This window comes from Schistocerca americana, chromosome 1 (assembly GCF_021461395.2).
Source record: "Schistocerca americana isolate TAMUIC-IGC-003095 chromosome 1, iqSchAmer2.1, whole genome shotgun sequence".
NCBI classification, from domain to species: Eukaryota; Metazoa; Arthropoda; class Insecta; order Orthoptera; family Acrididae; genus Schistocerca; species Schistocerca americana.
The window spans coordinates 1,187,569,024-1,187,641,112 of record NC_060119.1 but is presented as its reverse complement, the minus strand read 5'-3'; positions in this window follow the sequence as shown (position 1 = coordinate 1,187,641,112).

The window sequence follows — 72,089 nt, the reverse complement described above, 5'->3', positions numbered from 1 at the left end:
TAGCTCTTAAGGCCCTTGTTGACTGCACTTTTTCGCTTCGAATGATCGTTCCTATCATATCCGTCCTGGAACACCCTGTACATTGTATGTTTTGCTCTATGGAGGTGACTAGAAATGCAGTAATTTGATCCCCAAGCTGATAGCATTACAAACAGAACAGAATAGTAAAGAAAACAGTTGTAACGAAAATTGTTCATATTTGTAAAGATACCTCAGGGTAACAATCACCGAAATAAAAACCCATAGCAGAAGAAATATCAGAGTTCTTAGCGGACACAACATATGTGAACAATTAACTGTTATGCTTCGTTTGTGGACATGCGGTATTCTTTCACCCTCCTGAGAAATATCAAAAGTGCAGAAAAAAAGGGAAGAAACAGCTTAGTACTTCGGTGAGCAAGAAGATGAAATATTTCATTTTCGGTCTCTGCCTCGGCGGAAAGCACGTCACTCTCATTTTTCCGCCGTCCACAAAAAGCGAAGACGGGTCTCCGGACCGGGAGAGAAACCAGCGGTGCGTTTAACAGACGGCGGTCGCCGTGGAGACGCCGGAGCGCGGAATTTCATTTTATAATTGGACAGATATCTGGTATCGTGGAGGGCTGGAAATTAAAATTTAATTAGGAACTTCTTTAACTGCCCATCTCAAATAAGGATACTTTCCTGGTTGTGTATATAGCGCGGCGTTCGCGGCTCTACGGCTTGCAAAATATTGCAAGCACCACCTAATTAAATGTCGCCGTCTTATCGTCGGACGCTCGCTGACGAAATGCGTTATTGCTCAGTATTTAATAAATAAGGATATTTGTTTGCGTTTATTTCAATTTTCGTGGACGTGACAGTCCACAGTTCTTGATATGTCCGGAATAGTCTCATTATGATGTCTTAGAGAGAACGACGAAATACTGTTCCTGCGAATTTTCCCTGTCCATTAATTTATGGGTGAAGATATGCTTATATAAGGCAGTGAGCGGAGCTGTAAAGTGTGTGGAAACGGTGTGCGTCAGACCTGAGATTTGACAACGGGCTGGACTGAGAAATTTTGCTGATTTATTTTTGACATAGGAACAGGACTTACTCAGCCATCATAAATATGAGGTTTAACATCTAACCGTGAACATAAAATTATAGTACAATCACAATTCAGGTTGACCTGCTCTTCAACAAATTGGTATATAGAAGGCGATAAGCCGGCCGCTGAGGCCGAGCGGTTCTAGGTGCTTCAGTCCAGAACCGCGCTGCTGCTGCAGTCGCAGGTTCGAATCCTGCCTCGGGCATGGATGTGTGTGTGTCCTTAGGTTAGTTAGGTTTAAGTAGATCTAAGTCTAGGGGAGTGATGATCTCAGATGTTAAGTCGCTTAGTGCTTAGAGCCATTTGAACCAACCAGAAGGGGACATATTCTAAAGTTTTCCAACCAGAGGAGTACCGTGACATGTCAGCAAACATTACCACCGATGGTGACTAGACGTGGTAGGTGGTTTGTAGTATTTTATCCGTTCGTGCAGCCAAAAAAGTTGATTAGCTTTCTCTTCTTCACCACAGTCGCAGCATGGGGATACTACCAGACAATTATAATGTAGATGTTCCCTGTAACAACCGTGTTTCAACGTGAGACGCCTTATGGTTTTCGTGAATCTTCTGGAACACCAATTTTTCTCGAGCCGGAAGTTAGGTATCAACACCAGATTCACCGAGGCATAATCTTTGCCTTTGTGTTTGGAGATCTCTTGCCATTGTATGTGTCTTTTAATAACGTTTAAAAGATGTGTAGTTAGTAATTTCATGCGTTGCCTCGCTCCGTTATAGACGACTGCTTTGACTATCTTGTCTACTATTCATTGCCAAGTATGCCATAGTGTGCTTTTACACAGTACATTGTAACTTCCTGATTCTTATTTGTGATCTTCATGATATCGTATGCTATTGTATGGCTGGATCTTCCGCTGTGCAGATGTCTTAACAGTTCCAGTGCTGATATGGAATGAGAAAGGATAACGAACACAGGATCCAAGTGCTTCTCGGCGCTTTGAAGGGCTCGAAGAGTGGCCAACAACTTGGCTGTCCTAATCGTGAATCTCTTAGAGAACTTGAATTTTATTTCACAATGACAGCTTCCATCGCATTAGCACAACCACGTCCATCTTCATTCTTTGATGAGTCGGTGTAGATGAATCTTGGGCTGTTATGTTTCAAGAGGTGTAAGTATTTGTATAACGAGCAATGAACGAGTGAGTGCGTTAAATAACTGCGCCAAGCAGACCCGTACCTGCCACCAAATGAACCGGCAGCTGATGGCTGGTGACAGTTTCGATGGTAAAGATGGTAGATCGAATGATAATTGTAAAAGTACTGAACTCAAATGTGGAGAAAAGAAATGCATAGAACAATTCGTTTAGAAGAACGGACCAGTTAATAGGGCACATCTTGAGGCATCAAAAATTAGACGGTTTGGTAATGGAGGGAAACGTGAGAGGAGGGATGGGGGTGGGAGGATTCTAGATTGATGGTTGACTGCAGAAAGCAGTTTGATGTGGACGTAGATTACAGTACTTACGCACATACGAAGGAGCAGATTCCGTCGAAAGATCGATTGTAAGTAAACTCCCATACTTTCAACAACTAACAAAATAGTTAATTGAGCCATCTCATACATATTACATTTGTTCGCTGTGTGTAGGTTACTGTTCTTGCTGCTGATGTTAGTGCCTTCTGGATGCATTGTCCCAACGTGGCATTAGAATTTGAATAATTCGCAATACACAGCAACATTGCGATACTAATGCCGATTTTTTGACGCCATAGAGTGGAAAAAGTACTTGCAGAGCCTTTCAGAACGTGCAGAGCAATATCCAACATGACAGATAGTGTGAAAGTGCGTTTGAACGTTGATCAGTGAAATGGAAGAACGCCACCTACGTGACATTCACGCCATCTCTCTTCAGCGCAGAGTAACCAGACGCCATACTGGTTGTCAGTTTTAGTCCTATGTATATATTCCGTTTCTAAGCATCAGAAAATTTAGGCTCTCTCGAAAACCCTTTGTTAATTGTATGAGTTGTATAACAATTGTATGAGTTGAGTAATTTCTTGAGTTGTGTGTATGAGGGGAAACGTCATTTTCGTGCTTAAAGAATTATTGTAACTTGCCTATTACGAAGTATGCCGTTTAAAGACGAAGGCGCACTTAGGATCTGTAAGAAATGCAGCGTTCTTGGTAGAATTTGTTATAATTAAACGTCAGTTAACATAACTGCGATTAAAGCTTTTAGTTAATATATATACGATCAAAGCATTCGGGAGACGATAAGATGCAGCGTATGGTCATGTAGCAATCGTCGTCGTTACAGTGCAATGAGCAGAGTCGTAGACTAACAAGAAATTGTGATCAGCTGGGGATCGACACACGACACTAACCAGGACACTAATCGCTTTATCTGACTTCATAAACGCGAATCCGGGGTATGGCACAAAAACTACGCCACCATCACGCATCGGTACTCAACTATTCCAAAAAGAAAAATATAGTTCGAAAGAACTGGGTGCTGAGAACATATACCGGAGCCCTACGCCGTAGCAGCGAATACTTTATCCTTCTGCCGGTCAGGGTGGCACACCACGATGCGTTTAGCGACTGAAGTCATGGAAGGCAGTAATCTGTTATTAATGGTGCGTTCGGCTAATTCGGAATGCAGGTACCTCCCTATGAGCCTCTGAAACCTCAGTGGAGTCCAGTGTGCAGGTGGACCCATTTGCTGGTCTGCCAAACCAATTAGACTCCATCCCACGACTACGCATGACAGAATATGTCAGATGTTTAGACGGCCGACTCGAGACAAATAAGTACACCCACACATCACTAGCGTGCATGGTCTAGAAGCAGTACCTCTGACGGTTCAGAAGGTGATTCGCACAGGCTCTAAGTGGCACTGTAGCAAAGGACACAAGTCTCACTGTTTAGGTAGAGACCTGCGGTTCTTTACTAGCGAAGCACCTGTACAAGAGTGACCTTTTCTCTCTCTCTCCACTAACCTCGCCAACTCGGTAGCAAAGCCCATTTACATCTTAGACTATTCCCACTTTAGCACAAGCCAATCACGAGCAGGAGCGCTGCATTCGAAGGTGGGAGACTGCTCCTTGCTCTGCATTCACCGATTTGACAAAAAAAATGGCTCTGTGCACTATGGGACTTAACAGCTGTGGTCATCAGTCCCCTAGAACTTAGAACTACTTAAACCTAATTAACCTAAGGACATCACACACATCCATGCCCGAGGCAGGATTCGAACCTGCGACCGTAGCGTTCACGCAGTTCCAGACTGTATCGCCTAGAACCACTCGGCCACCCCGGCCGGCCATGATTGTCTTCATTACAATATAACTCTCTGAGCAAGTTTCATTCCTTGGTAATATATATTATTGCGCTTCCAGACTTGATCTTAAGCCAGGGTAGACGAACATCAGCTCATTTAGCATTAAACTTTTAGGCTAGCTATTAAAGTAATAAAAGACTAAAATATATTTTTCAAAGCAGTAATATTTAAACAACCACTACCGAAATTATCAGAATCCAATAAGCCTGGTACTTCAACGAGAAAAATAACTAGGCCACAGAATATAATCTTTGGTCTTACTCCAAGCTGGCATCTACGAATGAGCTCACGATTAAAAGGAACCACAGAGCATAAAATTTTAAGACAAAGTTTCTCATAAAAACATTACTCTAATTAAATATAGAAACCGCGCGCCTAGAACCGCGAGACCACCGCGGCCGGCCACCGATTTGGCAAATCAATGACTTTAAAGTTCATTGGGAAAAAATTAAAAAAAGATTCAGCTCGTTGGCCTCTTTCCCATGCCTTTACGTTGTGTCTTTTGATAACAGTATAACCAGGATGGAACCACAGCCCAGATTGTTATCTCCCATGTTGCGTCTATTTCAGAGTTTCCAAAGAACGGCCATAAACTCGCTAAGAGTCTCATGCCTTCACAAATACGTTTTTGTAACAGAGCCTGGACGCATGGGTGCCAGTGACCGGTCCCACAGAAATTCGCAGAATGCTTGCATCCGTCTCAACGCCTTCCTGCCTAACAAGGGCCCATCCACTGCTTTATTGCCAGTCTGCAATGCTTTGGCCATTGCAGCGGCGCCACCTCGGTGCTAGTCAGCCTACCTGAACGCGACTGGCGACTGATCGGCACCATCCAAACGTGTCTGTACAATGAGACCGCAGAACTCGGCAGTCCAGAATTGTTTCCACCCAGGTTCCGCAGAAAAAACGCGCTTCCCTCGGTCCTCAGTCGGCATACGCTTTTCCTGCAGTCGTTTAAATCAGCACCCTCTTCCTTTGAACGCAGTTTAAGCTTACCACTATTCCTTCACTAGAGCACACAAGCAAGAGTGTTAACTCCTGCTCACCATTGCATCATGATGTATGAATAAAGATCATCTTCCCTAAGAACATTAAATGGCATGAAACAGAATCAGAAGTGAGAGTGCCCTGCAGTCTCTCAGACTATACAGCTGGAAAAAAAAATTGTTGGCAGTCAGTTTCTTGATCTTCATAAGTTGAAGAAGAATCATGAAGTTCCGACTCTGCCTCAGATTCTCCTGAATCTGATTCCTCACTGACCACTGCTTTCCTTTCCATTTTGTCTTTGCTTTGACTATTCAGCATGGGTTTTACCTCGAAACCAACAGGCTTATGTCGTGTTCCTGTTCCATTCCTCAATTTCCAGTTGTACGAGAAGTTGGTTAGAGTTTTTTCCTGTGGATCAATCCAAAAGTGCTGAAGGAATACTCTGCAGCAGATGTACCTGGTGTGCCCAGAATTTTTTATGGGAAGTTCCTCTTAAACCTCGTCACCACAATTAAGGTTTTACACAATGATTTTTGTTGTCCTGAGGGTGAGGTCTCATTCCATCTCACACACATTTCCTGGATTAAATTATTTGTTAGTCCGTATCATCAGCCAAGTTGTGTCTGACCTGAATAACATTTAGTCCAGAGTTCTTTGCTGTGCTACAAACAAATCTTATTGCATCAAGCATCTCGATAGGGTACAGTTTGCTACCTTATACTGCTGGATCAAGAAGATAAACTGCAGGGTGGGCATCAATCTTTGCTATTAAATCCATGTTAGTGACAGAGAGAAATAGAGCAAAGAGTAGAGCCAGTAACATTATCAATGAATGCCCTCCTTGGTACATCAAGTTGGAAGTCTAGTAAAAAAAAAAGCTTTAAGTGAAAACATTTATTAACTTCTAATATCGGGAGAACCATCCCATGCCTTATTTTACCTGGTAAATTATACAATCCAGCAGTAAAAACTTTAAAAAGTACATTTATTATAACTGCCCAGATTTTGGGTATTTAAAACTGCTTACAGCAAATTTCCAGGCAATTGCCCAATTATAAATGCCCTACCCACTGGGCATTTGCTGAGACCACATCACTAGGTTCACATCAACCAAGCAGAAAGCTCTTCATGTCAAGTTGCAGCATTGATAACATGTAATTCACTATGATATAAAATTCGCCAAAAAACTATAGTTTCTATTGATAAAATCATATCTTGGTGGAAAAAACTAAACCTGCTAATTTCATTTCATTCATAGCCAACTCTGTTCAACATGGCAGGTGAAACAGGCTAAGGAATTCTTTGTAGACAGCTGTCATTTACTGCCCTTTCAACGCTACCGTATTTCGAATGCAGTAAATCAACAATATTACTTCATTGGAGCTTAAAGTCTTGCAGGAGAAGATTACAGACCCAGACATTATGAACGGTGTGTTCGTGGCGCCCCACGTCTGCAGACCTTAATTTCCTGGACTATATAACCCCGTGGCCAGTATTAACTCGCCATATAATTCAGGCGGAATAGTGATGTTGAGTTTCTCCAAGGTTTAATCTGCTTGTTATTTGCGCCAGTGGACGACATTATCAAGTGGAGGCAGCCTAAAACATATTTAGCTTCAGACAGCAAAATGATAATGCTGTGCGCAAAGGCTGTATTGATGCTTTGTTCACTTCCGAGCCACTTGAACATCTCAATCTGATGACAAATAAATGGCACATAATGTGGCTAATAGTCTTCAACTCCTGCTCTCTCAATATAAACAACAAGAATAGCTGTGCGATCTGTAACTTTTGTGTGTAATGCACACAATTTCTGACAAGAATACCTTAGCAGATTTCATCTAAGCATCATATTACAAGCATTAAATAACAAAGTAACACCGGTAGGTATTTTCCGCGTCCAATCCAAGGCATTTGATTGGGTGAATCGTAATATACTCCTAGATAAAATGAAGTTTTATGGGATTGATGGTATAGCCAACCAATGGATCATGTCATATCTAACCAAAAGAATGCAAAACGTTTTACTTAGTAGTAATTCAACCAACAGAATCCAGGGACATAATTCAGACTAGGGATAAATCATGTATGGGGTTTCCCAAGGCTCAACCTTAGGTCCGCTACTGTTTCTCATATATGTAAATGATTTACCGTCTAATGTACAAAAAGCAGAATTTTTCTTTTTGCAGATGACACCAGTATTGCAATCACAAACAGTATACATACAAAAATGTTGAACAAAATTCTCAAAAGTATAATTGACTGGTTTTCTGCGAATGGTCTGACTCTCAATTTCACAAAGGCACATCATATTCAGATCTGCACCTCTAAGAGTACTGCACCAGTGACAAGTGTAACACATGGTGATGAAATAAGGTGGAAACTTCAAAATTCTTAGGTGTCCATATTGATGAGAATTAATATTGCAAAATTCACATTTTGGAACTCCTAAAGCAACTTAGTTCAGCCACATTTGCACTTAGAATCATAACAAATTTTGAGGAGAGAGAAATCAGTAAGTTGACATATTTTGCTTATGTTCATTCAGTAATGTCAAATGGAATAATGTTCTGGGGTAATTGACCTTTAAGAAAGTAGTTCATCATTGCCCAAAAACGTGCTGTAAGAATAATATATGGTTTTCACCCGCAATCATCTTGTAGAGTTCTTTTTAAGAAGTTGGGCATTCTGACTGCAGCTCCACAGTCCATTTATTCCCTCATGAAGTCTGTTGTAAGTAATTCACTACAGTTCAAAAGGAACAATGAGGTACATAATTACAATACTAGAAGAAAAAGTGACATTCATTACTCAATATTAAGGTTGTATTTAGCACAGAAAGGGGTGCACAAGAATGCAACAAAAATTTTTGAGCACTTACGCAGTGATATAAAATGTCTGACCGACAGCAAGGTGAAATTTGCAAATAAATTGAAAAAAGTTTCTCCTTGCCAACTCCTACTGTGTAGAAGAATTTATGTGTTAGTAATGTGTAAAAGGTTGTGGGTAGGAATTGCTAACTCAATCTGTATATCTCGTTTTCATTTTGGGGAAAAAAATTATATGGTGATGTTTAGAGAACAAATAGATGTACAAATTAATTTGCAGTATGAATGAAAAATGACTCATCCCACATCATGGTGATTTATCGTGCAAAATGATCCACAGAACATGAAAGTAACTGACTAACTATCACGAAGAGAGCAAGAATTCAATATGTATCTGCTTGCTTTAGCATGTGCCTAATTTTGATTTTTTTTTTTTGCAGTATTCTTATTACAGGAATGTTTTTGATGAATGAGAGGTAGACAAAAGAAGAAAAAGCTCGGTTCTCGATCCGACATGTAATGGACGTCGTATTCCATCAATTTACCGATCTTCAGTGGTTAGTTACAATCTACTATTGTGTTAGTAACATATTGAATCATCTGAAGAATTGTGTAAATTATATGTAGTGAGCTGCGTTGTCCAGTTTGTGTTTTTAACATTTCGTAGAATGAGATGCAACACTGTACATATACACTTGTACCACAAGGGATGCTGTAATTGAAAACATCATAGCCTGACGTTGATTAGTGACAACTAAAGCTGTTAACAGTAATACAGATTATCAAAGCAGCAGACGGTATGCAACATTTCTGTGATTTTTATATTTATCTACATGCCGGGACACCCAGTTCAATACATATTGGCGATGACTTCACTTAAAAAAATCTAGTTGTACCCAAAACTGCTGTACTTAATAATGGCTTAAAACTTAAATCGTGATAGTAATATAAGATAAAGAACATCGTACAGTCAAATGCCAAAAATATCATTCAAACATGATGTTTGACGTTCTGTTTTTGTACTCTCTCACACCTGAAAGAAAACGCCGTTCATATGCATACTAGTCTGTTCATGATAAGTATTAAAGAGCAAATTGAATGTACACAATTGTCTAAATAAAAATTAATTTTTGATATACCACATTTTAATTCGGACTAGAAGGTATAAAATAATTTCTCCTAGTGCCATACAGATTCCTTATCGCTTGCAGGTAGTCCTCAAAATTTGTGACTATGAATTTTTAACTGCGGTCAAAAACTTGTATGTTAAAACGAGAAACAAGGGACGCTTGCAATATACAGTAATTAGGAGGTGAACTATTCATGCATGAAATGTTTATTAGATGTGCCACACGTTTTTCATTTTAAATCTTACAGATATCTTCAGAGCTATTAAAAATTCACAATCACAACTTTTCAGGGCTATCTGTATGAGAGTAGGAGAAATTATTTTATACATTCTAGTCCAGTCTAAAGAGGCGATATATTAAAAATTCGTTTTTACTTAAATAATTATTTTCTGCTTTACAATCATGTGTGTGTGTGTGTGTGTGTGTGTGTGTGTGTGTGTGTGTGTGTGTGTGTGTGTACATCTGTGCATGAAGTTCTTAATCAAGCTCAAACAGTTTGGCAGGATTACAAGAGAGACATGTGGTAAAATTCAGAGTTATTTCAATTTATCTTCCTGTGACTCAATTAATAAACTGTTTTATCCTATGTATATCCTATGAAAAGACTGTGAAGGTAAAAATTAGAGAGGTTCATTGGTCACACAGAGACTTACTAATAATCTTGCTTCCCATGAACCATTCGCAACTGGAACAGGGAAAGAGGGGAGACGACATTGGTATGCAAAGTTCCCTCCGCCATACATCAGACAAGCAAACGAGTTAAATTTGTACCAGACAGCCAGCAAGACAAGAAGAAGATATCCAACGCCTCCCTCCCCCTCTCTCTGCTCAGCTGTGCCTCACCGCTCACATACAGCCTGGAATGCAAGCTAATGCTATCTGCCAACAGGGCATGCAGGGCAGCCTAGATGTCAGGCATTACCATTCTTTTTCACCTTAACCCACACACCTGTGACACAGAGACTGACATGAAAATGAGCTAAATTTACATTGTCATACAGTTCCGAGCTATGTTTAAAATTTCAGTTCTCTGGCTCATTGGAAGTTAGTTTTTTACTAAACAGACAGATAGACAATAAAGCGACCAAATAAAAATGTGTAAAAATAAATACCATACACTGGAGGTCGACTTTTAGTCATGATAAGTGAAGCTGATTATTCAGCAAAGATGGAAAACTTTAAGTAAAGAGTGGAATCTAGCACCTAGTTTGCTTGGATCGCATTGTAAGTCGTATCGTTTTGATACAGGCAGCGTCTTGGCAACTGAGAACAAGTAACACACGTTTGCGGCGATCGGAGATGCATAAGAAATGATTACCAGAAAGTACAGACATTGAATAATCCTCACTGCGTTGCTTAAAACTAAAATTTCTCTTTCTTTATGAATTTAAAATCATCTGTTTTTCAGTTTAAGAGAAAGGTTACTTTAAAACCATTTATTCCATTTACTCTGTTTGTAAATACACACTTCCTAGCAATGGTTTGATCGAAACATGCTCACATCAGCAGTTTCACACTTCTGCACTGATGATTAACATTGCTGAATTGCTTTTCCAAATTAAACTCATACACTATAACTGTTCAGAGCAGCTTTAATTACTCAAATAATGACATAGATGGCCAGCTAATTTGTCCAATGATTACGTTTGTAATTACGCTCACCCTCCACAAATAAACAGATTAATCATTCTCTGTTGCCCTACGATTCGACCGACAATTTCAAAACTCATATTTTAGCAATGTCGACAAATTGTTTATTTTTTTGTGCTGCTCGACTGCATACATCCATTCTTCACGAAACCTAACAACTGTCGTTTGAATGACATTGATGAAAGGAGTCCAATACATTATAGAAGTAGTATTTATGAACTGATTGCCTCGCATAAAGACATGTGAACGGTTGCGCTTGGTCGTTCTTGAACGAAGCAGTAAATCATTACCGCCTGCAAGAAAAGGTGCATTCAGCTCTAAATCTTACAGTGAACCAGCAATGCGTAAGGTGTACAACTGACTACGTCATATTACTATCGATAGTAGTATTAGGGATGGGAATAACCGACCAACCGATACCGGTATTTTAGTTGTGAGTAACCGGTATTTTTGTTTGGTCTCGGTTATAACAGGTATTTATACTTTTTGTTGGTAACCGGTTATAAAACCCATATATCAATTTCTTGTAATAGTGAAGTTAAAATTTTTGGTTATTAAAAAATTTCTTTTTTAAAAAGATTGATCTGGTGGGAAGTTCTGCTACATTCGCCTTTGAATGATACTGATGAAACGAGTCAACAAATTATAGAAATACTATTTATGAACTGATAGGACCATAAATAGTGGGCAACGGATTAATTTTTACTGAAGTGTTAACTATAGTTACGTAATTGTTCCTGGGAAATGCTATATTTTGTCTAGTGTGTAAACTGTTCAACCGAATTTTTGGAAAGAGTCTTCTGGTACTGTCAATAAAAAGTCAATTGTATTCAAATTCCCATTAAAACGTAAAGCTAAATATTTGATGATAAAAGACTCTTTCATTAGGAATAATTCAAATGTTCAAATGTGTGTGAAATCTTATGGGACTTAACTGCTAAGGGCATCAGTCCCTAAGCTGACACACTACTTAACCTAAATTATCCTAAGGACAAACACACACACCAATTCCCGAGGGAGGACTCGAACCTCCGCCGGGACCAGCCGCACAGTCTATGAATGCAGCGCCTGAGACCACTCGGCTAATACCACGCGGCTAGGAATAATTAAAGAAAAAGAGTGCTATACATTTTACACAAAAGCTTACTGTTCATCTGTCATCTCTACGAAATAATGAAAGATGTAGAAAATTACAACAGTAATAAATTAAAGCCTTAACTCACGGTTAACAATAAAAAATAGACAGTAGCTGATCTGCTGCCTGTGTCTAAGTGACCGTTGGAAGCGAGAAACATGAGAAATAGAATCCTCCAGCCCCAGTTTCCAACCTTTATCACTGACTGTCGTAATAAATACTGGTAAAATCATGGTAAATAGTGGTATGATCCTCGATTACAGCATTATTGTCTGGCAAGGATTAAAAAAAAAAAAAAGCTGCGTCATTAGCAGGACGCTGGAAAATTTTTTGTAGTATTCAACTCCTTACTGCCTTCTTTTGTTTACCCGTTTATTTAGTATTTTCATTCCGTGAATCTTGGAATGTATAATGTAAAAGCCTTAGAACTTTTCAATCTTTGTTTGATACCTACGTATATTTTTGGAACTAATATCAATCATCATCATCATCATCATCAGCCAATTCAATTATTTAATGATGTGGCCTCTTCGAGTCGTGGATTCAGGTAGGCTTTCAGCAGTCTTCTCCAGGTGGGACGGTCTTGGGCAGTTCTCTGCCAGGTGTTACCAGCGACCTTCTTGATGTCTTTGTCCCATCTGTCTGGTGGTCTTCCTCTAGGCCTCCGGTGCTTTCTCGGACTCCACTCCAGTACTGACTTCGGCAATCTGTTGTCTTTTCTTCTTGCGACGTGGCCAGCCCACTGCCATTTCAAGGAACCTACTGTCTCTAAGATGTCGTTAACCCTCGTCACAGAGCGGATGTCATCTGCCATTTTCCTGTCCTTTCTTGTATAGCTCAGCATTGATCTCTCCATGGCTCTCTGTGCTGTCTTAAGTTTCCCTTTTGTAAATGAGTTCAGCATCCATGCGTCGCAGCCATACGTCATCACAGGAAGAATGCATTGATCAAATACTGCTTTCTTCAGATTTACTGGCATTTTTTAACTGAATACTGTTGAATTCTTCCCAAATGCTTGCCAGACAAGCTTGACGCGTCGATAGATTTCTGTCCTTATGTCTCCCTTCATATTTATAATCTGGCCAACGTAGACATATTCACTGACCTCTTCTAATAGACTGTCCTTGACTTTCACATCTCCATCTGGGACCCATTTGTTGGACATTACTTTTGTTTTGGAAAGGTTCATGTTCAAGCCAACCATCTGACATTCCGATGCAAGATATGTAACTAAGTTTTGGAGCTCTGCGAAGTCTTTGGCCAGTAAGGCAATTGTTGTTGTTGTGGTCTTCAGTCCTGAGACTGGTTTGATGCAGCTCTCCATGCTACTCTATCCTATGCAAGCTTCTTCATCTCCCAGTACCTACTGCAATCTACATCCTTCTGAATCTGCTTAGTGTATTCATCTCTTGGTCTCCCTCTACGATTTTTACCCTCCACGCTGCCCTCCAATACTAAATTGGCGATTCCTTGATGCCTCAGAACTTGCCACAAATTTCTCTTCTCCCCAATCCTATTCAATACTTCCTCATTTGTTATGTGATCTACCCATCTAATCTTCAGCATTCTTCTGTAGCACCACATTTCGAAAGCTTCTATTCTCTTCTTGTCCAAACTATTTATCGTCCATGTTTCACTTCCATACATGGCTACACTCCATACAAATACTTTCGGAAATGACTTCCTGACACTTAAATCTATACTCGATGTTAACAAATTTCTCTTCTTCTCTGAAGTAAATCAATATCATCAGCAAATCTCAAGTTAGTAAGCGTCCTTCCCTTAATTCTAATTCCCTTTCCTTCCCAGCTCAGCTTTAGTTTAATATAGTTTATGAAAGGAATAAACTAATATCAATAAAAAAACTGAAAATCGGTTATTCCATAAACCGGTTATTTTGAACGGTTTTAACAGTCAGATGAAAATGGAGGTGAAAAAACCGGTATAACAGAAAACTGGTTGTTTCAGCGGTAAACGCCATCTCGAAGCAGTATCTTTACACATAAATTGTCGAAATATGACAAAGTCAACCTGGGGAGGACATTATATTTCGGCGTGTTATGGAATACATCTCGAGAGACTCAGTAAGTCTCGCCTATAAGACGAGAGTCGCCGTAACTTGGTCTCGGACGTGATGTACAAACTTGCGCGGAAGCCCCTGGACCACGGCATGTTGCTCCGACGCTTGGAGGCCGCACTTGTTCCGACACTAAGAGAGACCGACTAATAGCCGCAGCAGCTTAGGGCCGCACCTTTCGGCCCGAGGAGGCGGCTGCTGCTGGCCGAGTAACTACAGTGAAGTTCGCTGTGGGGACAGAAATAGCGACGAGGAGACCAGAGAGAGAGATGGAGAGAGAGAGAAGACGCTTTCGGAAGTCGTAACCGCGGCCGGCGATCCAGGCGGAGCAGCAGCAGAGTAATCAGCTTACGGACTAGTCGGCCACAGCTCGCGGAACACCAGTCCGCAGGACAAATCCTCGACCACCCCAACCCCGCCTCCAGGCCGGAGAGCGCAGTGAGGCACCTCGCCGGCAAAAACTATGTGGCAAGTAGTCTACGTCTACATTTTCGTTAATTATCTCACTGAGCTTCGTTTAAGTTATGCTCTGCCGTTTTCTCGTGTTTAAACTGGTGTTTTATCCAAGCATGTTTTGACACTTACGTATCATCTTCAGAGGATCTCGTTTTATTTCTGCGTGGTATCGCAAAAACTTATGTTTCTGTCACCTTTTTAGACCTAGAAGCTACAACGTATGTGGTTTTTTGTGATTGCCCTCATGAAACCTTTGTTTAAATCATACCTAACTGGAAGAGTGCATAAAGTTGAAATAAACAGTTCACATAATATGTAAAAAACTGGTGAATTCTGAAACTGGGGAACAATCAAGAATGAGGTACCGCAAGGTTCGGTCTTGGGTCCTCTGCTGTTCTTAATATATATTAATGAATTGCCATTCTATATTCACGAAGATGCAAAGCTGGTACTTTTTGCCGATGATACAGGTACAGCTATCACACCCGACAGACAAGAATTAACTGGTGAAATTGTAAACGATGTTTTTCAGAAAATCATTAAGTGGTTCTCTGCAAATGGGCTCTCATTAAACTTTGACAAAACACAGTATATACAGCTCCACACAGTAAATGGAATGACACAATTAATAAATATAGACTTCGATCAGAAATCTGTAGCTAAGGCAGAATATTCCAAATTTCTAGGTGTATGCATTGAAGAGGGGTTGAACTGGAAAAAAAACACTAAAATGGTGAATGGCTCTGAGCACTATGGGACTTAACATCTGTGGTCATCAGTCCCCTAGAACTTAGAACTACTTAAACCTAACTAACCTAAGGACATCACACACATCTATGCCTGTGGCAGGATTCGAACCTGCGACCGTAGCAGTCGCGCGGTTCCGGACTGAGCGCCTAGAACCGCGATACCACCGCGGCAGGAAAAAAAAAAAACACTGAGGATCTGCTGAAACGTTTGAGTTCAGCTACTTATGCTATTGGGGTCATTGCAAATTTTGGCGATATACATCAGAGTAAATTAGCTTACCACGCTTATTTTCATTCTCTACTTTCATATGGCATCATATTCTGGGATAGCTCATCATTGAGTAAAAGAGTGTTCATTGGACAAAAGCGTGTAATCAGAATAATTGCTGGAGTTCATCCAAGATCATCCTGCAGACACACTTATTTAAAGAGCTAGAAATCTTCACCGTAGCCTCACTATATATATATCCACTTATGAAATTTGTTATTAACAATCCGAACGAATTCAAAAGTAATAGCAGTGTACATGGCTACAACACTAGGAGAAAGGATGGTCTTCACTACTCAAGGTTAAATCTAACTTTGGCTCAGAAGGGGGTAAATTATGCTGCCACAAAAGTCTTTGGTCACTTACCTCATAGCATCAAAAGTCTGACAGACAGACATATTGCATTCAAAAGGAAATTAAAAGAATTTCTTAATGGCAACTCCTCCCACTCATTAGATGAGTTTTTGGATATAGTAAGTGGGTAATTTCCCAACCCCCAGAAAAAAAAAATTATTGAGTGTCATGTAATATTTTGTCTAATGTAATATCTTGTGTGGGCACCTTTTATTAACCTGACACGTTCCACATCATTACGAAGTGTCGTATTCATGATCTATGGAACAAGTAATAATCTAATCTAATCGAAACGGGATTCATTTTAAGTATGGGATTGTTCGGGTGGCCGTCTTTTGTTTTTTTATAGTTGACAGCATGCCATCTGTGAAGTAGTCGTAAAAATCTTCCATTGGTCGAGAAGTACTTTTCCCGAGAGTAACGGAAATGGATAGTCTGTACCTTTGTTTCTCTACATGTTCTGTGTTTTGTAGGTTGTAATTACGCACAATGAATAAAGACTGGCGAGGTACGGGTAGGATTCGTGAACAGAGCATTCGTACAAATATAATTACGCATATAGATTCATCCATTCAGAGTCCGCCCTCGGTAGCTGTGTGGTCAGCGCGACAGAATGTCAATCCTAAGCGCCCGGGTTCTATTCCCGGCTGGGTTGGAGGTTTCCTCCGCTCAGGGACTGGGTCTTGTGTTGTCCTAATCATCGTCATTTCATCCCCATCGACGCTCAAGTCACCGAAGTGGCATAAAATCGAAAGACTTGCTCGCAGTGAACGGTCTCCCCGACGAGAGACCCTAGTCACATGACATTTCCATTTTTATCCGTTCCGAGCATCGAGGATCACGACGATTTTTTCCTGTTATGGACATTGATGCTGGAAGGATATCGGTCGCAGGGAGTCCAATAATTTCAAGAATTGTTTGAAGGACATCATCTTTACTCCAGTGCCTATTATAAGTTTTTATTACGCTATTGCAATTTCGGCCTTGGACCACTATCAAGTGCTGGTTTATGGCTTTAAGCCATGTCAACGTAATGTCAGCTGACAAATTTGTGTGTCGCGGTCAATCCTGTTAAATACACTCGTGTCGTTACGCAGTGCGAGCACACGTATACAAACATCGTAAAATAACATAATCTATATGTTCATTAACCCATCACTTGTCACACATGCATTTTTTTTTAGTCTCATTTTGTTCGTCTTCGTTCTTTGCATCTGCTGGGAGGCGGACGTTGATCCATTTTTTTTTTTTTTATTGTTTATTACAGAGGGCAGCTAACCCTCAGACCGAACACGCTGAGTTACCGTGCCGGCGTTTAGACCACAGCTGCAGACTGCTGTTCGCAGGCTACTAATCTGATAATGGCCTAAGGCTAAAATTGCAATAGCGTAATGAAAACTTATAACAGTCACTGGCGTAAAGATGATGTCCTTCAAAAAAATTTTTATAACTGAATCTCAGCTACAACAAGTGTATTCAATTTCAAGAATGTTTTAATTTCAAGTTCGGCCTCTGATAAGAAATTAGGAAAGAAATATTTTTCTTGTGATGTAATTACAACTTATAAATTCTCTGAATTTTTTCCTTTACTTGTACTGAGAACATTGCTTGTAGCCAAATTTCATGATTCTACGTCAAAAAGAAGTACCCTATTGTTTTTAATGATTAAGTTTGCGTGTATCAAAATATGTGACATATATGACCGTATCTTGTGATGGCACTGACTTATAAGATGATGTTTATTATACCACCAAGGGACTATAGATTTAGTATGTGACTTAAATTTCAACTTGACGCGTCTGTCCGTTCCCGAGAAAATTAACAGATGTATGGACGGTCAGACAGTCAGATAACGAAAGAAAAAAGAACCAGTGTGACATAATTATAGATTTATAATTTGCGGATATTTTTCCTTCGCTTTTACAATGACTCCTTACTTTTTGCCAAATTCCATGATTCTAGACCGACGGCAAGTACCGTATGTATTTTGATGATACGTTTTGAGTAAATGGCCCCATCTTTTTGCTGCGTTGACTTCGGAGCTTACATTTACTATAGCGCCAAGGACCTATAGACTTTAGAATGGGCAGCGCGGGATTAGCCGAGCGGTCTTGGGCGCTGCAGTCATGGACAGTGCGGCTGGTCGCGGCGGAGATTCGAGTCCTCCCTCGGGCATGGGTGTGTGTGTTTGTCCTTAGAATAATTTAGGTTAAGTAGTGTGTAAGCTTAGGGACTGATGACCTTAGCAGTTAAGTCCCATAAGATTTCACACACATTTGAACCTTAGCATGTGACATTTTTACTCCATTCAGATTTTTAAATTTTTGGTTTGTTCGTAAAGCAAGAACAAACGTTGTAAATAAATTACATAGTATACTTTACCTCGGCAGGTACTGCAGCCGAATATTGTTTTTGAAATGAGAGCATTTTGTCATTGCTTCTTTTGCACTACTGACCAGTTTTTGCTATTATGCCATTTTCAAGTGGTACTTGACGCGGATGAGGACAAGCCAGAGAAGTGTCCAGCCGCCAGTCTTTGGGGCACAAACATAAAGCTTAAGACAAGTACTCGTGGGTATACTACTTTCTTATATATCACTTGCTGTTTTATGCTGGCCCGACGTACGATGATAGCTGGGCAGCAATGTGGCCTGTCGCATCAACCTCTACTTGAAACTGGCCTGGTAGCCTAAGTTAGCCAGCAGTGGAAAATGAACAATTCCAACAGATCGCAGAATGTCGTTATTTCAGAAATTTCATATTGACTGGAGTGTATGTTCATTTTCCTTTTTAGCTACCCCGCTGACAGAAATCCAGATTTACAGTTCCCTGCACTGCGCACCCGGAGTGAAACAAGAGGGTTTCCACAGTGCAGCTCTGTGCTCGCCAGCTGACCGCACAGTAGCTGGGGTAGATGGGATCTGCAGTCACGTGACGGGCTGCCGGCTTGTCGCCTCGATAAAGGCCCCTAATTGGCGGTCGTTTCACCGCCCCGAGACACGTGAACGCGTTATGATTACTAGGCCCGCGCCGGGTGGCCACACCAACCGTAATGATGCACCAAGTCGGTTCACGCTTTCACGCCCATACTCTGCTCATTGAATGAAGTGCACACTGCCCTACTGGTGTTTACGTACAGACAAGCCAGTTAAGTGTACTGAGCATAGGTGTGTGAACTGTTTTCTAACGTTCGGGTTTAACAGATTAAATCTGCTGAGTTCCTTGTGTTTGACTGTATCACGGACCTTAGTTCCAGATAAAGTGCGTATTTTAAAATCGAAACGTGCATAAATTGGTAAATAACAGAACTTAATGTTAAATGGCTATATGTAAAGCTTTATATAGTTCTGCTCGCCGAATTAACACTGTCTAATGTACTTACTGAAATAAGTAAAAAAAAAAAAAAAAAAAAAAAAAAAAAAAAAAAAAAAAAAAAAAAAAAGTTGAAAATAAACTTGTAAGACGTGTATATTTCTATTGTCTATTGTCAAACCACAATTTATTATATTTTATTAATAGCATTAAGCAGGAATAATTAATATTTGTCATGTTAGAAATAATTGTGGTAGCAGGGAATGTCTGCACCAAAGTATTGTTGGCAAGAGAGATCGCACATTGATATCATTTTAAAAAGGGCGGGAGAGACAGCGTATGGATACATTTTAAGAAAAGAGCGGGAAAGACCGCGCATTGATACATTTTGTAATGGTAGCAGGGATTGTCTGCACCAGAAAGCACTGTTGGCAGGAGAGACCGCACTTTAGCGTTTGTAGGAAGTCAGTAGTAAGCGAGATGTGAAGCGAGTCGGTAGCAGGTCTGAGCGAGAGGTTGAGAGGAGCAGTGTGCCTGCCAGCCACCAGCTATCATTTACAAGAGATTATAAACGGATGTACAGAGACATCAGCTAACTATTATCATAAGACGAACTAATATTATTGAATTATTTTCTTTGTGAAACTCAAGATTACTGAAGGTATGTTTGCGCAATGCTAGTTGTAATATTATTGTAAAAGGTAAGTCCCATTTGAGCGTTTGTAAAATTATTTCATTCAGAATATAATTAATTTTTGCCAGCAATATTGCATTACTGATTATAATCCATCCCAAAAACCATCAACGTAAAACTTTGCAAAAACATCAGTCAAATTAATTAAAGAATAACGTCAGCTTTGCTATTAAAGAATAACGTCAGCTTTGCTATTAAAGAATAACGTCAGCTTTGGTAATAAATACAGCCACTTATTGTGACAGCCCACCAGCAGCTAATAAAGTATAGTTGTTGTGTACATAGTTCCGCGTAGTCAGCGCGTACACAACTTTCCCACTAGAGCGCGCCCCGCTAAGCACAACAACGCAGGCGCAGCCCTCGTCCGTCTCCACACTACGAGATGGCGCTGCCATAGAGACGGATCAAATTCTGCTTCCGCTGATCCGCGTATTAATATGTAACGCAGCCAATGACATTGCTGCTAACGTATAACCTTTTCTCCTCGCGGATCACACTCGCACAGTGATACACGAACGCGCGAGGTATTATAACCAATACCAAAGGAACTTCAGATTGTCAATTGTAAATAACATCCAGAACCAAGTTAAGTAATTTTTATGCCTGTTATTATTTTAATAAATGTGTGTGAAAATTATTTAAGTTCTGTTTAAAGTTGGTCACCGTCAATCCGCTACTCTAAGCGTGCAAGTGGCATTTCTATCGTCTGACTTAACGGCAGAAGATAAACACGCCACGGTAAGACCACGAGACACATTGCTGACACTCGCCTACTTCATTAGAACGACAGGTCAAATAATCTGATGGCGTGTGTACTGAAGGTCTTACAGTACGCACACCACAATAGTAAAACAGAGTCAGTATATTGATGTCGCAGTTCGATGTAGCAGTCAGATGGTGATCCAGTAACAGTAAAAAAAAAGTAAGGAACAGTTTTGGGTTATTGCAGATAAAGACTGAGGGCCACGACGACGACGCATTCTATGTTTCGTCGAAATAATCAGAAAATCACTTTTAATAAGCAGCAATTAAATTTGTGTGCGAAGATTGAGAAAGAGAATAAATTTTGTGGTGCCACCGCCAGACACCACACTTGCTAGGTGGTAGCCTTTAAATCGGCCGCGGTCCGTTAGTATACGTCGGACCCGCGTGTCGCCACTGTCAGTGATTGCAGACCGAGCGCCGCCACACGGCAGGTCCAGAGAGACTTCCTAGCACTCGTCCCAGTTGTACAGCCGACTTTGCTAGGAAAGGTTCACTGACAAATACGCTCTCATTTGCCGAGACGATAGTTAGCATAGCCTTCAGCTACGTCATTTGCTACGACCTAGCAAGGCGCCATTATCATTTGCTATTTATCTTGTGATGCATGTACCGTCAGACCGATGTTCACCAATTATGGATTAAAGTTAAGTATTCCAGAAGCTACGTACCTTTCTTGCTAGTCTCTATTCCTTTAACTGTTCCAGACCTCACGCCAGCCTGCGTGAGCTTAAACGCGTGCCTTTCGGCTTCCTCTCATAGTGGCTTGGCTGTCTTGCCAAGTCACAACAAATTTCAAATGGAAGATTTCATTTGTTATTATTAAGCAAGAGATAGAAATCCTAAGGGAAGAATTCATAGGATATTGTAGAAGGGAAGGTTGCGTAACAAATATAGAGGAGACGGGAAGGTTTCAAACTTAAATACGTACACTGCAGTACTAGCCTCTCAGGAATCCCCACTGTGTTGGAAATACATCTTACAAAGTTTTCTACGTGTACAGCCTTCTTCATGTAGCCATCTTACTCATACACCTTCTCGGAACGGCGCAGTGGTGGGAGTGGCCGGAGCGCTGAATAAAACGCTGCTGCTCTCGCAGGAGCGCAAATTTTGGCCGGGTCTCCAACCTACGTGCATAAGACTCCGTTGATCCATTTTGGGTACAGGACAGCGGCCGGTCAAGTATTTCCCAAAGAAAAATCCCCAAACAGCCATGTGTTTTCAGAATGTGTTTTATTTACGTGACCAGTTTCGGCGTATCATTAATGGCATCCTCAGGTCCCTATGCACTCCATGTATAGGCAATTAGATATATCGATACTTGCATAAATGGAGACATAGATCTAGATTCTGTGAATTTGTTTTTGGAGTGTTTCCTTGTAAGGACCTGCAATTGACTCGGGTAGCAACTATTAAAAACTAGCAGCCACTGGAACTGAGAATCTTCAGTTCCAGTAGCTTCGTGTGCTGGTCATGTGACAGAGTCGGCACTTAACAGTGCTGTTGTCGCCTGGTCTGACAAACTCAGTCGTTAGTTGCACTCTTATTAACAGACGTGGTTTTCGACGTATTTGGTTGTTCATTGGTTTTATATTATTTATGTTTCTTTGTTATTGTGATGGAGTACCAGAAAGGAAATGTGCAAGTGGTCAGATAGCGATGTATTGAAATTTTTGGATGTTTATCGGAAAAAGGGGTGGTGGGACACAAAGAACAATAATTACTCGACGAAGAACACGCAGCAGAGTAGGTGTAAGAGATTACTTGTAGAACTGAATGAAACTCAACATCTACATCGATACTCCGAAAATCACATTTAAGTGCCTGGCAGAGGGTTCATTGCACCATCTTCACAATTCTCTATTATTCCAATCTCGTATAGCGCCTGGAAAGAATGAACACCTATATCTTTCCGTACGATCTCTGATTTCCCTTATTTTATCATGGTGATCGTTCCTCCCTATGTAGGTCGGTGACAACAAAATATTTTCGCATTCGGAGGAGAAAGTTGGTGATTGGAATTTCCTGAGAAGATTTCGTCGCAACGAAAAACGCCTTTCCTTTAATGACTTCCAGCCCATATCCTGTATCATTTCTGTGGCAATGTCTCCCATATTTCGCCATAATACAAAACGCGCTGCCTTTCTTTGAACTTTTTCGATGTACTCCGGCAGTCCTATCTGGTAAAGATCCCACACCGCGCAGAAGTATTCTAAAAGAGGACGGACAAGCGTAGTGTATGCAGTCTCCTTAGTAGGTCTGTTACATTTTCTAAGTGTCCTGCCAATAAAACGCAGTCTTTGGTTAGCCTTCCCCACAACATTTTCCATGTGTTCCTTCCCATTTAAATTGTCCGTAATTGTAATACCTAGGTATTTAGTTGAATTTACGACTTTTAGACTGATTTATCGTGTATCCGAAGTTTAACGAGTTGATGACATTTCGCACCATTCCGATATTTCTTCTAAATCGTTTTGCAGTTTGTTTTGATCTTCTGATGATTTTATTTGTCGATAAACGACAGAATCATCTGGAAACAACCTAAGACGGCTGCTCACATTGTCTCCCAAATCGTTTATATAGATAAGGAACAGCAAAGGGCCTAAAACACTACCTTGGGGAACGCCAGAAATCACTTATCTTTTACGCGATGACTTCCCGTCAATTACTACGAACTGTGAACTCTCTGACAGAGAATCACAAATCCAATCACATAACTGAGACGATATTCCTTAAGCACGCAATTTCACTACGAGCCGCTTGTGTGGTACAGTGTCGAAAGCCTTCTGGAAATCCAGAAATAGGGAATCGATCTGAAAAGCCCTTGTCAATAGCACTAAACACTTCATGTGAAAAAAGAGCTAGTTGTGTTTCACAGGAACGATGTTTTCTCAACCCATGTTGACTGTGTGTCAATTCCTCTGAGGAATATCTGACAAAAAAAAAAAAAAAAAACATTGGAGATGGATACAGAAATGAATTAAACAAAAAGAAGAAATCCGTGAAACGTGGCAAGGGAACTGAAAACGTGTATAATCCCAAGTAAATTTAGTTCAACGAGCAGAATCAGCACAAACCAAACGAATCAGTCCATTTAAGAATCGTATGAGGTGCCTTGATCAGCATTATGAACGAGGAATGAGGTTTGACCAACATTCCGGTAGCTACCATCTGCTTGTACAAACTAACAGCTCAGTGTGCCCAGCTAGTAATGGCTACATGAAGTGGCGACCCCTCAGCGCAGGTAGTTGCAGCAATGACAGATGCCCCAGTGACACAACCTTAAGAGGTTAGTAGTACTGCTGCTAGTTAGAGCCAATGGCTCAGTGTGCCCAGCTAGTAGTGGCTACATGAAGTGGCGACCTCCCAGCGCAAGTAGTGACAGCGATGAAAGACGCCCCAGTGACACAGTCTTAAGAGGGTATTAGTACAGCTGCTAGTTGCATCTCAACAGCTCAGTGTGACCAGCTAGTAGTGGCTACATGAAGTGGCGACCCCTCAGCGCAAGCAGGTGCAGCGACGAAAGTCGCCCCAGTGACACAACATTAAAAGGGTAGTAGTACTGTTGCTAGTTGCATCTCAACAATTCAGTATGACCAGCTAGCTATGGCTACATGAAGTGGCGACCCCTCAGCGCAAGTAGTGGCAGCGATGAAAAGCGCCCCAGTGAGACAGTCTTACGAGGGTAATAGTACTGCTGCTAGTTGCATCTCAACAGCTCAGTATGACCAGCTAGTAGTGGCTACATGAAGTGGCGACCCCTTAGCGCAAGAGGTTGCAGCGGCAAAAGTCGCCCCAGTGACACAACATTAAAAGGGTAGTAGTACTGTTGCTAGTTGCATCTCAACAATTCAGTATGACCAGCTAGCTATGGCTACATGAAGTGGCGACCCCTCAGCGCAAGTAGTGGCAGCGATGAAAAGCTCCCCAGTGAGACAGTGTTACGAGGGTAATAGTACTGCTGCTAGTTGCATCTCAACAGCTCAGTATGACCAGCTAGTAGTGGCTACATGAAGTGGCGACCCCTTAGCGCAAGAGGTTGCAGCGGCAAAAGTCGCCCCAGTGACACAACATTAAAAGGGTAGTAGTACTGTTGCTAGTTGCATCTCAACAATTCAGTATGACCAGCTAGCTATGGCTACATGAAGTGGCGACCCCTCAGCGCAAGTAGTGGCAGCGATGAAAAGCGCCCCAGTGAGACAGTCTTACGAGGGTAATAGTACTGCTGCTAGTTGCATGTCAACAGCTCAGTATGACCAGCTAGTAGTGGCTACATGAAGTGGCGACCCCTTAGCGCAAGAGGTTGCAGCGGCAAAAGTCGCCCCAGTGACACAACTTTAAGAGGCTAGTAGTACTGCTGCTAGTTGCATCTCAACAGCACAGTATGACCAGTTAGCAATGGCTACATGAAGTGGCGACCCCTCAGCACAAGTAGTTACAATGACGAAAGTCGCCCCAGTGACACAACCTTAAGAGGGTAGTCGTACTGCTGCTAGTTGCATCAGAAGGAGGTCTCCTCTAGTTGGGAAAGGCTGCAGTGGAGACTAGACGTCAGGTTTTTTTGGCGGGCAGGACGCGCGCCATTAGCAGCCGTGTCGAGCCGAGGCGGACAGAGCAGCCAGTGGCGGGCAGACGGGCTGCGCGGATTCGCCTCTCGCGGCGCTGCGCGGCGTGACGGATTGCCGCGGCCCGCAGCGGACGTTAATGTATCGCCGGCGCTTTTTGTTCCCTCTCGGGAAATAAATCGACCGAACGGAACGGCGCCGCGTTTCGATCTCGGGAATGCCGATACGACGCCGTCCGGTGCCGTCCGAGAGCTGTCAGGCGGGGCGCTGACGAAGTGCCGCCGTTTTCGTAACGGCGACGTCGGGGGGTGGTGGGGGGAGTAGCTAGCTGGAAGCGCGCTGCGAACGTGGTAATACATTACGTCATTATCGCATGGCTCTGCAGCATTTCGTATGCAACGCACGCCTCTTCCAGATACACATCCGAACCGTGGAAAACATCAGTGCTGTTCAAATGGTTCAAATGGCTCTGAGCACTATGGGACTCAACTGCTGAGGTCATAAGTCCCCTAGAACTTAGAACTACTTAAACCTAACTAACCTAAGGACAACACACACATCCATGCACGAGGCAGGATTCGAACCTGCAACCGTAGCGGTCGCGCGGTTCCAGACTGTAGCGCCTAGAACCGCTCGGCCACCTGCGGCCGGCATCAGTGCTGTTCAGAATCAAAAGAAAACTGTTTGGTAAAAACTGTAGCCCGTCATTTCTGAGACGTGCATTGGGAGACTGCAGCTGGCTTCAGGCGTGTGATGTATCAACACCTCAATGTGCTTATTGCAGCTGTAATGTGACATTGATGAATGAACGGGTGTTGAATGGCGTATCTTTTAGTTGTAGTTCACACTGAGGCGAAATGGTATTTGATATGACACAGAGATCCTATTTCCGATATGATACAGAAGCAACCCGCATAGGCGGAACACATAGAAACGTATTTGAAAGGACTTAACAGTTTCAGGATGACAGCGACGTGACGCCGACTTTTATCTCTGTCGTATCGTGCAGCCTAATGTGCCGCTTTGAGCAACGGCCTTTAGAGCAGGACTGACCTCTAGATAGTGCTTGAATGATGATAACAAAACCAGGGGCTGTATTTGAATGTACCGTTTATTCTTTCTAACGCTTGTTACCAGTTTCGTCACCAATGGTGTTATCTTCAGGCCCTAAGCGTAACCTGCCATCAACAACCGTTATCGTGAGCAATGAACAGAATCGTGTGGTCGTCTCACCAAGCTGGGCTTGTTATTGCCACGGAAGGTACGGAATCCAGTTAATTTTGGCCCACCGTAAATGATTCTGTTCATTGCACATAAAAACGGTTGTGGATGACAGGTTACGCTTGCGACCTGAAGATGACACCACTTGGTGTTGAAACTGGTAGAATGTGTTAAAAAGAATAGGCGACCTAGATTCACATATAGCCGCTCGTTTTGTTATCATTACTAAAGTATTTCGTGCCCGACTACAGTCCCAATTTCCTCGATGGATAACCAGAGACTCGCCCCCAGATGTCCTTTGCATGCAATTTCCTTAGCATTATTCGCTCGGAAATTGGTTGAGATTGTCCTGCACTCACTGACAGCATCACAATAAATGACGAGTTTAAAACCGATTGTCATTAACAAGCCGCGACAGTCGTCTCCAGTCCCTGCCGGTCAGCAAGTTTCTGCGACCACTGTTCTTACCCCGTGTTACATGGCTGCGAGGGGTACACTGTTCCTTGTAGGCATGCTGGGCAGTCCGCGTTGATACTCCAACGAATCGAACAGCCGTTCACGGTACTGTCACGGGTAGCTCCTTCCCGCCATTTCATCACGAACCAGTAGACTCATTGCACAGCGTTGATTCTACAGGGTGAGTCACCTAACGTTACCGCTGGATATATTTCGTAAACCACATCAAATACTGACGAATAGATTCCACAGATCGAACGTGAGGAGAGGGGCTAGTATAATTGGTTAATACAAACCATAAAAAAATGCACGGAAGTATGTTTTTTAACACAAACCTACGTTTTTTTAAATGGAACCCCGTTAGTTTTGTTAGCACATCTGAACATATAAACAAATACGTAATCAGTGCCGTTTGTTGCATTGTAAAATGTTAATTACATCCGGAGATATTGTAACCTAAAGTTGACGCTTGAGTGGCACTCCTCCGCTGTTGGATCGTGTGTATCGGAGAGCACCGAATTACGTAGGGATCCAAAGGGAACGGTGATGGCCCTTAGGTACAGAAGAGACTGGAACAGCACATTAAGCACATTACGTCCACATGCTAACACCTTTTTATTGGTCTTTTTCACTGACACACATGTACATTACCATGAGGTGTGAGGTACACGTACGCACGTGGTTTCCGTTTTCAATTACGGAGTGGAATAGAGTGTGTGTCCCGACATGTCAGGCCAATAGATGTTCAATGTGTTGGCCATCATTTGCTGCACACAATTGCAATCTGTGGCGTAATGAATGTCGTACACGCCGCAGTACATCTGGTGTAATGTCGCCGCAGGCTCTCACAATACGTTGTTTCATATCCTCTGGGGTTGTAGGCACATCACGGTACACATTCTCCTTTAACGTACCCCACAGAAAGAAGTCCAGAGGTGCAAGATCAGGGGAACAGGCTGGCCAATTTATGCGTCCTCCACGTCCTATGAAACACCCGTCGAAAGTGTACCTCACCCCTCATGGTAAAGTACATGTACAGGTGTTAGCATGTGGACGTAATGTGCTGTTCAAGTCTCTTCTGTACCTAAGGGCCATCACCGTTCCCTTTGGATCCCTACGTAATTCGGTGCTCTGCCACACACACGATCGGAGGAGTGGTACTCAAGCGTCAACTTTAGGTTAGAATATCTCCGGATGTAATTAACATTTTACAATGCAACAAACGGCACTGATTACGCATTTGTTTATATGTTCAGATGTGCTAACAAAACTAACGGGGTTCCATTTAAAAAAAACGTAGGTTTGTGTTAAAAAACATACTTCCGTGCATTTTTTATGGTTTGTATTAACCAATTACACTAGCCCCTCTCCTCACGTTCGGTCTGTGGAATCGATTCGTCAGTATTTGATGTGGTTTACGAAACATATCCAGAGGTAATGTTAGGTGTCTCACCCTGTATATAGCATACCAGCAATGAGCAGCTTTTTTTATAGAACATTTTGAGGAACGTGCTTTAAATTTGGCTCCCCTTCGTCCATCTTCATTTTATCGTTACGATGGCGACACTTTTTTATGGTCTGACCGTATGGCGTAGAAGCTCTTTAGCACTTCCACGAACATATGGACAATATAAACCTAAACATCCTTTTGACTGTCGAGATTGAGAAAGAGGGAAGGTTGCCATTATAAGATGCTTTGGTGCAACAGAAATCGGATGGGTGAGACGTCCATCAGTGTACCGCAAGCCGACGCACGCTCATTTATGCTTTAGCGCCCTGAGTTTTCTCCATCTAATCCACAAGAGAGAAGTTTTAAATACACTGGTACACAAAGCAAAAACTGTCTCTCACGAAGACCACTTGAATTCCGAAGCTAAACGATCGAAGTGTGTGTTCCGAAAGAACGGCTATGGTTCAAATGGCTCTGAGCACTATGGGACTCACCTGCTGTGGTCATAAGTCCCCTAGAACTTAGAACTACTTAAACCTAACTAACCTAAGGACATCACACACATCCATGCCCGATGCAGGATTCGAACCTGCGACCGTAGCGGCCGCGCGGCTCCGGACTGAGCGCCTAGAACCACTAGACCACCGCGGCCGGCTGAGTATTATATTCATAGTTTTACATTTTTTGTGTTTTACTTTCTGACTTGTTCCAGACCCACGAGAATCATCTCATTTTTGAGTCTATGAAAGGAAAACTGAATCTAATCTAATCTTACCTTGTAATGACACTACAAGAATTCCGAGAATTCTTTTACTCAACATACACACCACTTCAGTTCCATAACTTGCGTCGGCGGCATGATAAAGAGTTCTACACCACCCACAACGCTTCAAAGGGACCGGTGCACCCTTTTAATATTTTGTTCGGTGTGACCGTACCTAGTTTCAGTAAGTGGCTCGCCTTCTACCAGAGCCATGTAGATTTCTGAACATGACTGCTGTTTCCCGAGCTGTGCAACATCCAGCAGTGGGAAGTGAAAGGAAAAAAAAAAATACAGGGCTGCTAACTCCGAGTTGGCCCTCTATCGACCCGGTGCGGCCCCGGCGCTTCGCTCCCAGATGTGTGAAGTCCGGGAATGAGCCGGATAATGCGTTTTTAATTGGTTGTTGAATCCGTAATCACGCCCCGAATTACTCATAAATCTGTTTCCAATGTCGCGTTCCAGACAGCTCTGTCGAGCACCCTTTCTCTCCCCACCAGTTCGGCGCTCCACAAACTTGTGTTCAGCTACCAGCGATCTCTACACCTGTTTGTTTACTTTTTTACAAATGGTCAATGGACGGCTTTGTTGATGTGACATTACTATTGTTCTAAAGTTTTTTCATTCATTATTGTAAAAACAATAGCAGCTCAGAAGTTGGCCTAGTAATTTCTTTACAGCAAGTCTTTATAGTAACACTGTTGTGAACAAAATGTAAGCGTTATGCTGAGTTTTTCGTTGAATGACTTTTTACGGTTTTCGTAAAGACATAGCTTCGCAACAGTGGCACGAATCGCTTCGTTCAGCTTAGGCTGTAGCAAAAACCTTTATTCTTTGTACATGACGACTGCGACTTCGACTTTTTTCATCATCAGGTGGTCTGGAAGCAATCAGTCTCCCAAAAAATTACACAAAGTTTATAAACTATACCATAAAAAAATATAAGTATATAGAATTAAGTGGGCCAATGGTACCTACTTAACAACATGTAGTTGCCATGTACTTCAACATGGTATCGAATAGTATAAAATAAACAACATACGGTGGTAATCCACGCATTCTTCAGCACACCACGCGAGAACACATCTTACAACATGTTAAAAAGTGACAGACACTTGACATGATGATAAAAACTATGTTCACAATACACCCGTAAGACAAATCCAATGCAACGAGTATGGTGGAAGAAAGACATATGGAAAAGTGACACGGACGTCACATACTGCGAGCATAACCTGAGAGCGTAAAAACACTACTCACAAGGCAACCTCCCCATCGCACCCCCCTAAGATTTAGTTATAAATTGGCACAGGGACAGGCCTTGAAAAACTGAACACAGATCAATCGAGAAAACAGGAAGAAGTTGTGAGGGTACATCAAAGCAGCCAATGAACTTCGAAGTTCGTCACACAATTTTGGCTGAATTTTCTCATGTTGGGAATTCAGAAGGAGCGATCTGTTTTACTTGGTAAAAACTTTCTAAAGCCAAGAGCGCATAAAAATTTCTTTATTTACAAACAACCAGTTTCGACAGACTTTGCTGTCATCTTCAAGTCTTAAAAATTTTTGAAGGCCTCAAGATAACAGCAAAGTCTGCCGAAACCGGTTGTTTGTAAATAAGCGAATTTCTATGTTATTTCCGCCTTAGAAAGTTTTTATCACACACTTTTATCAAGCCCTTCTTCATCCAACACAATTTAGGAAATTGTGTTCTCCTATAGTCCAGTGTCATACAACTGCGTCACATCGATTGTTCTGAATATGACAGATCTGCTAGATGTTTTCCATTGAGCACTTTAGTAAAATGTCTGTCAGAGCAACAGGATCCTGTAATGGAATACGTTGTTAGATCCGTTGGCGAACGAGTAACAGGTACGCTGTAGGCGGCAGGGCATTCGGTTGCCTACTGGTGACCCCAGGCACGCTCGCCGCTGTAATTACGTAAATGGATCCGCAGCGCTGGATGGTGCAGGAACGCTGGCAGGGATGCGCTTCTAAATACACCCTCTATCACGACGGACTGCTGCTGTGGCACCTGTCATGCCCTACCTGCTGATATGTCCGGCGCTACAACACTGATAACATCTCAAAACGTCAGTGGCGATTACCCGGTTGCGATATTCGTGTATTAGCCACATCTATCGTTGAGGTCACTACATCGCACTTATGCGGTGCTCGATAAAAGAGATGACTGGTTCCAAACCTACTGGTGCGAGAAGATTCATCGTTAGTACTAGATCTGGAGATAAAACAGATAAATAAAAGTTGACTTCGAAAACGTACAAAAATAATTTTTTAAAATTGTAAAAGTAACAAAGAACAAAGGGTGAAGCAAATTTTTTCAGAGATGCCAAAGGACTAGAAAGTTGCGTCTTGAAAATAAAGTATAAGATGAACATCTACAAAAGTAAAACAAGGATAATGCAACGTAGTCGGATTAAAGTGGGAGACACTGATAGAATCAGGTTAGGAAATGAGACACTAAAAGTAGTAGATGGATTTTGCTACTTGACCAGTAAAATAACAGATGGCCGAAGATGAGAGAATCTAAATTGTAGATTAAAATATCGACTAGTAATAACAAGAAAAGTTTCTGACAAAGAAAATTTTGTCAAGACCAAATAGAAACTTAAACGATAGAGAGTGTTTTCTATTGGTATTTGTATGAAGTGTGGCCTTGTACGGAAGTAAAAAACTGTGTAGTGAACAGCGCAGTACGATGAATACGATGAATAGCGCAGAAAAGGATTAGAAGCGTCTGAAATGTGGTGCTACAGAAGACTGCTGTAGATCAGAACGATAGACCAAATACCTATACCTAATCAGAAGTTACTCAATCTAATTGGTGGAGGGGGGGGGGGGGGGGAAGAAATTTATGGCACAGCTTGACTAAATGAAGTGTTCGGTTGGTAGGACATATCTTGAGCCATGAAGGAATCGCAATTTCGTATTGGAAGAGAGTGTGGACAGTAGGAAACATAGATGTAGACAAACGTGTGAATACAGGCAACAAATTCGAATGGATGAAGCTTGCAGCAATTAAGCAGAGATTAAGAGGGTTCCACAGGACAGATTAACGCCGATAGCTGCATCAGATCAGTCTTCGGACTGAAGACCCCTACACCAGCAAAGGAGCATTTCTGGCGTTGAGGTCGTTACGTCACGTTACACCATTCAGATGTTTTATTGGCCCCTGTGTATAAGAGTACAGCCAGTTCAGACTTAAACGGCGCAGTTTCCTTTGAAGGCAGTGGTCTTTAAATTCCAGAAATTTCTGAGTTACGAAGGGCGTTCAGTAAATAATGCAGAACATTTTCTTCTCGCCCAGTTTCTATTGAAGAAATTGGGAATTTGTTGTGGGACGTCGCAAAGTATTTCCCACTTCAGCCGCTATAGTTTCATGAATATCTGATAACAGTGACGCTATGCGTAGCCTTCAAAGTGGCGTCTGTAACAGAGGTGCGTTCCACACAGAGTTTCTTTTGATGGTACACCAGAGCATCGCAGAATTTCATAGGCTCTTGCAGAATGTCTAAGGAGACATGGCAGTGAACAAAAGCACGGTGAGTCGTTGGACGAGGCTTCTACCATCGTCCCAACAAGGTCGCGCACACCTGTCCTGTCCCAGGCATGCCGGCCGGCCGCACACACCTGTGACTCCTGCAGTATTGAAAAGAGCGCACACTCATTCGAAGTGACGCCTCATAATTGACACCTCACTGCACGACTGGACGTTTCTGTTGGTAGTGCCGACACACTCTTCCACCAGTCAGGGTCCTCCTAGGTGTGCGCATGCTGGATTCCTCACCACCTAACAGAAGACCGTAAAGAGCAACAAAGGACAATGTGTGCGGAACTGCTTGCGTTTTAGGGGACAGAGCGTGACAGTTTGCTGTCGAACGTTATCATAGGCGGTGTAACATGGGTTTATTACTTCTAGCTGGAAACAAAACGGCAGTCCATGGAGTGGCCCCACACCACCTCTCCACCGAACAAAATGTTCAGAGCTGCTGAGAGTTTTTCCGGGTTGTATGGCCGTGGTCCATGGAACTCTTCAATCACTGACGTCTCGTCCAAGGCTACGTTGGACATCTTCGGAGGTGCTCCTTCTTGTGCTGAGTCTTGCCGACTGACTCAGCTGACTGAGTCGGCAAGACTCCAGGAGCAGTGGCTGACAGTGCGGCTTTGAACATTTTATACAATGAAGGCTTTCACGACCGGATGTTTCAGCAACTGAGAATTTTTCCGGGTTGTATGGCCGTGGTCCATGGAACTCTTCAATCACTGACGTTTCGTCCAAGGCACAAGAAGGAGCACCTCCGAAGATGTCCAACGTAGCCTTGGACGAAACGTCAGTGATTGAAGAGTTCCATGGACCACGGCCATACAACCCGGAAAAATTCTCAGTCGCTGAAACATCCGGTCGTCAAAGCCTTCATTGTATAAAATGTTCAAAGCCGCACTGTCAGCCACTGCTCCTGGAGTCTTGCCGACTCAGTCAGCTGAGTCAGTCGGCAAGACTCAGCACAAGCAGGAGCACCTCCGAAGATATCCGACGTAGCCTTGGACGAAACGTCAGTGATTGAAGAGTTCCATGGACCACGGCCATACAACCCGGAAATATTCTCAGTCGCTGAAACATCCGGTCGTGAAAGCCTTCATTGTACAAAATGTTCAAAGCCGCACTGTCAGCCTGTTAAGTCTTGGCGACGGTCTTCTGGGACTCAGAAGTGGTTATTCTACTTGATGTCCTCCTTCACGAGGAAGTGACGGCGCTGCCCTCAGCAAACTGAAGAAATGGCTTCAGCTTGTTCGTCGCCACAAAAATGCAAGCGAACTCTCCTTCTCCATGACAACACAAGGCCTCACACAGAGCTGCGCCCCCGAGAGGAGTTCACAGACCTGTTCTCCGTCACCAACCCTACAGCCCGCATCTCACACTTTCCGCCGTCCGTGGTGGCCAAGCTGTTCTAGGCGCTACAGTCTGGCACCGCGCGATCGCTACTGTCGCATGTTCGAATCCTGCCTCGGGCATGGATGTGTGTGATGTCCCTAGGTTAGTTAGGTTTACGTAGTAATATATTCTAGGGGACTGATGACCTTAGACGTTAAGTCCCATAGTGCTCAGAGCCATTTGAACCATTTGAACCACACTTTCCTGCTTCCATCTGTGTGGCCCAATGAAGAATGCACTCTGCGGGAAGCAGTACTTGGATGACAGGAAGGTTACTCATGGAAAAAGACGTTGGCTCCGACGTCTACATGTATACTCCGCTAGCCACCAAGCGGTGTGTGACGGACGGCACAATTCGCGCCAAAGTCATATTTCCACCCCACTGTTCCATTCGCGGATCGCACGAGGGAAAAAACGACTGTCTGAACGCCTCAGTACGAGCTCTAATTTCCCTTATCCTTGAGAGGTTATCATTGCGCGATTTCAAAGTTGGTGGTAATAATACAGGGTGTTACAAAAAGGTTCAACCAAACTTTCAGGAAACATTCCTCACACACAAAGAAAGAAAATATGTCATGTGGACATGTGTCCGGAAACGCTTACTTTCCATGTTAGAGCTCATTTTATTGCTTCTCTTCAAATCACATTAATCATAGAATGGAAACACACAGCAACAGAACGTACCAGCGTGACTTCAAACACTTTGTTACAGGAAATGTTCAAAATGTCCTCCGTTAGCGAGGATACATGCATCCACCCTCCGTCGCATGGAATCCCTGATGCGCTGATGCAGCCCTGGAGAATGGCGTATTGTATCACAGCCGTCCACAACACGAGCACGAAGGGTCTCTACATTTGGTACCGGCGTTGGGTAGACAAGAGCTTTCAAATGCCCCCATAAATGAAAGTCAAGAGGGTTGAGGTCAGGAGAGCGTGGAGGTCATGGAATTGGTTCGCCTCTACCAATCCATCGGTCACCGAATCTGTTGTTGAGAAGCGTACGAACACTTCGACTGAAATGTGCAGGAGCTCCATCGTGCATGAACCACATGCTGTGTCGTACTTGTAAAGGCACATGTTTTAGCAGCAGAGGTAGAATATCCCGTATGAAATCATGACAACGTGCTCCATTGATCGTAGGTGGAAGAACATGGGGCCCAATCAAGACATCACCAACAATGCCTGCCCAAACGTTCACAGAAAATCTGTGTTGATGACGTGATTGCACAGCTGCGTGCGGATTCACGTCAGCCCACACATGTTGATTGTGAAAATTTACAATTTGATCACGTTGGAATGAAGCCTCATCCGTAAAGAGAACATTTACACTGAAATGAGGATTGACACATTGGTGGATGAACCATTCGCAGAAGTGTACCCATGGAGGCCAATCAGCTGCTGATAGTGCCTGCACACGCTGTACATGGTACAGAAACAACTGGTTCTTCCGTAGCACTCTCCATACAGTGACGTGGTCAACGTTACCTTGTACAGCAGCAACTTCTCTGACGCTGACATTAGGGTTATCGTCAACTGCACGAAGAATTGCTTCGTCCATTGTAGGTGTCCTCGTCGTTCTAGGTCTTCCCCAGTCGCGAGTCATAGGCTGGAATGTTCCGTGTTAAGGAAGACGCCGATCAATTACTTCGAACGTCTTCCTGTCGGGTCACCTTCGTTCTGGAAATCTGACTCGATACAAACGTACCGCGCCACGGCTATTGCCCCGTGCTAATCCATACATCAAATGGCATCTGCCAACTCCGCATTTGTAAACATTGCACTGACTACAAAACCACGTTCGTGATGAACACTAACCTGTTGATGCTACGTACTGATGTGCTTGATGCTAGTACTGTAGAGCAATGAGTCGTATGTCAACACAAGCACCGAAGTCAACATTACCTTCCTTCAATTGGGCCAACTGGCGGTGAATCGAGGAAGTACAGTACGTACTGACGAAACTAAAATGAGCTCTAACATGGAAATTAAGCGTTTCCGGACACATGTCCACATAACAACTTTTGTGTGTGAGGAATGTTTCCTGAAAGTTTGGCCGTACCTTTTTGTAACACCCTGTATATGCTCTAAATCCTCGGCGAAGATCGGATTTCGGAATTTAGTTAGCAGGCCCTTCCGTTTAGCGCCTCGTCTATCTGCAAGTGTATCCCATTCCTATGAGATTTGTAACGCTCTCCCGATGGCTAAACGTACCAGTCACGAATCTTGCCGCTCTTCTTTGGACTTTCTCAATCTCTTGAATGAGACCCAACTGGTAAGGGTCCCATACAGACGAACAATAGTCTAAGACTGGACGAAGTAACGTATTGTAAGCAATTTCCTTTGTTGAAGGACTGCGTCGCTTCAGGATTCTACCAATAAACCGCAATGTAGAGTTCGCCTTGCCCGTTACTTGTGTAATCTGATCATTTCATTTGAGGTCATTTCGAATAGTCACACCCAGATACTTGACGGATGTTACCGCTTCCACAGACTGGGTATTTATTTCGTACCCATACATTAATGAGGATGTTCGTCTTGTTATACGCAGTAGGTTACACTTACTAATATTCAGAGATAACTGCCAGTCATTACACCACGCATTTATTTTCTGTAAATCCTCATTGATTTTTTCACGACTTTCATGTGATACTACTTTTCTGTAGAGTACAGCATCATCGGCAAACAGTCTAATGCCGCTGTCAATAGAATCAACCAAATCGTTCATCTAAATCGTAAAAAGCAGCTGACCTATTACGTTGCCCTGGGGCACACCTAAAGTTACGCTTGTTTCTGATGAAGTCACCCCATTCAGTACGACATACTGCTCTCTGTCTGTTAGAAAACTTTCTACCCAACCGTAGATGTCATCGGAGAGACCGTCATGCTGACGTCGATCAATAGAATGGTAAGGTGACGTAAGGCCGTCGCATTGAACGGTTGTTAGGTTGAAAAATACGATTTTGTAGACAAAAGATTGGGTTATAATCTGGTGACTGTAATCCCAATGGCAACGGCCTTGCCGCATTCCTAACACTAGTTCCCGTCAGATCACCGCAGTTAAGCGCTGTCGGCCTGGGCTAGCAATTGGATGGGTGACCATCCTGCCTGCCGAGCGCTTTTGGCAAGTGGGGCCCACTCAGCCCTTGTGAGGCAAACTGAGGAGCTACGTGATTGACACGTAGCGGCTCCGATCTCGAAAACTGACATACGGCCGGGAAAGCGGTGTGCTGACCACATGTTGCTCCATATCCGGATCCGGTGACGTCTTTGAGCTGAGGATGACACGGCGACAGGTCGGTACCGTTGGATCTGCCAGGGATTGTGGATGGAGTTGACGTTTATGTTTTGCTGGGATCCCAACAAAACCAAATTGATTTCTGAAAAAAATGTGTTGCAGTAGTTACTTAAAACACTAATTTCACTTAAATTAACGATAATAATTAAATAAGATTAAACACTACCTGTTTGGTTAACATACGGGTTTCCAAATGAGCGAAAATGTCTCCTCACATAAACAAACAAATACACACACACACACACACACACACACACACACACACACACACACACACACACACACACAACTTATAAGTACGAAATAAAGAAGTACAGGAAAGATCAGACAAGAGGTAGTTTAGTGGGACATTTGCTACAAGTTTCATGAATATTTAATTTGGCGGTGGAAGGAGCAGCAGAAGGGGAAATAACAGGGGAAAACAAAAACATGAAACAGATTGTTGTTGTTGTTGTTGTTGTTGTGGTCTTCAGTCCTGAGACTGGTTTGATGCAGCTCTCCATGCTAGTCTATCCTGTGCAAGCTTTTTCATCTCCCAGTACCTACTGCAACCTACATCCTTCTGAATCTGCTTAGTGTATTCATCTCTTGGTCACCCTCTACGATTTTTACCCTCCACGCTGCCCTCCAATACTAAATTGGTGATCCCTTGATGCCTCAAAACATGTCCTACCAACCGATCCCTTCTTCTGGTCAAGTTGTGCCACAAATTTCTCTTCTCCCCAATCCTATTCAATACTTCCTCATTAGTTATGTGATCTACCCATCTAATCTTCAGCATTCTTCTGTAGCACCACATTTCGAAAGCTTCTATTCTCTTCTTGTCCAAACTATTTATCGTCCATGTTTCACTTCCATACATGCCTACACTCCATACAAATACTTTCAGAAACGACTTCCTGACACTTAAATCTATACTCGATGTTAACAAATTTCTCTTCTTCAGAAACGATTTCCTTGCCATTGCCAGTCTACCTTTTATATCCTCTCTACTTCGACCATCATCAGTTATTTTGCTCCCCAAATAGCAAAACTCCTTTACTACTTTAAGTGCCTCATTTCCTAATCTTATTCCCTCAGCATCACCCGACTTAATTAGACTACATTCCATTATCCTTGTTTTGCTTTTGTTGATGTTCATCTTATATCCTCCTTTCAAGACACTGTCCATTCCATTCAACTGCTCTTCCAAGTCCTTTGCTGTCTCTGATAGAATTACAATGTCATCGGCGAACCTCAAAGTTTTTATTTCTTCTCCATGAATTTTAATACCTACTCCGAATTTTTCTTTTGTTTCCTTTACTGCTTGCTCAATATACAGATTGAATAACATCGGGGAGAGGCTACAACCCTGTCTTACTCCCTTCCCAACCACTGCTTCCCTTTCATGTCCCTCGACTCTTATAACTGCCATTTGGTTTCTGTACAAATTGTAAATAGCCTTTCGCTCCCTGTATTTTACCCCTGCCACCTTTAGAATTTGAAAGAGAGTATTCCAGTCAACATTGTCAAAAGCTTTCTCTAAGTCTACAAATGCTAGAAACGTAGGTTTGCCTTTCCTTAATCTTTCTTCTAAGATAAGTCGTAAGGTCAGTATTGCCTCACGTGTTCCAGTGTTTCTACGGAATCCAAACTGATCTTCCCCGAGGTTGGCTTCTACTAGTTTTTCCATTCGTCTGTAAAGAATTCGTGTTAGTATTTTGCAGCTGTGACTTATTAAGCTGATAGTTTGGTAATTTTCACATCTGTCAACAGATTATAGAAAAAAATAGTTCAAATGGCTCTGAGCACTATGGGACTCAACTGCTGAGGTCATTAGTCCCCTAGAACTTAGAACTAGTTAAACCTAACTAACCTAAGGACATCACAAACATCCATGCCCGAGGCAGGAATCGAACCTGCGACCGTAGCGGTCTTGAAGTTCCAGACTGCAGCGCCTTTAACCACTCGGCCACTTCGGCCGGCCAGATTATAGAGGACGTTCGTGTAGCTTATGATGAAGACACTACCACATGAAACATAATGCTATAAAACATGTGAAACACTGGGTGGGTGTGAAAAGCGTTTAAGCATTTCATTCTTACTGTGGCAAAGTAGTTTCTCGCGTTGACATCACTCTATGGCGCTTTCTCGGAATTGCCGCCTCGTTACATAGAATAAAAACTCGGGCTTTCAACGCCAACCCAAGAATAAAAACTCGGGCTTTCGACGCCAACCTCCATCAGAAACAACTGTCCCAATTCTTGCTGTGTGACGTCATGCTGTCAGATGCTATGGTGCCCGTTGGAACGTAAACATCTCAGCGAGTGTCTCTCAAGGGAAGAAGAAGAAGAACCTACCGTTTCTGGCCGCAGCCTAACGACTAACGTAAATCTGTGTTTCTCGAAGTAAAAATTTTATTCTACGCATCAACGCACTGGAAGTTTGTCATGAGTGATTCGGAACAAATTTAACCAATCCAGCGGCAATGACAGCAATGGCCGGTGGATACGAGCTGTCGGCTAAAGAGAAATGTGCAGGGTTCTTTACTAACGGCCGCTCTTAGCATCGCAGAAATGAATACACGATCTCACAGAATGACGTCACGATGATGTTAATTAACCAGTTACGAGCCGAGATTAAGGCGATCACAGTAGTAATTTCGACATTCATTTGTTTATAACGCAGAATACGGAGGTTATCATAGTAAATTCGTGTTTTTATTCTGATTTGGCACAGTTAAGACACAGCAAACATTTCACACTTTCACGAGCTGGTATGTGTACTGCGCTGAGTCTTCAAAAAATGGCTCTGAGTACTATGGGACTTAACATCTGAGGTCATCAGTCCCCTAGAACTTAGAACTACTTAAACCTAACTAACCTAAGGACATCACACACATCCATACCCGAGGCAGGATTCGAACCTGCAACCGTAGCTGTCGCGCGGTTCCGGACTGAAGCGCCTAGAACCGCTCGGGCACACCGGCCGGCGCTGAGTCTTCTCCTGAAGTGTAAGTCCATACTTGTTGTCTGCTTCACTACAACCCGTGAACCCTCCAAGGCTATTACGAAGCACTACGGCAAAGGCATTCATAGACCCGACGATGTTAATGAGAAATATTGTCTACGGACTACCCAGTAGCATGCAAGGCGCATGCTGACAGCATAGATGTGTGGCATAGGTTAACGAGTAAACGCCGTGGATGGTGGCCCTCTAATCGCAGTGATAGTAATTTCGCCAACACAAATACGATGACGCTTCTAGTATATCTTAGAGCAGTCGTTTAAGATGCCGGTGTCTAGTGGTAACCCTCTGGAGCCATGATAGAGACACTGTCTGGTAGCCCATAATTTGGTCAGTGATTGACAGCACAGGTCAAAAATATTGACCGTGGCATGCAATGTTTGAGCATTCCAGAGGATGTTCACTTTATTAGAGCAGTACGTAGGCACACTACAACCGTAAGTGCGATTATGGTGGCTGAAACAAAGCTGGCAGTCAAGGGGGCCATTCGTCTTCTGGCTGTTTTGTTGCGACTCACTAAGATATCGTCGCGTGTGCCAAAACCTTCATGCCAGAGAAGCATACACTCCCAACGCCCGCAATTATTTGATGGTTATTTCCTGTTTCCCCACTCCCGAAGAGTTCCTGCGCTGTTCTCATGGCTCACCCTAGTACCATAAAAGTAACTCCCTTGACTTAACACATGTCCCATCACACAGTCCCTTCTTTTAATCATTGTTTTCGACATATTCATTTCCTTGACTGTCCTTCGAACCTCCTCTTGTTTTGTGATTACACTTAATTTTTACTTTTACTTTCGCCCTATCCATGATTCACTTCTGTACAGTGCTGTGATCCAGACGCATATTTTCAAAATTTCTTCAATTTAGGCCTGTGTTTGATAGTAGTAGACATCTTTTAACAAAGAGTACCCTCTTTAACTGTTCCAGTCTCCTCTGTTTGACATATGTTATTTTGCTCCCAATATCTCAAGGTTCTTGCACTTCCTCTGCTACATGATCACCCATTCTGAAATCAAGTTTATCTGTAATCCCCTTCCTGCTAATCCACATTACTTGTAACTGTCGTTGGGTCTCTCATGTGCTGCATTCTGTGCTCAGTAGAGTGTTCGTTCCATTCAGCCGGTAACAACTGATCACTTTTAGAGAGGATAATAATATTAGAGAATCTTACCGTTCATAGCCTTTCATGCTGAGTTTAATCCCACTTTTCCTTCTTTTATTTCCATAATTGTTCACGTGTAGGTTCAAAAAAAGGGACATACAGCATCCGTGTTTTATGCCGTTTTTGTCTTCCATTCTCGTTGTTTCCTCTTGTTTCTGGTACATAATGTACGAGCGTCAATCAGAAATTAATGCCTGCAAATTTTTTTTATTTCTGCAAGAAAAGTAAATTCCATACGCATAGGATAAGACTTTCAACATTCAAGATTTATGTGCCACTTTTCAGTATAATCATCATACTTGTCCACTGTTTTCTTTCACCTTGGAAAAAAAGGAGAGCGCGTATCTGCGCGGTAAAAATCATGCTCCTGCTTCCTCGTCCGTTGACTAAAATCTCTACTCCAGTCTTAATTTTCGCCAAAAATTTGAATTTGTGGTAAGGACTATGGGACCAAACTGCTGAGTTTGTCGGTCCCTAGGCTTACGCACTACTTAATCTAACTTAAACGAACTTACGCTAAGGACAACACACACACCCATGCCCGAGGGAGGACTCGAACCTCCGAGAGGGGGTGGGGGGGGGGGGGGGCGGGGAGGGGGAGGGAGCCACGCGAACCTTGACAAGACACCTGAGACCACGCGGCTGATTTTCACTAAGAAGTTCTCCCCCTCCCCATAAATACTGAAGTGCTACAACGGACTGCGTGCAATTACTTTCCTCTCCTCTCTATTTTTGTCGGTCAATGTTTGTGGTACCCAACGTGCACAAATCTTTGAGTAGCCCAGTTTTTCAGTAAAACGTCAACTTTCGTTTACCGCTCGATAACTGGGAACACAGTTCATCTGTCGTTACTTGGCGGTAGTCACAAATGGTTTAGTGGACACGCTGCAGTCACTGGTTTGCCGCTCCGTGTTGAGTTCGCCCTTTAGCTTCGATGCAGCTGCGTTCCACAGTGGCACCGATAACAGTCTTTAGACGCCGTCGCAGAGGTCGCCTATAACATCGGCCGACAGTTAGTCACAGTGCGTCAAATCCCTTCGTCAATTTTTGGCGGAGTCAACGAGTTTAGCCTGGGCTACAATTTGTTCTACCTGTGACGTAGGTTAGAATTTAACCTCTTAGTGAAGGGAGGATGTCTCGACGCCACTTGGAGACGAATGCTGCATTACGAAGTTTGCTACTAAAAAGACGTCGAATGCATGTGAATGAGCTATAACTGTCTAGAGAAGAACCTGGCTAGTACAGTACCCTGTATCATCAGTTATTGAAATAACCAGACAAGTTTTACAAATATATGAGACGAAGGACGAAACGTTCCGTTACATACTCGAGATGATTCGTGGTGTCCTTGAAAGATTACAAACACTCTGTATCTCTGAATTCATTAACCTTCAACGATTGTCACCCAGTTTTTTCTGCGTACTGGAATGTTTCAAGCCGGCCGGAGTGGCCGTGCGGTTCTAGGCGCTACATCTGGAGCCGAGCGACCGCTACGGTCGCGGGTTCGAATGCTGCCTAGGGCATGGATGTGTGTGATGTCCTTAGGTGAGTTAGATCTAATTAGCTCTAAGCTCTAGGGGACTGATGACCTCAGATGTTAAGTCCCGTAGTGCTCAGAACCATCTGAAGCATTTTTTGAACGCTTGAAACCAGCAATTGTTCGGACGGATTTCCTTGGGTTTGACTAGTTTTCTGAATAATTCCAGAAACTGTGGCGACATTTTTAGAAGTAATCCCGCTTGCCTGGGGCGAACATTTTGCGCTAGATCAACAGCCACGCTGTCAGTCCGTTGGCATGAGACTAAGAGCTTGCGAATGGTTTTCTCATCGGGACCTTCTGGAACGTTAAATAGTATTTGAAAACTGCGCCTCGTTGCCGTAGGACTGTGTTCTAACCTGTCGTATTCCAGTACAAGAAAAACACTTTGTTCAATGGGCTACATGCTTTTAGCCACTCCGTGCGGTGGTCTGACCTCCTTTCACGTTTCAATAATTGAACTGATAGCTCTGAGCTGTGTCGCGCCATTTATAGGCACCAAAGTACTGGGATTACAGCGCCTTCTGTTTACAGGCTTTCGAAATATTTCGAATATTCTGTATAAAATTCTTGCAACTTTCACAATAAACGTACCATTTATTGCACTCGTCTATCGATCTCCGGTTTCGAGGTATTTAATTCTAAAATCAGGGACTTCTTCGCTGGGCACCCTGTGTAAGGCTGTGAAATAGTACTGTTGATAGCAGAATGAGATTTTCACTCTGCAGCGGAGTGTGCGCTGATATGGAACTTCCTACCAGATTAAAACTGTGTTTCGGACCGAGACTCGAACTCGGGACCTTTGCCTTTCGCGAGCAAGTGCCCTACCAACTGAACTACCCAAGCACGATTCACGCCTCGTCCTCACAGCTGTACTACCAGTAGAGGACTTGCCCGCGAAAGGCAAAGGTCCCGAGTTCGAGTCTCGATCCGGCACACAGTTTTACTCTGCCAGGAAGTTTCAGTTCTGTTGATATTTTTAAAAATATCAAGAAACCGACATATCGATATTTTAAAGGAATCATTGATTGCCCTCGACATACCGAAAACAATTATCGATATGGCTCCAGAGAAAATATCGACGTATCTGCCAAAATAATATCGGCTGCCATTGTAAATACACTGCTAGTTGTACAGTTGTATATCTAAGTGTTGATTTATTATTAGATGTTTCATACATCAACAAGCTAGCAGCTTGCTTATCCCACTTAAAGCAAGAACTGAAAAGAAAACAATGTACTTTCGCGCTTGGCAACAACCACTTTACTAACAATAATAACTGCAGGTAAGTGGCACTATAAAAATTGACCGACATATCGCATTGGTCAGGAACACTTCATTTTGAGTTCCCTGTGTTTTCATTTCTGCAAAAGCCAGCGACCTATCAATTTTAGTGTCGAAATTGCTTGGTGAAGTAAACGATGCATTTACTGTTGATATCACCGAGCGCAGATTACGTCAGAATTTCCCCTCACATATATCCGCCCACAACTGTTTTTGAGGAATGGCAATGTGAAGAAATAGCGCAGTAGTTACGTTAAAATTGGTTTTTATCGCAGTTGATGTGCTGTTTCTTCACACTGGATATCCATTTACTCCATTCACTTCGCAACCCCCCAATGCAGTTTTTACCATCTATGCTTCACACAGTCAAAGAGAAAGACTTGTCGTGATGAAAGCTCAGAAAATAGTAAGACTCGTTAACGCAGTGAAAGTAAAATTAAGTTCGACTACAGTTTAAAAAGCACAACTTCAAATATTTGTAGAAAATTACGAAAAAAGTAATATAAAATAAAGAAAAAAGATAAAAAAATCGGGAACAACTTGAGCAGAAAAAAGGAAGAGACCTCATGGGGAAAAAAATGAGGGAATACTGGAAAAATAGGAAACAACAGCAAAGTAAGAAGAAGAGGAACTGAAGTTGTTAACGTGATTCAAGTTGGTCAATAGGACCGTAAAAAAAAAAAAAAAAAAAAAAAAAAAAAAAAAAAAAAAAAAAATGCCGCCCATGTCTATATCGTTGTTCTTGGAAGAATACCGATCTATCGATATTTTATCACAGGCCCTACTGTGAACCCTACTCAAAAAAGATAATTTTCATACCTTTACCACTAGTGGTGCCTTGAATCAGAATCAACCATCAAAACGCACCGCTTTCGAGTAGGATGGGCAACTTCGTCTGGTGTGGCTTCAAACGGAAGCTCGAGGCGCGGGGGAGTATGCTAGAGCAGTATCAAACAGCGCGGGTCCTCGAGGCAGTCTGGTGGGAGCAGCGCGAGGAGCAGGTGGGCCGCTCCCATTGTTGCTAAACAGGTGTCTGCTGGCTGCTGGCGGGGCCACAAGGACCTGCCTCTCTCTGACTGCAGCCCGGCTACCGGCGCGGGCGGCGCTTTGAGCCGGACCAGCGGCATAGCAGCGTTTGCCGTCAGCTGCAGATGCCGCCGCGGATTACCCACCTCACTGGGCAGCGGCGGAGCTGAGCGAACACACACAGCTTTCCTCCCAGTCTGCTCCTGTCAGCGACTGCAGCAGCAAAGCGAGCGCGCATCCGCTTCCGTCACTGTCCAGAAGTGAGCGAGCAGAGGTATTTCATTCCATTCGGACTTTCCATCACAAAACTCTCAAATACCCAGAGACCGCTCTCTGTTTCTTCTTCCACATTCGACAATCCCCCCCCCCCCCCAGCTGTCTGAAGCGGTCAACACTGTCTGTACTTTCGCTAATCCGAAACCAGTTCGCTTCCAGGTACGTGGCCGAACCGTTGTACCGGGCGAAATAACCCCCACCAGTACAGTGGGGAGTTCATAGTTTTACTCCTGGAGGGGCCGAGAATACACAAAATATTACATCACTTTACTATTCATTATCTTAGTACCAGCTGCTTTACTCGGGTGGATCTTTTTTTTCTTATTTAATTGAATTTTTACGTTGCTCACAAATTGCAACACATTCTAATCTTTTCACATTAATTAAGGCCATGTAAGCATTGTCTTTTCCGAATATACTTCTGACCAAAAAGCGAATCTGGTAGCTGGAGTCCTACGTTTTTGTTAATCATGCTTTTTGGGTTCTTGTGGAGATATTTCCACAGCAGCTACCAGCCCCTAACAAATATTTCTTTATATCTAACCGAGAAGTGAAATACCATTTTTCATAAATCAAACATTAATTTTTTTAATGTAACGAAATATTTTCTTAAAAATTTTCATCCAGTTTTGCACTCTCCTAAGTGTTGAATTTCTGAAAATATTAAAACACTTTTTTTTTATTGCTAACCGAGAAAGCAAATACCAGTTACCATATGTGTAGTCTTAACAAGCCTTTAGTAGTTCCTTATTAATTATTTATTTTCAAAACCCACTATTTGACTCCCTTAGTGGTTGAATTTACAAAAATGCTAAAAAAAGGTGTTTTTTATTTTCTGATTGTGAAACCAACTAACAGTTTTTGTAATTCTAGCTTCAAAATTCCCTTAATAGCGACAGCTTTCAAACAGCTTTTCATCCACTATTTAACCCCGTGAGGAGTGTAATTTCGGACAATCCCTTCTTAAGCGATGCCTACAATATAAGGTCCACACCTTCTCCAAACTTCAAGTTTCTATCCCTAGCGGCTTGTGCTGGTCGATGATGAGTTAGTCAATCAGTCTGATCCTATTTCACCCCATTAGAGGTTGAATTTCCAAAAACAGCGGAACACCTAGTTTTTCGACTAATCGAGAAGCCAAACACCAACTTTCAAAGATTTAGCTTCAAAAATGCTTTCGCAATGAAATATTTTCACAACGTTTCACCCCATATTTCATCTCCTTAGGGGTTGAATTTCCAAACACAGTGACATGAGTATGTTGTATTTCTAACAGAGAGGCCAGATACGAATTTTCATAAATTAAGCTTCAAAAATGAATTATTTCCAGATAAACTTTCATCCCCGTTTCACCCCATAGGGGTTTAATTTCCAGAATCACTGAAACACGTGTTTGTTGTTGTAACCAGGAAGCGAAATACCAATGTTCATAGATGTGGCTTTAAATTTAGTATTTCGTTAATAATGATATATTTTCAAAATAGCTGTCAGCCACTATATCACCCCATATACTTACATTTCCAAAAATGCTGAAACATGTATTTCTTTACTTCTTAACGCGAAACCAAATACCAATTTTCGTAGGTGTAGCTTCAAAATTGCCTTAATAGCGACATTTTTCAAAGAACTCATTCATCCCTTATATTTAGGGTTGAATTCTTAAACGACGCCTACATGATAAGATCCACACCGTCTCCAAATTTTAAGTTTCTATCCTTAGCGGTTTAGGCTGGGCGATCATGAGTCAGTCAGGACATTGCCTTGTACTTATAGAGATGAACAAGATAAAATAGTTTAATATTTTATTACAACTGATGTCCACAGGTATGTCATAATCATTTATTGCTATCACTGAACATTAATGTATCACTCTATACACAACAAGATCCTAGTCTCTTCTCACGAGAATACAGTTGACTAGAAACTTTTACGCAGAGTTCTGCCTAACATAATTCTCGCACTGCTGGCTCGGTAAAGAGAGGAAACTGTCATCTTCGGCGATGACTGCTGACTGGGCTGAGCGGCATTCCGCTCCGCCGTAAGTAAGCCTGATGATGCTGTGGTGTATGGAAACTCTTCTGGGAGTGTCTACGCCACCGTCCCTCATTGGTCGTTGGCTCTGAGAGTGACTATCTTTACTTCAGGTTCCGTCGCGAGGTACCAACATTGCCTTGGCACCTCGCTCTTCGGACGACACCGCAGTAACCACCCTGAGTTTCCGGTTCAAGTTGTAGTGGATACTCCAAGTTTAGATTTTGTGCATTTGCTGACATACAATCCTTGAATTTCTAAAGGTAACAGGGGTACAACACAGGCAGCGAAAAGTTCTCTAAAACATAAACAGAAACCAGACTGCAATTATGAGAGTCGGACGTCAAAGAGAGACAAGCACTGGGAAACGAAATATGGTTGTGCCCGATCCATGATATAATTTAGCCTGTACATGAAGTAACCAGTAAAGAAACGCGGGAGAATTTTTGAAATGAAATTAAACTTCAGGGTGAAGGATAACGAAAAACATGAAGGCCTGCCGATGATGAAATTCTGTCAGAAATGGCAATGGACTTACAGCAAACGGAGTGTAACGGAGAGTATCTTGGAAAGAGGTTGTCAGATAAACATCACCAAAATTAAAACAATGGTAATGGAATGTAGTCGAATTAAATCAGGCGAACAGAATTAGAAATCAGACACTTAAAGCAGCCTTTGGTTACTAAAATAACTAACGATGAAAGCGTATAAAGTGCAAACTGGCAGTAGTAAGGAAAGATTTTCGAAAAAGAGAAAATTTTAACGTTTAATATAGCCTTAACTGTTAAAAAAACTTCTCTGAAAGTATTTGGAGTGTAGCCGTATTTGGAGAAGGATTCTGAAGATCAGCTGGATAGACTAGATACGTAATGAAGAGGTACTGAAAGGAACTGGATTAAGTTATATATATATATATATATATATATATATATATATATATATATATATATATATATATATATATATATATGGTTTTGCAGCACATATTACGTTCACCTTACAATTGTAAATAATACAACAAATGTAAGAGAAACACAAACAGTTTTTTTACAATTATTCAGTGTGAACACGAATCTCACGTCGAGTCGATAGACAAGTTGTTCCGAGACCTAGATCAATGTGTCAGAAGTAACTGTTGCAATAACACTGTTTCTGAAGTCGGATAGATCAGCTGGTATCGGGGGCACACACACATGATCGCGTCAGCGCGTTCAGCTTCTTCCCATTGAGGCACGGGCCATAGCTGTAGCACTTCAAGATGAGAAACATCATTTACAGTTGACTCACCGAAAAGGAAATGCCCATAAACTTTCCACGGGGATATTTCTTGGGGCTAAGCGTGAAAAACTCGCACTCTTTCAACACCCAGTCACTCTTTGTCATTTCATACTTTCCCCATTGCGCGCAGGTATACAAAAAAAGAAAACTGTTTCAGTTGCTCTTTCGTTTTGTGTATATTATTTACAACTGTAAATTGTAGCCGGCCGGAGTGGCCGTTCGGTTCTAGGCGCTACAGTCTGTAGCCGAGCGACCGCTACGGTCGCAGGTTCGAATCCTGCCTCGGGCATGGATGTGTGTGATGTCCTTAGGTTAGTTACGTTTAATTAGTTCTAAGATCTAGGCGACTGATGACCTCAGAAGTTAAGTCGCCTAGTGCTCAGAGCCATTTGAACGATTTTTTTTTGTAAATTGTAAGTTGAACGTAATGAATGCTACAACGCCTTGAAACCCGTATGTCATTTTGAAACACCAAACTAAAACGTAAGGATAAAGAGGTTTGCGTAGGGTAAACAAGCGACGAGAGTTTTCTAACTAAATACCACAACAATAAACATCAGTTTCAGCTCTCCGCTCCTACTAATTTCTTTGACTCTTGTGTCCGTCAAGACTTTGCTATTCTATTTGTTTCAGTTGACTCAATGCGAGTCAGAAGTCAGTCTCTTGGAAGAGGTATTGAGAAAAGCAGATCTGAGAGTATGAAAACTGCAAGAATGTTTGTTTTCTTTTGTTTTTAACGGACTTTTTGTGATATGAAAAGTCAAACATCAAGTAATTTGGAGAACTGTTCAAGAAAATTGTCTTGCATTATTTACTTTGGAACAAGTAACGTCTAAACAAAACAGGGGAACATGGAGGCCCAGCGTTCCTGTTGTAGTTTCTCCGTGTTCCAGTCTCATCTGTGTCAAAATAGACGTGCAAGTATATAAATTTCTGAATATGCAGCAGTGGGCAAAACTTAAGGACCAAAGTAACTTTCACGTTATGTATCACTGCCAAGTAATATAGCTCGATGATACTTGAACCATACATAGAAACCACTGCTGCTGCTATATAGTAGAGAAAGTATCTGAAATGAACACGCACTGAGACGAACAGAAATGACACTTTAAATCACAGACAATAAGTGCACTGTAGTCAGCACGATTTATGATCGTCCCCTGTACATAAAAAAAGGCGGGGCATGATTTCTAATAAGGTGTGTGTTCACTTCGGACGGAAGTGCGTGCTCTGCAAGGTGCTTCCATGCTGGCTACAGGGTTAGGACTGAGTTCTTGTGATACGGCGTTCTATTCCTTCACCAGCGCTACTGGATGGTCGTTGGTCCATGTGGGCGAGCTGAAATACGTCTCCCCATCTTGTCCCATACGTACTCGATGGGATTTAAGTCGGGGGAATAGGCAGACCAGTCCATTCGCCGGAAATCCTCTCGTTCCAAGAGCTACTCCACTTGCACTGTACAAGGCGTTCGCACATTGCCATCCCTAAAAATAAAGGTATGGCCGAAAGCACCCCTGAAAAGAAGCAGTTGCCGAAGGAGTATAATATCGCAATAACGCTGACCGGTGAGTGTACCTTGTTCAAAGATTTGAAGTCAGCTTGCCCACGCAACATGATGTCTTACCATACCTGGGCCAAGATGATCATATTCCACACCATTCTTGGGTACATTACGTGTCCCCACGTCTCACCACATGAGGGTACGTCCAACATTGTCGAATATGGTCGTTTTGGTGTTCCAGGTGTTATGGTGTGGCGAGCCATAATGTTGCATGAGCGTACTGAGCCGAATCTTTGAACACAATACATTCATCTGTCAGTGTTATCGTGGCACTGTACTCTTTTTCCTAAGTGCTTCCCTTCAGGGAATACATTCGGCCTTCGAGTAGCGCAGTGTGACATTCCTGGCTGTGGCCACCAGAATTTTATTTTGGTAGAAGCTCACCTTGATGAAGCTTGATACACGTGAAGTAGCGTATGGTACTATCTTCTCTTATTAATTATTTATATACTTTTCATTGTGTTTAACGCAGTTTTTAGCATGACGATCTCTCATGGCTACCCTACGACTCTATCGTTTTTGTTCATTAATTTTTACTAATTTTGAGAAACAAAAGAGTAGCGATATTGCAGTCTAAGTGCTTCGGACACCTTCGGGTCGCTTTGGTGAGCCTGGGAGACGAAGTACTTCGGCTGCGCTACTCACTCAGTTTCGGGGGTTCTGGAAGGCTAGACCCGTGTCTCAGTATCGTGCGTTACTTATATGTGAATTTGTGATAGTCACTCTGTTTGGGGTGTTCTTCAGAGCCAGACATGTTGTACTGCATATCGGGCGTAACTTAGTTGTCTAGTGCGTACAGCAGAGCGGCACATGTGTATCATATATCGGAAGCTAGATCTAAAGGTTCCCATACAACTAAGACAGTTATGACGAGTGTTGGAAAAGTTAATGTAAATGTGTGAATATTTGAATAATAACCAATCATGATTCATTAATGAGAAGTGTCAGTACTGTATATCTTGCCCTCTGTAAATACAGAGACTAACCTGGGCAAGTGGCATCCCACAAAAAGCACAATCACAGGTTCGAATTGACGGCGTAGCAGCCTCCGCCGAAGGAGATCCCACGACTGACGAGCTGTCTTCTGCGCTGGGGAGTACCAGTAGTTGTAATAGACTCTACTACTTTACAGAATTCGTGTATCAAAGCGAGCTTTTAGAACCGGAATATGTTATGGCGGCTAAAAATATTGGAAAGAAAAATTTTGGAAAATTTTTAAGTGTTCTGGAAGCAGTAAGAAACCAAAGAAATTTTCTTTTTCATTTGTGTAGTGTTGATCAAAATACCTTTTGCAAAATGAGTGAACAGCATGCTGAATTCAAGAAATCAAGAGCTACTAGTAAAAGAAAATGAAACAACGGGGACGGATTTAGAATGAAAGTGCTGCAATTGAAAAGATTACGAAAGAGAAAGGGAAAGAGAACCGTTTTAAAGTGGACTGAGTTGCGGAAACACAGTGAAAGTATCAAGGAGCAGTGACGAAAATGAAATGGAAAACAACAGTAAAGAAATTGTCGCATCGTCTTTAGAATGCTTCAACGAAGCCTGATGAAGCGTGGAAAAAATAATAAAGCAAAGTGGCTGATAACAGTTATGGAGATTCATCGTTCGAAAAATTTGCGTGCACTCTCCGTCAAACACCTTGTCCCCATATCAGTACAAAACTTATCACGCTGCAGATATTGAAAAGTGGTGTTGCAGGGGTATTTTCTGAATTAGTTGACACTGTCTATCATTAAAACCGTAGTGGCTGCAAATTTTCGCCTGCCTAGCGGACCAGAAACACGGGAAAATCGTGAGGGCAGGACGAGATACCGGTGTGTGTCTGGAACACGTTGCGCTAACAGCGATCGCATGCGGCACGCGAAACGGTCTTTAAATTGCTTAATGCGCAGCGGGAAACTGGGAGCCCTTTCGCCGCTCGCCGCGCTGACAACAGCTGGCCACACGTTGATAGATCTGTCTGTAGCTGCGCGGTTTCGGGGCGCACAGTGCTTCCTGGAATAATCTGCCCGCAGTTAAAGCGCAAACTACATTTTTCGAGTCACTGTCAATGTCTCACTTCTTTGCAGCCGTATTAGATGTCCTAATTTCGAATAACACTATGACAATCACGAAACAACACTTCAACTGTGACGCTAAGAACCGACTTCCACAGGTTACGCCTTCAGGAACTTCCTGTGCATTTTGATGTCAATATCTGACACCGTTAGAGCTATTTTACTGAAGTACGTTTTCTTCGCCAGTGTTCTACATCTACATCTACATGATTACTCTGCAATTCATATTTAAGTGCTTGGCAGAGGGTTCATAGAACAACAATCATACTATCTCTCTACCATTCCACTCCCGAACAGCGCGCGGGAAAAACGAACACCTAAACCTTTCTGTTCGAGCTCTGGTTTCTCTTATTTTATTTTGTATGATCATTCCTACCTATGTAGGTTGGGCTCAACAAAATATTTTCGCATTCGGAAGAGAAAGTTGGTGACTGAAATTTCGTAAATAGACCTCGCCGCGACGAAAAACGTCTTTGCTTTAATGACTTCCATCCCAACTCGGGTATCATATCTGCCACACTCTCTCCCCTCGTGATAATACAAAACCTGGTAAGGATCACACACCGCGCAGCAATATTCTAACAGAGGACGAACGAATGTAGTGTAAGATGTCTCTTTAGTGGACTTGTTGCATCTTCTAAGTGTCCTGCCAATGAAACGCAACCTTTGGCTCGCCTTCTCCACAGTATTATCTATGTGGTCTTTCCAACTGAAGTTGTTCGTAATTTTAACACCCAGGTACTTAGTTGAATTGACAGCCTTGAGAATTGTACTATTTATCGAGTAATCGAATTCCAACGGATTTCTTTTGGAACTCATGTGGATCACATCACACTTTTCGTTATTTAGCGTCAACTGCCACCTGCCACACCATACAGCAATCTTTTCTAAATCACTTTGCAACTGATACTGGTCTTCGGATGACCTTACTAGACGGTAAATTATAGCAACATCTGCTGCTGATATCTTTCTTCACCCGGCAATCCTGTGTGCTTCTATTCTTAGTGCAATTCTTTCATTTATCCCACTTCTATGTGTGCATCTACATGCATACTCCGCGAGTCACCAAAAGTACGAAGAGTAACTTTAATACTCCACTCACAAATGGAACGAGGAAAAAATATCTAAGAGGCGTTCTCTTATCTTCACGGCCCTTAAGCGAGAAGTATGTTGGTGACTGTAAGATCGTTCTACAGTCTGTCGGAAATGCTGGATCCCTAACTTTCTCAATAGTGCGTAGGGAAAAAAAACATTGTTCTTCCTCTCCTCCCCCCCTCCCAGGGATTTCCATTTCAATTCATGGAACATGGAAAGTATCGGTAACAAATCTAGCTGCACGCCTCTGGAATCCTTCAATGGGTTCCTCTACACCGATCTGGTGGGGATCTCAAAACATTTGAACAGTACTGAAGAATGCGTCGTACAAATGCTATGTATGAAATTTCCTTTACAGATGAGCTATACTTTCTTGCAATTCTCCCGGTAAACCTAAATCGGTCATTCACCTTTCCTATTACCGGTCTTACGTGCTTGCTCCATTTCATGTCGCTTTCTCCAAATGTATTTCTAGATATATAACCGACGTGAATGTGTCAAACACCTAGTCGCTACCATTGAATTCCTACTCACCGGCATTAGTTTAAATTTTTCCACATTTGGAGGAACTGCCATTCATCACAGCAAATACAAGGTGTCCCAGGAGAACTCGAATGGAATATTTTGAGAGGTACTAGTACGGACAAGAACAAGGAAAAATGTCCAATAAACATGGGCTATAAAGTGCATACACTAAGAGCTATGAGCAGTTGTTCATTTTCGCTACTGTGAAACACATCTCTTCTGTTGAACAAGTGCCAGTAGCTCTTAAAGCAAGCATTTAAGAGACTATGATTACCAGACAATGTTTTCTTCCATAATATGGAAAACAGAGAGCTTGCTGTAGAAGAAATTTGTTTCTGTCGAAGATGTAGTTAGTGCTCTTAGCTCTAAAAACATGCATCTAGGGCCCATGTTTACTAGACTTCTTCTCTTCGAATGATCGTTCCTATCACATCCCTGAATATTGAGCATTCCTCCTGGGACACCCCGTATAAATTCTGTCCAAGTCCTTCAGTACGCTCCTACAGTCAGTCAATGATAACACTTTCCTATAAACTACAGCGTCATTAGCAAAATAGTCGCAGGTTTCTACAGACGGTAGGCCACATTTCGTTCATGTTTGTGGAGAACGCTCCCGTCGGACATTACTGACGGCTGCCTCTGATGATCACAAATGTGTTTTTAAGTAAATCGTTTTTCTCCTTTCTGCCACTTCTCATCACATTTGCCTTTGATTTGTGCATCGTTAAGCCACATTCCGTGCTAGGGATGCTGTACTTTACGTTTCTTTACATGGCTATCTTCAACAGCAGGTGTTATAAATAAATTATTACTAGTTTTTCCGTTTTAAGCTTACTGCAGTTTAATAGTATTTTTGTTCCGACACGCGTTTCGCTTTTATTTATGAAGCATCTTCAGTAGTTACTGTTGTCTTTGTCTCTTGTTTAGCTGTATCGACACCTTCTCAGGAATTGTCAAGTGGCTTTATCTGAAGTCTGGAAAGATATATTTCAAGTTTCTTGAAACCGTCCAAAACATAAAAGTTAACAATATCTGCATATCCAACAATATTATTTTGAGATATGTATAGAAGAGGCAAAACACCTGTGGCCACTAAAGATGCTTTATAAATAAACACGAAAAACAAACACTTAAACTGAAGTATGCTTAAGACAGAAAAACCAGTAACAATTGGTGCTGTTCTTTCATGACAACAATTCTCGTAAGTGCTCCTTAACATTGTACCAGAATACCCAGGTTTTTCACAGATCTTAGCATCTGTATCTTTTCTCCCTACAATGTGCAATTTTTTGTAGTGGAAAGCAGTTCAAAGTAGATTCTGCTGCACCATGTTCATAAGATGCGAAATTATTTCTTATCATGTGCTTTTCTTTTATAAGCAAAAGCAAAACGCGTCTTGTGAGGAAAGTCTCTTAAACTGAAGTGAGCTTAAGACAGAAAAAGCACTAATAAACGGAGCTGTTCTTTCATGACAACAATTCCTGTAAGTCTTAATAATTGGCAACCAGTGCTGCACAATCGCAATAAAGTCGTGAAATGTTCAATTGACTCTTTTATTAGAACATGTTACGCGTTTCGGGATTATACCCATCTTCAGACATCTGTTACAAAAAAGTACAAAACGTAAGAGAACAGCACATTCAATACGTCTCAACGTTACAGAAAATGAGATCGGGGCATATGAGTTACATACCACAAACTTCTACTCCTTCCTAACCAACCAGGCGTACAGCCTTGACAACTGAAAGGAAGTGTCCAATAACATATGGCTATAACTGCGACACAAGCAGTCTTGAAGCAGAGCGTATACTGACGCTAAACAAGTCAACTAGCAGCGAAGCGCCCTTTGTAGGGGGCGCTGCATGGTCATGTGCTCCATGCGTTCACATTGTAACCTCCCCACAGATAAATAATATGTATAATAACCTCCCAACATTAAAAAATATAAGGATATAATTCACATTCAGCGTAACCTCCCAACAGTTAAGTTCCGTAACCTATCAATAGTAAAATGTGACTAATCTCTCAATAAAAAATTGTGGCTCACTTATAACCTTTCAATAATTGACTGTGAATTTAAACTTGTAAACTTTGGACGTCAGCAGTGCTGCGTCATGGCCCTGAAAGATCATTCTGAATAAATTGAAAATTCTTACCTCAATAAGGTCGCCGAATAACTCATATATATCTGCTCCTGTATGAAATTTTTCTGGCACAGCCCAGTGCAATGCTGGCCGATAAATTTATCATGTATAGAAGAAACAACTGAGTTTTCTTTACAATAATCGGGATGACCATGGATTGGAGAAATTAGTAAATTCTTTAAATTGAAATGAATGATTGTCAAAAGTTAATTTTTATAGGAAAAATTATTATTAAGAGATTTTTTTAAACATTTACATGGGACTTGATATAACAATACTACATATGCGCGAGGCTGCTTTTACCATATCCTACAACGCTCAGGCACCGCCATCGCTCCCACGACCGGCCCAGCCAACCCCACAGACACGACTGCTAGCTACTACTACTACAACTGCTACACAGTTACTACTGCATACAACACTCCTCTCTGGTCTGAGATTCTCTTATAGCCTACATATCGCAGGCAGCGCGTGAGCAATCCATCGAAATTACATCTGCTCGAGTACGCTAGCAACCAATTCCTTAATCATGGACCTCTTACAACATGTAATTTAATAATAATATACTCAGCATTAAGAAATCCTTTAGTGTGAACGTGTACAGAAGTACCATTCCAGTTGCTAGTCGTAATTACACCCTGTTAGATGTCACATGCTGAGTATATTACTATTAAATTACATGTGAACGCATGGAAAACATGACCACGCAGCGCCCCCTATCGAGGGCGCTTCGCTGCTAGTTGACTTGTTTAGCGTCAGTATACGCTCTGCTTCAAGACTGCTTGTGTCACAGCTATAGTCATATGTTAGTGGGCACACTGGACTCGCATTCGGGAGGACGACGGTTCAATCCCGCGTCTGGCCATCCTCATTCAGGTTTTCCGTGATTTCCCTAGATCACTCCAGGCAAATGCCGGGATGGTTCCTTTGAAAGGGCTCGGCCGGCTTCCTTCCCCATCCTTCCCTAATCCTAGCTTGTGCTCCGTCTCTAATGACCTCGTTGTCGACGGGACGTTAAACACCAGTATCCTCCTCCTCCTCATATGTTATTGGACACTTTCTTTGAGTTGTCAAGGTTGTACGCCTGGTTGGTTAGGAAGGAGTTTGTGGTATGTAACTCATATGACCCTATTTCATTTTCTGTATCGTTGAGACGTGTTGAATGTGCTGTTCACTTATGATTTGTACTATTTGTAACAGATGTCTGAAGATGGGTATAATCCCGAAACGCGTGACATGTTCTAATAAAAGAGTCGACTGAACATCTCATGACTTTATTTCGATTGTAGAGCATAGGTCGCCAATTATTAACATAAAAATGATCGGAGGCCTCAGACGGGATTTTATGTCCTATATATCCTGTAAGACTTCCTTACGTTCGACCAGAATGGTCTAGTCCTTCGCAAACTTTGAAAGCGGACTTTCTTTTTCTTTTATGGGACGCGAAATTATCTCTTGGCATGTGCCTTGAATTTAATTCGTTACTCGTTGGCAGATGAAATGTTGAAGGCTCAGCCGACTAGTGTGGTACTAGCGTTGATAACCGCGGTCTCTGCCTTTGAGGACGGTCGTGGAGCCGTCAACGCTGCAGTCCAGACGTCGCCGGGCTCGTAAAGTCAGTACTCTGCAAGACTGCTTGCGTCCGTGCGCTGACGCCTGAAACACGGCCGTCGTATAAACACCGGCTGTATCAAAGGGAGGATTTGTTCAAACAAGAGTGCTGCAGGTAGTGTGAATAGCAGCGGCGGGACACTAAATCTCAGAGTTATTTAGCGGGCTGAGTGTTAATACGAAATCGTCTTAAGGCGTCCCGTCGGGCCGACGAGCCGAGGCCAGTATTTCTGGAAGCTCGCTTTGAGGGCCAACCTTATTGTGGCGACCACCGTCGCCCGGCGACGGATATACGACGGAGGCGCCAACCGGGTTCCGGAACGTCTCTTTTCTTTCTTATTTTTTTCTGTTTTTAAGCGTAGTCACTAATCTTTCGACTTGATTCCCTCCTCCATCGCATCCCGATTCCGTTACTCTTCTACTCACCGTACAGTGGCTACACAGAAGGTGAGAATTTCAAGTAGACGATAACAGAAACGTGATACAGGGTGATCAAAATAAAAATGAGCCAGAAAAAAATTTCATGCACCTTACGGTAGGCAACCCAACGTACATCCTTTACATCTGGGGCCGACTGCGTAATAAAGCTGCCTATCCAGAATGAAATTTTCACTCTGCAGCGGAATGTGCGCTGATATGAAACCTCCTGGCAGATTAAAACTGTGTGCCGGACAGAGACTCGAACGCGGGACCTTGCAGAGAGAGGTGTGTAGGAGAGCTTCTGCGAAGTTTGGAAGGTAGGAGACGAGGTACTGGCGGAATCAAAGCTGTGAGGAGGGGTCGTGAGTCGTGCTTGGTAGAGTACTTGCCAAATCCAAAGGTCCCGAGTTCGAGTCTCGGTCCGACACACAGTTTTAATCTACCAGGAAGTTTCAAGGGTTGCCTGTCTCAAGTTGCATGAAATTTTTTTCCAGACTAGCTCTATTTTGCTCATTCTGAATTAAATAAAACTATCCATAAATATCTTCCAGAGGATAATAATTTTACTAGTAGCTTTATTTAACTTTATCTGCACGACCACGAGTGATACGTGTGGCGCTGAAAAATCGTACTTTCAGTTGCTCTGAGAGTAGTCGAGACTGCAGTGGGTTGTAATAATTTATAATTTGTATTTTTCAAGAGGCACTGTTCACAGTTTCGCTTTTCCATTAGTGAACCTCGTACTAGGTATCCCTTTTTCACAAATTTAGGGCCTTCAGCAGCAGATTTTCATAAAAAGACTTCTGTTGGAGTAAAATTTTGTGACAACCTTTTCGACTCCGAGTCGCTCGTAACAGTCATTGGTGCAGTTATCAGGAGTATCTAAGATCGGAAAAAAGAAATTTTTTGTTCGAAATAAATGTACCGATAATAGTAAAACCAAAAAGTGGTATTGATAAAGCGATAATACATTTTAAGACCACTGAAACATTACTTTAGCAATTTAGGTAAATAGTTAAGAAGATATTCTGTTTCAGTCTAGTCACTTTCGAACGCACTATCCCAGTTTTGACCTGTATGGAAGTAGTTTGGTCCAGGATTACACGACTAATGAGTCCATTTCTTACGTTCTAAATCCATTTTTTTCCTTGGCTTTACTGCTAGAAAGTGGTTCCAGAGAAACTAAACCAAAACAGTCATCATTCTGTTCTTCATTAACAGACATTTTTCATTTCCTCTTCTTTTTACTTCCTTCTTCTTTTTGCATTCTCGGTAATATCAGTTGCTGTTCTAAGCAGAAATTTTTTTGATTGTTTGTTTTTTTCAGCTGGTTCTTCAACCTTTCTTTTAACCAGTAAATCAGTTAAAACTGCTGTAACTCCCTTTCGAGAGATACTTCTACATATTTTTTTCATGTCGCCAGTCTTTTATAAAGGTGTTACAGTAAGACATGGCTTGCGCATGTTGCTGGGCCTCAGAACATTTAACAAAATTTTCCACGCAGAGACCATATGCCAAAGTTTTGATTTCTTTCGTTGTTAAACCGCAATAAACACCGGCAGACTAAATTGTTGTAATTCCTTTTCTTCGTCACCAAAGAAACTGTTTTCGACCTGGAAACTAAGCAACGGTCGTGCAAGACCGTAATATCTTTCCTTCTTCTATTACACCTTGAGGAATCTTCTCATCATGTGTTCCTAAAGTTCGATGGCTGATGTGATGATAAGTTGCAGCTTTACGAACTGGCAATAATCCCTCCATTTTAAGTTCCTCACTGTTGAAAGCCTGATGGCTAGAGCAACTTCTCCTCGGTTATGTCTTTCTTATGATTTCTTTCCATCCTTACCTGAAACATTCCAAAAAAATTCGGTTGCCACTTGTGGCAACCATCTCCGAAATCTTTTTAACAACATAACGCGAACAGACATTTCAGAAGAAAACCGTGCTGGAAAAACATGCCTTGATGTTGCCAAATAAGACAACTAACATTTAATGCAGAATAAGAGTTCTGTTTCAATTCTGCAGTTACATGGATCTAAACTTGTCTACTTGCACGTCCCCACGAAGTTTATATCAATTATACAAATCGTAGAAAGAATGCCGGGACTCCTGATTGCGTACGTCCTTCCGTCTGTCGGTCACAGCACACTGGACGTCTTCAGTGTCACTGAAACGTTCCCATTTTAAAGCACTTGTAATTTTAGGAAATAGAAAAAGGTTTCTGATGCCAAATCAGGTGAATATGGTGGTTTTTAGAGCACAAAGACCTGTTTTGATGCTAAAAATTGTTACATATGTAGCCCGCGTTGAACCGATGCACTGGCATGCAAAAGAACCCAACTCTTGCTTCGAAACAGATACTTGTCGGGACAACGCAAGCGAGCAAAGAGATGTAGCCTGACTCAGAATGAACACTGTCCGATCAGTGTTGTGCCCTCAGGTAGAAATTAACGCTAGATTACTGAGAAGCGTCGAAAGAAACAGTTACCTACGTCACGATGCGTGAAAATAACAACTTTCGTCTCCAGTTACAATTCGTTTCAACAGATTATGACCTTTATCAGCTGCGACGACGAAAGTGGCACAACATGCAGCTCGATGCTCTCCCTGCTCTTCTTTCAACGAATGTGGCACAAACCGGGAAAAAAATCTTCCTCTTGTGCAAATCTTTCTCAAAAATGGGCCTGGAAGTTCCCTTGCTGACACCAAGTTTCGCTGCAGACATTCTGGTAGTAGTTCGTTATCATAGTCAAAAATTTCCTTGGCTTTTTCTACATTTTCATCCGTCCTGCGTCTACAGGACGTCCGACGCAGCTCCATTAAAATCCAGAAAACTGCCGCTTTGGGTTAGAAACCATTTACACCCTACTTAGAATGTCGTGATCGAACTATGATTCGGCTTTAGACAGCTAGGTAGCAGCAGCGGCAGAATACTGAGGCTTATGACAAGCAATTCTTTAACTTTATTATTAACGCTATCTTAAACGAGTATGTGACAAATCTCACCTCCGTCCTATGTAAACTCTCGATGTAGCGACCCTATCAGAATATATTGGGGACTGTCTGTCAGTTATTCTTATCCACAAGGAAACAAGGAAGATCGGGTTTAACGTCCCGTCGACACCGAGGTCATTAGAGAGTGAGCACAAGCTCAGATTGTTTCAAGGATGGGGAAGAAAAGCGACCCTGCCCTTTCAACGGAATCATTCCGACATTTGCCTCGAGCGGTTCAGAAAAAACACGGGAAACCTAAATTTGGATGGTCGGATTCTGGTTTGAACCGTTGTCTTCATGTCCAGTGTGCCAACGACTGCGCCACCTCACACGGTTTCCTATCCAGTTATAGCAAGCACAGTTAGGAAAGTTCTAAACACATAGGATTTCGTTAGGTGGTGTTGTTTTTCCTTTTTCTTTTTTGAGTCTTCAGTCTTCTGACTAGTTTGATGCAGCCCGCCAAGAATTCCTGAGCCCCCTCTTCAGCAACACTAGTAACCAGCATCCTCAATTATTTGCTGGATGTATTCCAAGCTCTGTGTTCCTGTACAGTTTTTGCCTTCTACAACTCCTTTTAGTACCATGGAAGTGACTCCCTGATGTCGTAACAGATGTCATATCTTGCTATCCCTTCTCCTTGCCAGTGTTTTCCACACATTCCTTTCCTCAGCATTTCTACGCATAACTTCCTCACTCCTTACCTTATCAGTCCAACTAATTTTCAGTATTGCCGGCCGGTGGGACCGAGCGGTTCTAAGCGCTTCAGTCTGGAACCGCGCGACCGCTACGGCTGCAGGTTCGAATCCTGCCTCGGGCATGGATGTGTGTGATGTCCTTAGGTTAGTTAGGTTTAATTAGTTCTAAGTTCTAGAGGACTGATGACCACAGATGTTAAGTCCCATAGTTCTCAAAGCCATTTGAACCATTTGAACCAATTTTCAGTATTGGTCTTGTAATGGTTCTTTATTTGCGTGACCATTACGGCACTCCAACCCCAGTTCTCGATACCAGTAATATCGTACTACTTTTCTGCGAAGTAACAGACATATTTTTGTGACAATGTTCACATTTTGTTTTATTAATGTATAGGTACTCCGATGTATCGATATATTACAGTGATATGGTTCTTGTGTGTATTCATTTCTGTGAGACTGTCATAATCTTTGACTTACTTGTAACCGGATTAAAACGAATGCGCACAGAGCAGTCTTTGTTTCACTTTGCAGAAGTTGTTATTTCGCTTTGTAAAAGAACAGTCAGGTCTTGTATGTGGTTAAAGTGGAAATTAAATATATGAAGATTGATACAAAACTGTTTTCTTGATGATGTGACAATTAAGAAGAAGTATATGTGAATTTACAAGAAGTTTAATAAAAATGTGGATCATGAACACCAAGTCAAAAATTATTTCTACCATACCAATGTTCTGATCTGGGATTGTTTGACCATTAAGAATTTCCTGAAAAACAAATTTGTTAGGTCTTCAGTTGTTGCTAAAATACAGATCTGGACCTTCTAGCAATCAAAGTGGAATCACCCTAGAATCAACAAGATGAGCCATAACAACTTCGACGAAATCTACTTGTGAACCCATTCAAGATAAGTGCCCAAATTAGTGACTTTTTTTACAGTGACTTCATTATTTCATTTCTGACGATACCATCCACAGTCAATAACTATGTTGTTGCCCGATAAAGCGAACACATGCTGCGTGAGCAACATTATCAATCTGATTTCTAACCTATTTTGCAAGTGGTGGTATTGTTAGAGTCTGTAGCATCTCAAATGCCTTGATTCTATTCTGTTCCTGTTTTCCAACCGTGCATGTTTCACTACCATAGAATGCTGTGCTCGAAAAGTTCATTCTCAGAAATTTCCTCCTCAAATTAAGGTCTATGTTTGATACTAGTAGATTTCTCCTGGCCAGGAATTCCCTTTTTGCCAGAGCTAGTCTGCTTTTGTTATCATCTTTGTTCCGTCCATCACTAGTTATTTTGCTGCCTCAGTAGTAGAAATGCTTAACGTCACCTACTTCGTGACCATCAATCCTGATTTAAGTTTCACGCTGTTCTCATTTTTGCTACTTCTCATTACCTTCGTCTTTCTTCGATTGACTCTCAGTCGATATTATGTGCTCATTAAAGTGTTCATTCCATTCAGCAGACTATTTAATTCTTCTTCACTTTCACTCAGGATAGCAATATGATCAGTGAATCATATCATTAAGAATTTTAGTTCCACTCCTGAACCTTCCTTTTATTTCCACCATTGCTGCTTAGCTATACACATTGAAGAGTAGGGGCGGAAGACTACATCCCTGCCATACACCCTTTTTAATCCGAGCACTTCGTTCTTGGTCGGCCACTCTTGTTATTTCCTCTTCGCTCTTGTGCATATGCCATGTTACTCGTCTTTCCCTATAGCTTCCCCTATTTTTCTCAGAATTTCGAACATCTTGCACGATTTTACAATGTCGAACGCATTTTACAGAACGACAAATCCATTGAAAATGTCTTGATTTTTTTATCTAGTCTTGCTTCCATTATCAACCGAAACGTCAGAATTTTCTCTCTGGTGCGTTTATCTTTTCTAAAGCCAAACTGATCGTCATCTAACACATCCTCAGTTTTCTTTTCCATTCTCCTGTATATTATTCTTGTTAGCAACCTGGATGCATGAGCTGTTACGCTGACTGCGCGATAATTCTCGCACTTGTCAGATCTTGCAGTCTTCGGGATTAAGTGGATGATATTTTTCCGAAAGTGAGATGGTATGTTGCCACAAACATTCTACACACCAACGTGAATAGTCGTTTTGTTGCCACTTCCCCCAGCGAGTTTAGAAATTGTGATGGAATGTTGTCCACCCCTTTCTGACTTATTTGATCTTAAGTTCTCCAAAGCTCTTAAATTCTGATTCTAATACTGTATCCCTTATCTCTTCTAAATCGGGTTCTGTTTCCCCTTCTATCACATCACACAAATTTTTCTTTGATAGAGGCCTTCAATGTACTCTTTCCACCTATCCCTCTCTTCCCTGCACTTAACAGTGGAATCCTCATTCCACTCTTAATGTTACTACCGTAGCTTTTAATTTCACAGAAGATTATTTTGACTTTCGTGTATGGTGAGTCAGTCCTCCCGACAATCGTTTCTTATTTCTTCACATTTTTCCTGCAGCCATTTCGTCTTAGCTTCCCTGCACTTCCTATTTATTTCATTCCTCAGCGACTTGTATTTCTCTATTCCTGAATTTCCCTGAACGTTTTTGTACTTTCTGCTTCCATCGAACTACTGAAGTGTTTCTTATGTTAGGCATGGTTTCTTCGCAGCTACCTTCTTTGTATTTGTGTTTTTCTTTCCAACTTCTGTGATTGCACTTTCTAGAGATGTCCATTCCTCTGCAACTGTGCTGCCTACGGAGCTTGTAATGGTACTTGAATTACGTAACCATTACGGCACTTCACCTCAACCTCTCGATACCAGCAATATTCTACTGTGTTTCTGTAAAAGAGTTAACATATTTCTGTGACACCATTCAGATTTGATTTCATTAATGTAGAGGTACTTTGATACATCGTTATGTTTATATTGCAATGATATTATTCGTATGTGTATTCTTTCTTTTGTCACTATGACCTTTGTCGTACTTGTAACTCTGAATTTTGGGCTCGTAAGCGGTTATTGGAGAGTTAAGTCTTGGTCGTCATGTTGAAAAGACGCAAATTGTAGTCAGTTTATGAAATGTGAACTTTAACAGTGAGGAAGATATTGTCAAGTATGTTTTATATTGTGAAGTGACATTGCAACAAAAGTAATAAAAAAGAAGTGTAACTTAAATTAGGAGTGCTGATTATTTTTTTAGATCACCATTGTGCTAACTTGCAAAAGTTTAATCTTCAAGAATGGTTTATGAAACACATCTATAAAACTTTTGAATATCGCAGAATAACACATAGGGCTCTTTGCATCCGAGCTTGGAATCATCACCATCTAGATTTTCGACGATCGAGCCATGAGTTCACTACGAGACCAGGGTGGGAAACACGAAAAGATGAGTGCCTAGTTTATCATTATTTCATGAAATGACTTTATTAATGTGCTCCAGTGACACCTGCCACATAATATAACTTTGTTGTTGCCCGAAAATGCAATATTTAGCAGCGTGAGCAACACTACAATCATAATTAATTTTTGACCTGTGATGTGGTAGGGTTGTTAGAAGCTCTTCCTTATTGTTCTATCTTTAGTCTGGCGCGCGGAGTAGCCGCGCGGTCTCAGGCGCCTTGTTACGGTTCACACGGTTCCCCATGTCGGACATTCGAGTCCTCCCTCGAGTATGGGTGTATATGTTGTTCTTAGCGTTAGTTAGTTTCAGTTAGATTAAGTAATGTACAAGCCTAGAGACCGATGACCTCAGCAGCTTAGTCCCATAGGAACTTACCACAAATTTCCAAAATATCTGTAGCCTTACAGAACTTCTACCTCGTCACGGTTTCTTAGAGGCGCCATTGTTGTGGTGGCTGGTCCTCTCGTTGACTGGACCACAGCGTGCACCAGTGAGGACTGGGGCGGCCACGCGGGTCGTTAGCGCTGAGCGACAGGCAGCGGCCAGCGCTGCGAGCTTTGCTCCTGTGTTTCCGTGCCAGCCGCCACTGACAAACGAGGCGGACAGAGCATCCCAGACCAGCCGAGACGACTGTCTGCCGCCGCCTTCAAAGCGCGGCGCCGCCGGATACGACCCGGTAGCGCCGACGTATTTTGGTCCGAGAACGCTTCACCTGTCGGACTTCTCTAACAACGCGTCCCGCAGGCAGACTCTTAAATACAGATCTGTCAGCCGCCGCACGACGTGGGAGCGCTGTTTACCTTAACTTGTCGGGCCGCGCTTTCGTCTGTAGTTCGCCGGAACGGCGTCCGCAGAAAGCGATAGGTGATCAGCGTACGTCAGACGAGACGGAGGATGTGTGGTGAACGCTCGCAGCATAGCGACGTCGTGACTCCTACGTGGCTCCTTCTAAAGCATGGGCAATGGACAGAATAGAAAAAAATGGTTCAAATGGCTCGGAGCACTATGGGACTCAACTGCTGAGGTCATTAGTCCCCTAGAACTTACAAGCGAACCTCCCCATCGCACCCACCTCAGATTTAGTTATAAGCTGGCACAGTGGATAGGCCTTGAAAAACTGAACACAGGTCGATCGAGAAAACAGGAAGAAGTTGTGTGGAACTATGAAATAAGAAGCAAAATATACAAGCTGAGTAGTCCATGCGCAAGATATGCAATATCAAGGATATCCCGCGCTGAAGAGCGCCGTGGTCCCGTGGTTAGCGTGAGCAGCTGCGGAAGGAGAGGTCCTTGGTTCAAGTCTTTCCTCGAGTGAAAAGTTTACTTTCTTTATTTTCGCAAAGTTATGATCCATCCGTTCGTTCATTGACGTTTCTGTTCACTGTAATAAGTTTAGTGTCTGTGCCTTGCGACCGCACCGCAAAACCGTGCGATTAGTAGACGAAAGGACGTGCCTCTCCAATGGGAACCGAAAACATTTGATCGCAAGGTCATAGGTCAACCGATTCCTCCACAGGAAAACACGTCAGATATATTCTATACAACAGTGGTGACGGGATGTGCGTCACATGACAGGAATATGTTGTCGACCAACATAACTTGTACACTTGGCGAATGGGTAAAAATATTCTTCTACCTTTCCCGATTTAGGTTTTCTTGTGGATGTGATAATCACTCCCAAAAAAGTGACGAAAACGTAACAGTTTGTCACATAAACTGAAAATAAAAAATTAAACTTTTCACTCGATGGAAGACTTGAACCAAGGACCTCTCGCTTCGCAGTTGTTCACGCTTACCACAGGACCACGGCGCTCCTGAGTTCAGAGTGTCCTTGATGTTGCATATCCTGCGCATCAACTAATCAGTTTGTATATTTTGCTTATTTTTTCATAGCTCCACACAACTTCTTCCTGTTTTCTCGATTGATCCGTGTTCAGTTTTTCAAGGCCTATCCACTGTGCCAACTTATAACTAAATCTGAGGGGGGTGTGATGGGGAGGTTCCCTTGTTAGAACTAGTTAAACCTAACTAACCTAAGGACATCACAAACATCCATGCCCGAGGCAGGATTCGAACCTGCGACCGTAGCGGTCTTGCGGTTCCAGACTGCAGCGCCTTTAACCGCACGGCCACTTCGGCCGGCGGACAGAATAGAGTTACGAATAGTTCCCAGAAGGTACGCCTATGGCAGTAAGTCAACAATCTGCGTTGCTAAAACGGTGAATCGGTCACCCAATCCCAACTGCAGCTTCAGCACTCCGTATAGTTACTGGTCGAACTTAAAAATTTAAAAGTTTGCCATAATCTACTCATTAAGAGATTTAATCTTACGTTAGAAGTTTATCACAATAAGCGTTAAAGTAAGAAACAGTGTACATCTTGAGGCAATATAATTCACGGCGCTGAAATTCCCCACACTATATTATTCCAGTATTTGAGAATGAAAGCACTTAGCGACATCTAGTGAGGTTTCGGCACTTTTTTTCGCTGACATCCCCTACAAAATAATGCGTGGAGAAGAAGTGCCTTCCTGCAACCCGTTGCTCCCCTATTTAGGCATTGCCTCTTCACATGCAGTCTGTCTAGCTCCACGACTCGACTCTAGGGTCGTAAGCTAATACTTTATTTATGTGGCAGTCTTAAAATTTGGACGAATTGCTATACAATATTATTTACGTAACTGTGATGTCTTGTTTTCGAGAAGTTTTTATGTAACTCATTCGAATTGTACTTTTTTTTTTTTTACAGTGTTATGAATCACTAACCAGATAACCACTTGAAAATGCATCAGGACTTAATAAGTAGAGTTGCAACTGTTCCTTCTTCTTCTTCGTCACTTCAAGGTTTAGGAAAAATGACGTCCGACGTTTAATTTTTAAGGCCTTTTCTCGGTCTTCCAACGTTTATTTTTTGTGGAGGCTTGTACCTATTTACAATGAGTCGAATTCTGGAATGAGATTTTCACTCTGCAGCGGAGTGTGCGCTGCTATAAAACTTCCTGGCAGATTAAAACTGTGTGCCGGACCGAGACTCGAACTCGGGACCTTTTCCATTTTTTTTAAATTTTCGTTTTGTTCGCTTTAGTTCGTTGCATCTGTTCGGGGCGGACGTCGTAAGACATCTATTTAAATTCGTTGTTGATCTGTTAACTCAGTTTTTTTATTACAGACGGCACGTTACCCTTTGCCGGCAGATGAAATGATCGTATGGCATTGTTGGCCGGGAGGACCTTTCGTGAGCAACTGCTCTAACCTGTGAGCTACCCAAGCACGACTCACGCCCCGTCCTCACAGCTTTACTTCTGCCAGTACCTCGTCTCCTACCTTCCAAAGTTTGCAGAAGCTCTCCTGCGAGAGCTTGGTAGGAGACGAGGTACTGGCAGAAGTAAAGCTGTGAAGACGGGGTGCGAGTCGTGCTTGGGTAGCTCAGTTGGTAGAGCACTTGCCCACGAAAGGCAAAGGTCCCGAGTTCGAGTCTCGGTGCGGCACATAGTTTTAATCTGCTAGGAAGTTTCAGTCGAATTCTGTTTTCTTCCATACGTTCAAGATCTTGCTTCCATTTCATTTGTCGTTTTGAATGTTCATTTCTTGTGAATTGTCCTTCTCTACTAGATTACTCCTTTAGCGGCCCTCGGCAGATCTTAAGCGTCTCACTTCAGACGACTGTATGCTGCATTTGTCTTTTCTTTTTTCAATCCAAGATTCACTGCCATAGACCAAGATCAGTTTTTGTAAAACAATTTTTTGCCTTTTCTCGTCTTGTTCCTTAATGGTTTTTTCATAGTTCACGCATGTGCTGAAGTTGTTTTTATTCTATGCATCATTATCGATAGTAAGGTCGATATAGATCGTTAAATATCTCAAACAGGAGACTTATTCCAGTACCGTGACTTCGATAACAATTTTTGATATGAATGGGTGTATTCTATAACGAGCCATCTTTCGTTTTAGTGGTGCATATTTTCAAATTGTAGCACCATCTTCCTAGTCCATGTAACCTACACATGGAATATTGTAAGTTTAAGTTTACTTCCTTATTCTGAATTATATCTATGTCTTCTGCATGCAGCATAGGGTTAAAATACTAGCTTCTTTACAGTTTTCTTCGTTAGTGTACTTCAATCTTGCATTTTCTTGTGGAACCCTCAGTACTGATTGTGTGTGCCTAACGCCTTGCTTTGTTATAACCTCTTAATATTTTTGAGTGACGTTTGTTTATGTTTTTTTCGATTTATTACTACCGTTGTGGATACCCTGAAACACCATGTTCAACATGCTGTACAAAGAAATCACTATTATACTGTAGTTGTCGTGTATCGACTGTGAAACGTACGCATATTTGTTCTCTTGCGCACATCTGCTCGCACATTTCCGTCACGTTTGTTCACTCTTATAAAAGATGAGTCAAAAAGCGCTTTACAACTTTGGAATTATATAGAAATTTATTTAGAGAACTTACGGAATCGGTAGATGTGTCAATTTTTAGCAAAAAAACCCTTAACATAAAAGTAGCCAAGCATCATTTTGTTTCAGCATGATCACCATTTGTGATACGGCAAGCATACCATGGTAATCAATTTCTCCCCACATTCGTCGCAACAAATCGGGCGTAACTTGTGCAACGGAGCGTAGATTCGATTTTTAAGGTCGGCTAAATTGTTTGGTTCGGAAGGATCATACACACGGTCTTTAATGAAACCCCAGAAAAAGAAAATATTGGTCAAGTGGTGTCACTAACACGCGGGCCAACTGGTGATTTATCATATCTCAGTGAACAACCCGTCTCAACAAAGTTCTTGTGCCAGAAGTAAACAGTAGGCCTTCTCGGAAATTCTTTAGAGTATTACATACGAAATGTACTCGTAGCAGTTGTTGCAGAGTTCATTCCATGAAACCAAAACACAACGCGAGCACGCTCATCGCCATTGTAAGTAGCCATGTTACTACGCTGGCGCCCTGGTAGCGGAATGGGGTACTGATGCTTCACACTGGCGCTCCTGGTGGCATAATGGGGCACTGATGCACTACGTGAATAAAACTTTAGCCTGCGTAATACAAAGTGACACATCTACCAAGTCTATAACTGATCACAGTAAATTTCTATATGATTCCAAATTTGTAAAGTCCTTTTCGACTCGTCCTATAAGGAGATACGGTTAGCCTTGCGACCAGTACCAGCAGAGTGTCTCCTAGTCTTGCCGGCCGCCGACAGGTCACGACTTCTGGAGCAGCCGGCCTGGGCGACAGAGGCTGCCGCCCGAGATAGCCCCAGGACCCGTCATTTGTCTGGCCAGCAGCTGCCGATAGCCGTGCTGTCCGCGGGAGATAGCGCAGCGGCTTTAACGAGACGCTCTCCTCTGGCCGAACCTCCTCTGCTCAGAACTGGCAGGCGACCACGCCTCTGTGTCAGTTGTACCTCTTCTTCCCCGTACGCCGGTGTCACAGGGGTGTGTGAGTGTGTGTGTGTGTGTGTGTGTGTGTGTGAGAGAGAGAGAGAGAGAGAGAGAGAGAGAGTTTGTGGATAGGTTTGTACAATGGGAGAGATAGGGGAGGGAGATGGAGAGAGAGAGAGAGAGAGAGAGAGAGAGAGAGAGAGAGAGGGGGGGGGGGGGGAATGGATGAGACAAAGAGAGTTCGTAAGAAGGGGAGAAGTGACAGTGGTGAAGCAGGAGGAGGATAGGAAAAATTGCTGGAAACAGTAACTACCGTAAAATATCTAGGAGTATCTATCCGCAACGACCTAAATGAACTCCGTACCGACTTAAACATATAAATTTTCAATCTTAATCTATGGAATTTCTCCTTCCAACGATATAAATATATATATATATATATATACAGGGTGGTCCATTGATCGTGATCGGACCAAATATCTCACGAAATAAGCGTCAAACGAAAAAACTACAAAGAACGAAACTTCCCTAGCTTCCAGGTAGAAACCAGATGGCGCAATGGTTGGCCCGCTAGATGGCGCTGCCATAGGTCAAACGGATATCAACTACGGTTTTTTTGAATAGGAACCCCCATTTTTATCACATATTCGTGTAGTACGTAAAGAAATACGAATGTTTTAGTTGAACCACTTTTTTCGCTTTGTGATGGATGGCGCTGTAATAGTCACAAACATATGGCTCACAATTTTAGACGAACAGTTGGTAACAGTTAGGTTTTTTAGATTAAAATACAGAATGTAGATACGTTTGAATATTTTATTTCGGTTGTTCCAATGTGATACATGTACCTTTGTGAACTTATTATTTCTGAGAACGCATGCTGTTACAGCGTGATTACCTGTAAATACCACATTAATGCAATAAATGCTCAAAATGATGTCTGTCAACCTCAATGCATTTGGCAATAAGTGTAAAGACATTCCTCTCAACAGCGAGTAGTTCGCCTTCCGTAATGTTCGCACATGCATTGACAATGCGCTGACGCATGTCGTCAGGCGTTGTCGGTGTATCACGATAGTAAATATCCTTCAATTTTCTCCACAGAAAGAAATCGGGGGACGTCAGATCCGGTAAACGTGCGGG